The 72,089-nt window shown below is 41.8% G+C and overlaps 1 protein-coding gene, 4 long non-coding RNA genes and 4 gene segments (V, D, J or C); 6 read left to right on the top strand and 3 right to left on the bottom strand.

The window, feature by feature from the left end:
- The first annotated feature begins 8,216 nt into the window (after positions 1 to 8,216).
- Positions 8,217 to 8,692, top strand: LOC128635376 (immunoglobulin kappa variable 6-21-like). The segment is given in 2 exon segments: positions 8,217 to 8,265; positions 8,364 to 8,692. Coding segments are annotated over 2 exon segments (378 nt in total).
- An 8,091-nt stretch (positions 8,693 to 16,783) lies between these two features.
- LOC128635445 (uncharacterized) lies at positions 16,784 to 18,491 on the bottom strand. The gene is made up of 2 exons (XR_008398416.1): positions 17,959 to 18,491; positions 16,784 to 17,251 (listed from the first exon to the last, which is right to left on the bottom strand). It is a non-coding gene; the product is annotated as an uncharacterized LOC128635445 (long non-coding RNA).
- Positions 18,492 to 19,799: 1,308 nt separating this feature from the next.
- LOC128635450 (uncharacterized) lies at positions 19,800 to 20,985 on the bottom strand. Its single transcript, XR_008398422.1, has 2 exons — positions 20,765 to 20,985; positions 19,800 to 20,015 (listed from the first exon to the last, which is right to left on the bottom strand). It is a non-coding gene; the product is annotated as an uncharacterized LOC128635450 (long non-coding RNA).
- Positions 20,986 to 23,868: 2,883 nt separating this feature from the next.
- Positions 23,869 to 27,722, bottom strand: LOC124629226 (uncharacterized). Its single transcript, XR_006984152.2, has 4 exons — positions 27,601 to 27,722; positions 25,372 to 26,906; positions 25,121 to 25,174; positions 23,869 to 24,290 (listed from the first exon to the last, which is right to left on the bottom strand). It is a non-coding gene; the product is annotated as an uncharacterized LOC124629226 (long non-coding RNA).
- A 154-nt stretch (positions 27,723 to 27,876) lies between these two features.
- On the top strand, positions 27,877 to 28,343 carry LOC128635375 (immunoglobulin kappa variable 1-8-like). The segment is given in 2 exon segments: positions 27,877 to 27,925; positions 28,024 to 28,343. Coding segments are annotated over 2 exon segments (369 nt in total).
- Positions 28,344 to 44,851: 16,508 nt separating this feature from the next.
- Positions 44,852 to 45,327, top strand: LOC124629222 (immunoglobulin kappa variable 6-21-like). The segment is given in 2 exon segments: positions 44,852 to 44,900; positions 44,999 to 45,327. Coding segments are annotated over 2 exon segments (378 nt in total).
- A 4,739-nt stretch (positions 45,328 to 50,066) lies between these two features.
- Positions 50,067 to 52,146, top strand: LOC128635444 (uncharacterized). The gene is made up of 2 exons (XR_008398415.1): positions 50,067 to 50,689; positions 51,192 to 52,146. It is a non-coding gene; the product is annotated as an uncharacterized LOC128635444 (long non-coding RNA).
- Positions 52,147 to 53,692: 1,546 nt separating this feature from the next.
- LOC128635374 (immunoglobulin kappa variable 1-8-like) lies at positions 53,693 to 54,168 on the top strand. The segment is given in 2 exon segments: positions 53,693 to 53,741; positions 53,840 to 54,168. Coding segments are annotated over 2 exon segments (378 nt in total).
- A 3,551-nt stretch (positions 54,169 to 57,719) lies between these two features.
- LOC108262033 (immunoglobulin superfamily member 3-like) lies at positions 57,720 to 66,920 on the top strand. The gene is made up of 4 exons (XM_053688127.1): positions 57,720 to 57,868; positions 57,967 to 58,288; positions 58,622 to 58,712; positions 66,052 to 66,920. The coding sequence occupies exons 1-4, from the start codon at positions 57,778 to 57,780 to the stop codon at positions 66,394 to 66,396; spliced, it is 849 nt and encodes a 282-aa protein (XP_053544102.1). The 5' UTR covers positions 57,720 to 57,777; the 3' UTR covers positions 66,397 to 66,920.
- Positions 66,921 to 72,089: the final 5,169 nt, after the last annotated feature.

The raw sequence follows: 72,089 nt of genomic DNA, 5'->3' as shown, positions 1-72,089 counted from the left end.
TTTGGGATTTAATTTCATAACAGGTTTATCCATGAAACTAGTAAATTAAACCCACTTTACATAATCAAATGGATGATGATTATGATGATGATGATGATGATGTTGGCATTAGACTCACAGAAATCGTTACAAATGTTGCTGTGGTGTAAATGTAATTAGATTTTAAAGTAAAGCTAAACAGGAAGATCAGCGGTCCTTAAAGTACTTTAAATTATTTTAAAGCTGTACCACATTCCCGTTTCAGGTTAAATATACTAAAGCTACAAAAGATGTAGGCTACCCTTATGAGGTTCCACTCCAGCAACAAGGAACATTACGCTACAGTTTGGTACCTTTATTTCGGGTCACAATTTTAAAATAAGAGATTGAACCGAGTATTGTCTAATTTAGATAAATACCTGATTAACGTCTCTAACCGACATACACAAGATTTTATACTGAGCTGCTGCATGCACACAGCTCATCTCACCAGTCTACAGCGTTTGATTTTCAAAGTTTGAACTGCTTTTTACTTCATAGAGAATCACACTGAGTCAATATAATGTTCCATTTCTTTCCGGAAAGATATAACACAGGGTTTTGTTTGTTTGTTTTTTAACAGGAAAACTTATATTTGTGAATATGGAATTTTGCTATTAAAAGAATAAAATGTATTAAATATAAACCTGACTGCGCTTGTCTCTACAGTTCTCCATAAAACCAAATAATAAACGTTTCCATGACAACAGAAATTGTTCATCAGAAGGAATAAATCAATCCCACAGCATTTCACATTAACGCTGATGTATTTCTTTAAAAAACAAAAACAACAACAAAAAAAACAACAACAACAACAGTTCTCCTTTCTTTTAATCCTTTTAAATGAATGAAATCTTTTAACTCTGTGATCGTATCGTGAGTACAGTTTTTTGCCAGTAGGCAAAAAATGGCATTTTTGTGTGTTTTGGGGGTACCTGTGTTCAGCATTGATTTGTTTTGTGATCTCACACACCACAGTAGTGGTTAATGGCTCATATGAAAATAGGCACTTAAGATTTTAAGAATAAGCAGTTATTTCAAGTATTTCTTCTTTTACCTAGCCTACCTGGGGCAATATATTCAGAATTTAAATATATATATTAAAAAAATTATTTACTTTCAACACAAATGTTTTATCTTCACAGCAAATGTTGATATCAACCCCATTCCTGGTCTCAAAGATGCTCCAAGTACTTGTCCATGAACACCCAAAATATGAGGAAGTTATCTCTAACCACTAAAATTGTGTGTAAGGTTATCCAAACACAGGTAAAAACCTCTCTAAACGGCACAAAGCCTTTAAAAATGGCACAAAGCCGTTAAAAATTGCAGACTTCTAGAAATAGCAAACATTTAAAAAAAAAAAAAAAAAAAAAAAAAAAGGCAGAAAATAACCTCTCCAAATGGCACCAAACGTCACCATTTGATTTTCTCAGCCTCTGAGTGGTCAATCATGTCGAGTTTGGGCTTGTTTGAAAGCTAGAAGTATCTATGATTGGTCCATGTGGGTGTCAATCAAGTTAGACTGCCCGATTAAAATTTAGGAGGCGGGTTGTTCAGCATAGCCAAAGCAGATTAGCTTTTTTTAAATTTATTTTTTCTTTTTTTTAAGATTGTGTCTCAGTTCAGTTTATGGCTAATTACTGAATTCCAGCGTGGTGGGATATCAAATCACTTAATGCATTTTGAAGAGGACATTTGTGACTAAATATGAAACTTTGCGTTTGTTTTCTTCAATAAAGCTGATGGACTTTATACCGATGGAAATGTGCATGATTTATAAAACCGCGAGCGAACCGTATTTTCGTCTATGTAGGTAATGTAAGGTAGTAAACGTTTATACAAGTCCGATCTTGGGTTTAAATGTCATAATTTTATTGTGGCAGTTGTATACGGTGTTTTACTATCAACACCGTGTTTCACTATCTCTGTCTCACTGTTTTCATGGAGAGGTGTGAATTGTTTCCCAGCAGGGAGCTCAAACTCCGCCCCTTTCCCATCCCCCTGCTCACCAGCAGTTAAGCACACAGTCATGAAACTGCACACACAGAAAGCCACCAGTGTCCTGACTAACCTTTACCAGAACTGCAGCGATAAAATAACTCATTTGTTTATACTAATTGAAAATGTCCGATAAGTCGTTTTCCATTCCGCCGGCAGAACGAACGCAAGTGTCGGGGCTTAAGGGGTTTTAAACACATTAAAACAACACATTTTACAACATACCTGCACAATGGAGACCTAAAAAGTGGAAATAAGGAGATCATAGCAGATTGAATAAAACGAATCGGTTGTGTCTTTATGTTAGACTACAACTTAAGAAAAAAAAACAAAGGAGACACTCGGAGGTAAAGTTAACTCGTGTATTAACCAGAGCAAGCGCAAAACAACATATCCATGCGCACGGCTAATTACCAATCAGAAGTCACTAAGGGGAGTGATTCCACTTAAAGAAATAGGTCCACTCTATACACTACACTCCTCTCCTTTTATATGTATGCAACGCATATGAATAGAAAATAAAACATTATCATTTGCCCTCTGTAAATCTTGTTTTTAAACAGTCTATGACTATAACTATAACAGTCTATGATACAAACTATAACTGCTACAGTTATAACTACAAAACCAAGTCAGTTCTTTACAGATCCAGTCTTTTGGGTGGCGCCCTGTTCCTTTCAGGGTAGCGACTCTGTATCTGTGGAGTAACATGAGGGTTCTTTTCAAGGGAGACTGTTTCTGTTGCAGGTGTCATACATTTGTGAGTGTCACGATCAGAATCAAGTGATAAGTCTGGTGGACACACTGTGTCCGGTTTATTGAATGCAGACTGTTCAGAGGTGTTCTTTGGCTGAGCATCCAGCATTTGATCAACGTGACGTCTCCACGTATGCTCTCCAACGTCCACTTCGTACATCAGTGGTCCAGCTCTCGTGGCTATCCGCCCAGGTGTCCACTTGTTCTCTCGATAATCACGCGCTAGAACTTGCTGTCCAACATCAAAAATCCTTGCTGCTTTACTTGTCAACTTGCTGAACTGCTTATTCTGCCCTTCCCGTGGCAAGTTAGGTTTCAGAAGGTCAAAGCGAGATCTCAGTTGTCTGTTCATGAACAGCAGTGCAGGCATCTGGTTTGATGTTGCATGCACAGAGTTCCGGTATACAAAAGGAAGTTGTCCACCTTATGTTGCAGAGGAATGGCCTCTTTCTCCATGGCTTTAATGGACTTTTTGAATGTTTGGACAAATCGTTCAGCTAACCCATTTGTAGCCGGGTGGTGTGGTGCCGACTTGAAGTGTTTAATGCCATTTCTCTTCATGAAAAGTCTGAATTCCTCTGAAGTTTACCGTGATCCGTTGTCAGTCACAATTTGCTCAGGTAGGCCGTTTCTGGAGAAGATACTCCTCAAAACAGAAATAGTCTTTTCTGAGGTGGAAGATTTCATTGGTATGACCTCGGGCCACTTTGAATGAGCATCCACAGCAATCAGAAACATCGAATTCATGAATGGCCCAGCAAAGTCAATATGCACCCTTTGCCATGGTGCAGACGGCCACTCCCACGGATGTAAGGGTGCCTGACAAGGTACATTTTGAATGTTATGACATCCTGAACAGGATTTTGTGAGATCCTCGATCTGTCTATCTATTCCCGGCCACCACACGTAGCTCCGAGCGAGGCTTTTCATCTTGACTGTACCCAGGTGACCCTCATGTAGGTTCTCTAACACTCCAGTACGGAGCTTAGCGGGAACTATAACACGAGAGCCACACATCAGAGTCCCTTGTCACACAGACAGTTGCTCGCGTCTCCCTGAAAACTCTGGGAACATAACATTTCCATGAGCTGGCCAACCCTGTATGGTGATGTCATACACTTTTGACAGTGTCGGATCATTCCGCGTTTCTTTTCATATCTCTGCGTTTGTTACCGGCAGCTGGTCCACCAGTGCTGTATGGAACTTCCTCTGGATCCTGAGCGGAAGGCTTTTCTTCCTCAGTTGTAGACGGTGGAAGGCGTGACAGAGCATCAGCGTTACTGTGCATCTTGGTACCTTTAAACTCTGTCGTAGGAATGGGCTCCCAAGAAAATTGCCCAACGTTGTAACCGTGTGGCTGAGATCACCAGAATTCCCTTCCCGGGGTTGAAGATGGACACAAGGTACTGGTGATCTGTCACTAAGATGAACTTTTGGCCATAAAGGTAGGGATGGAACTTCTTTATGCCCCATACTAGACTAAGGGCCTCTCGATCGATCTGCGCATAATTGCGTTCTGCACTCGTCAGTGATCTTGAAGCAAATGCTATCAGACGCTCAGATCAATCGTCCATAGTGTGCGATAAAAAACGGCACCAATGCCATATGGAGACGCATCACATGCCAGTCTGATGGGTTGTGATGGGTCATAGTGGGTAAGGAGTTCATCTGAGGTTATCAGTCTTTTTGTCTCTTTGAATGCTTTCTCACCTTTTTCTGACCACTCCCATTTTGTTGCTGTCTGTAACAGTGCATTAAGTGGGTGCAGCACTGTAGCAAGATTTGGGAGAAATATGTGATAATAGTTACAAGGCCCAAATATGATCTAAGTTGTGACACGTTTTCTGGTCTAGGTGCCTGCAGCACAGCTTCAACTTTCTCCTGTGATTTGTGTAAGCCATGTTTGTCAATGACATGTCCACAATGTGAGATTTCACTCTTGAAAAACTCACACTTCTCTTTCTTTGCCCGTAGACCATACTCGTTTAGCCTGGTAAGCACTTTGCTGAGGTTTTGGAGATGTTCTTCATCATTCTTGCCTGTCACAATTATGTCGTCAAGATAACACTGTGTCCCTGGTATATCTTGAAGAACCTGATCCATTGCTCTTGGCTGGAGCCGATGCCACACCTTATGAGTGTTGATGGTTAGGTACTTCCTGCTTGACTCCTCAACTTCCATTTGGAGATATGCCTGTGACAAGTCAACCTTTGAAAACTTCTCCCCTCCTGCCAGAGATGAGAAAATAAATGACAACTCTTTGACTTTGTAATTAAATGTTTTAATATTAAATATTTTGAATTAAATATAATTAAATATTTTAATTTAAACGGAGCAGAAAGAAGTTGCATCAGGAGCAACGGAGAAGGAAGAAGTCCTGATTCAGGAGATGTACAGCTGAGTGGTGCAGCTCTCCTACACTGCACCCAGAGGATGCCCCCTGACCAGCTGACGTCTTTCTCTTTGCCTATTTTACAAATATGACTTCATGTCTGTTCAGTGCTACTTCAAATAAATATGCTTGAATAACATTTATGTTTCTGTGTTGTTATATTTTTATGCTAGTAAGTGGTGTTAAAACTCGGTCTAACCATCAATGATCCGGTGTGTTATGATGGGGCGTGTTGTGGGCCGGGTGTGGTGGTCCGCTCAGGGCCAGAAAGTCCACTTTTTGGTCCATGTCCACCCCTGATTAATGCTATTAATGCTACATAACATATGCTGAAAATTTAAATATCGATGTTAAAACACTGAAATGAGGCCTCCCCCCCATTCTTACATTTTGCATAGGGCCCCCAAATCACTAAATCCGCCCCTGTCGTTAAGTACTAACAATTCACCATCATTGAGAAAATGGAACAAAATCAGCAAATACAAATCAAATAGTGAGACACTGGCAGTCAGTCTGCTTTCTATATTTTTATTAGCAATGTAATGGATACAGATATACTCCAAAACAGACAATTACAAACATAATTATAAGATAGTCCTTTAAGGATCCAGTAAAACATTCATGTGATACTACCACTACTACTACTTATAATAATAATAATAATAATAATAATAATAATAATAATAATAATATACTACTACTATTACTATTACTACTACTACTACTACTACTACTACAACGAATACTATTATTATTATTATTAATAATAATATACTACTACTATTACTACTACTACTACTAATACTACAACAAATACTATTATTATTATTATTATTAATGATAATATACTACTAATAATAACAATAATATACTACTACTACTACTACTTATAATAATAATAATATACTACTACTACTACTACTAATAATAATAATAGGTATTAAATCATTATATCCTCTCGATACATCTTGACGTCATTTATTGCTTGATTTATTGAGCCATTAATCATCGTACATCTATATATACACCACACATCTGTACCATTTGTGTATGTGTACTGTAGATATTGTTTTTTTACTCAGACGTATTGCATGCAGTGTTTCCTACTCATAAATTAGTTTCTCAAATTATCATCACAAGACTGATGTGCCAATATTATGTATTTAAATTAAAAGTAAGATTAATGTAATTATTTTCAGTATAATTTTATAATCATTTTATATAAATGTTAATTTATGTAGCACCTTTTATTAAACCCAAGGTTGCTTTACATAAAGGTGATAAACACGAGGTGAGAGGTGTAAGTGAGATTTGCATGAACAGGACTGAAGAGTTTCATTTCTCCCAGAATAGAGCAGAAACTTCACCAGATGTTCAACTTCCTTCAGTCAAACTCACTGAAGCACAACACACAGCACTGAATCTACAGCTAATCCCACTCTCTCATCACACTGATCATCACTATTAACTCCAATAAAAGAACACACAACGTCCAAAACTCAGCTTTATTTCAGCAAAAACTACAGGAAGAGCAACAGGACAGTGAAGAGAGTAAAGACAGAAATGTCAGCATTGTGTAGAATTGAAACTCTATTGTAGATGCATCATAAGCAGCTCTATGTTAAACTCTATCTTGGATCCACTAGCCTTCACACTGATTCTTTCTGAACGTGACCGGATGATCGACGTTGTTATGGGAGACCCTACAGCTGAACTCCTCCCCCTTTTCCCAGAGGTCTTTGCTGAGGGTCAGGGTGCTGCTGCGGCTGTAACGGCCGTTCTTCTCTTCTTCTGCGCTGGTCAGAACCTCGTTCTTCACCTGTGAGCCGTCCACTGTCCAGCTCACCAGCGCCCCCTGTGGAGAGTAGCCAGACAGCAGGCAGAGCAGCGAGGCCGATCCCTCAGACAACTGCAGAGGGGACGGAGGGAGCAGAGACACGGAGGGAGCTGTGGGACCCGCTGGAGAGGAGAAACACACACACACACACACACACACACACACACACACACACACACACACACACACACACACACACACACACAATTAGAAATGATTATGAAATATTTCTGTAACTTTGTGGAACTGTCTGATCTTACAGAGTAATTAAGTCTAATAAAGTCTGACTTCATGACTGAGTTTCATTGAGTACTTTATTATTTGACATCAGTTTCAGTGCAGAGACAAAACAAACATGTTCCACACTGTAATTTATCTGGGAAAAATCTTTTTTTATAACAAGTGTTATTACTTTATAGTTCAAACCTTCAGCATATTTAACTGCAGCAAATACAAATGTAGCTGATTACAGAAATATTCATTGTTTAACACAAACACACACAGCAGCTTTCATCTGGATTTTACATCAGCACAAAGTAACTCTATTTATTAAATGTTTATTATAGAGGAACTGCAGAGTTATTGCATGTCGAATATATAGCGAGTGTGTAATTATTACATATTTAACATCAATAATTGTAGATTTGTTGAATGTTCAAGAACATTGATATGGGATCTGTTCTGATACTGAAATGTGTTCCTCATCAGAGCTTAATATTACACAATAACATCAATGATGCAATTATAAACATAAATAATCTGTTTAGTTTAAGTTTATTTATTCATGTAATTAGTAATGAACTAAATGGATTTTGTGTTAAAAGAAGAAAACACACTTACTGTTCACCACGAGTTTGGAGCCTCCACCAAAAGTCCACCACAGTGATACATTCTAATGAAACCATCGTACAAAAACCTCCATCACACTGCAGTGCACACACACACACACACACACACACACACACACACACACACACACACACACACACACACTCACACACACAAACACACGCACGCACTCACACACACTCTCTCTCTCTATCTCACACACACACACACACACACACACACACACACACACACACACACACACACACACACACACTTTGCATTACCAGTCCATGCTTCAGTGCTCTGCGAGTGTTTATAGCCCTGTGACTTTAACACTTCATGACTGAGAGCTGCTGCTCAGCAACTTCACCCACAGCAACCATGACTTTGATCAGCGTCTTCATCTGCACACTGGCCCTCTGGACTCAAGGTGAGAGTTTAACATCAACTCACAGCCTCACACACTTCATTTCATACGAATTCTACACCACTTTACAGCATAGAAACACAATCTATGTTTCTCTTCAGGATCCAGAGGTCAGGTGACTGTGACTCAGACTCCTTCAGTGCAAACTGCTGATCCAGGACAAACAGTCACCTTCAACTGTAGAACCAGTAGCAGCGTGTATGGTGGTAGCTATCTACACTGGTACCTGCAGAAACCTGGAGAAGCTCCTAAACTCCTGATCTATGCTGCTACTAGCTCATACACAGGGACTCCAGCTCGTTTCAGTGGCAGTGGATCTAATACTGACTTCACTCTGACCATCAGAGGAGTCCAGACTGAAGATGCAGGAGATTACTACTGTCAGAGTGTACATTGGATCAGTAGTAGCTATGTGTTCACACAGTGTTAGAGCGCTGTACAAAAACCTCGGTCAGTGAGAGTGCACAGAGAAGCACTGCTGCAGCTGGGAGCGAGTGCAGGTGCTGAGGGGGAGGATGTGATACAGCACAATGACACACACTGTGGACGAGAGAAAACACACCACACTAACTCACTAATGCACACACACATCTGTGAGAGGAGTCCACCTTTCTCAGCTGTGGACATACAAACTATTCCTCATCATTCTCTTTCACTGCTTAGTAATTATCTTTATCCTCATTTAAAAATTATTTATTATATTTTGTTGCATATATGATCTACCAAAAGACTTCTTTATGGTTAATATCAAACACTATTATAAAGTTAATATTGTATTGTATAAACTTTAATATTCATTAAATAGAGCCACATTATAGAGCTGAGACTAACATTTAACTGAACATTTCTTTAATTATTAAACCATTAGATAATAACTAATTCAGTCTAGCATTCTCAAATCACTGAAACAGATCATTGTTAAAAAGCATGACAAAATTTATTTAAAATTCATTTAATAAACTAATTTAAAATTCTAAAAAGGTGTCCAGTGTAATACATAAATAAATACACATGTAAATGTTTCTGCGAACCTTTATCCTCTATATTTAAACAGTGTTTTTAAAATAAATACATTAATTTCAGTAACGCAGCAAGGACACTGAGTTATACAGGAGTTTGTGTGAAACGTGTGAATATGATGCTTTATTTGTAATTAATTGGAAGATATTAATTAAATAGGCACTAGTTGTATTTTTACATTAATTATTAACTCCAGTGTTTTACAGTTTCATGACTTTATTGCAGTGTGAAATGTAAAAATCTCCTCCGTTATTTTGTATAGATTCTTCAAAAACACAGCAACAGGGTCAACAACCTGAGACCTACAACAACCACGCAGAAAGTCTGAATAATCCCACCTGCTCCTGATCAAACTCTGACCATTCCCGCCCCACCCAGTCTCACAGAACAAACATTTCCATGCGATTTATCTGCAGAACCTTCTGCATGTTGAATATTAATGCTCTGGCACAGGAATATGTTGCATAGCAATCTATCAAACTTTAACTTGACTGCTCTGTATGTCACCTTCTACACCAACATAATGTAACCACGTCCACCTCTACCAGTAAGCTAGGTGAACAAAACTGATATGTAATTAATCATTTTACTTCATTTTTTAAACATATTGAGCATAGCCCTCTTGAACTGTAGTTTGGAATGAAACATGGAAAGTCTCTGTATTTTCAGTAACCTAGAGAATTTACAGACAAAAAAAATTTTGCATTTTGAAAGTACCCACTTTACCATACCACGTTGCCGAGGGCAACGGGAGCGAGCTGGCATTTGACCCGGCACTTTTCAAACTGAGGTGGTGGACCAGCACTTCAGGCAATTACAAACAGGTCTAAAAACCAACCAAAACGTCCTGTTCAGCTGGGTGGTGGGACATTTCTCCTAAAGGGGATCTTCAATGGCGTTCACTGGTGCTTAAAGAGGAAGATGCTGTTTCTGTAGCACAGCTTGAGTCAGGGCTGAGGTGCAGATGGAGCTGGTCCTGGCTGAAGGTTGAGGCCAAAACAGAGGTGAATGGAGTCCAGCACAAGTTCCCCTGGTCACAGAATTTTAATAAAAATATGCAAAATGTAACCTCTGATCGAAATAAATAAATTACAGAAACAAGGGCTCTCATGCCCTCTTGGCACACTGCCAAACCGAGATGGCTGGTATACCAAAAAGTTCAAATGAAGTGGTGTCAATAAATGAGTTTTTTTTTTTTTTTTTTTTTTTACTTGAAGCAAATGTTGTCTTTTCCCTTTATTTTCTTGTCAGAATGCACCAGAATGCTTCGGGTTCATGTTAAACTCACAAAAATGTTCTTATGGAGGAGGAGTTTATAATCATTTACTGCAAAAGCTCATTGGAAATAACGGAGTTTTAAACATTTTGTTTGCGTTTTTGTGTTGTTGTTTGCCGAAGTGCATTATGGATGTATTCCAACGTTCCACTGAATCATACACGTGTCTCTTAGTTCAGTGCTTTGTTCTTTACATGGTTTTCTCAAGCTGAAGAGCAGAAAATCAGGATGAAATAAAATGTGAATAAAAACCAGAAAGCACAAAAGAAAAAGAAAAATCCCAGTGTAGACTCTGGCCGATGTACCGTTGTTGAAAGAGTCGATTCTCTTAAACGATTCCTTGCGGTGAATCTGCACGTTGGAGCCGTTTGGAGTCTCAGGCATGTAGATAAAGCCGTTACTCGCGCAGTGTAATGAAGGACTTCCGCATTGATCTGAGTGGCCACCGCGACCGGAAGTGATTAGATTCAGCCCGGCTTTGTACACTCACTGCTTGTAAGATCTTCCGCGGATTACTCTTAACGATGTCGGCCGCATTGTGAGGTTGGCATCTGTCACTCCGTCTAGTAAGAAGGAGAACGGCTTTAAATGCTGTGTTTCCACTTATATCCACAACTCTGAGCGGAAGTATTCTCAAGTTAACAAGCTAGCTAGCCTCGTCTGTGACAGTTCATACTCTTATACGTTTCATTTTCTATCTCGTTAACCTGTTTTAGATATTCTGCTCTATAGTTTAACTAATGTTATGATGTTAATACAATATGTATGTTTGTTTAGGAGTATAAATGTCAGTAATGGAGTGGTGCAGGAATGAGTCCTAACACTGTCCAATGAGTCCTAAAATAAAAAAAACAAACAAACCCAAGTCTCTTATCATTGAAGTAAACGTGAAGGTCTGTTTACCCCACATACATTTTTGTAATGGAACATAATTCCAAACAAAGTCTCTCTTGAATAAGGGAATAAGAGTTATAATAAGGGTTATGCCTTGTTTTAACATTTACCCAGAAGCAACATTACATTAATGACAAATTCAGACTTTTTGTCATCCAACAACATTCCAAATATAATACAATATGGTTTGTAGAAAAAGTAGGCCATGATTGGAGCTTTGTTTCCAACCAGCTGACATATCTTCCCAAAAAGTATTTGAGTGCATACAATGAAAAAAATAAGATGATCAGTTGGCTCTAGGTCAAAAAAGTACAAATGTTTTGATCAAAATGAAATCGAAGCTCCACTGGAAGGATATATGCCATTGAATGTTTTAAAATGAGTTTTCTTTGCTTTAGGAGCCACCGGTAAGTTCATGTATCGGATTTGGATTGGATTTCACTTTTGTTCAGTTCAGTAGTACTATATATTGTTGTAGTTCATTCAGAAATAAAGATATACATGGTTTTGAATGACCAAATCTGCATTATGAATGTGATACATTGCCAACAGAATAAAGATAGAAAGAGTTATTTAGTGGTGGTGACGAAGTCAACGTTCAAGTCAACAGTTTTCCAACAGCCTTCTTTCTTGTCCATGTGATCTTTAGCAAACTGCAGAAAGGAAGCGATTAATTTTTTGGAAAGCAGTGGCTTTCTCCTTGCGACCCTGCCATGCACACCATTGTTGTTCAGTGTTCTCCTGATGGTGGACTCATGAACATTAACATTAGCCAATGTGAGAAAGGGCTTTAGTTCCTTGGAAATTACCCTGGGTTCCTTTGTGACCTCGCAGACTATTACACGTCTTTCCCTTGGAGTTATCTTTCTTGGTCGACCGCTCCTGGGGAGTGAAACAATGTTTTTCAATTTTGACACTTTTCCCAGCTCCATATCACCAGATGGTTCTGTTGCACAGTACACCCGGAGAGACTCCATCATGCTGCAGGTGATATCTCAGGTGCTAGAAGGTGATTAACTGTAACACATTTTCAGTCTTTTTAAACTTTATACACTTCATATCAGTTTAAATCGTTGTGTATGTTTAACGTTTTGTATAAAAGTGAGTGTTTGGAGTGTGAGCGTTTCTCACTTCTCACCTAGTGATCAAAACATCTGAACAAACAGCAACTCAAATAACTCAATGTTTGTTATATTTAAATTCATAGTAATTGTTTTATGTTGTTTAATTTACTGGAATAATTAAATGCAAATTTAATGAAGTGATTACTTTTAAAATCTAGTTACTGTAGTAGATAGAAATGATAAGTGATGGAGTGAATTTGGTTTTATTTGGAATTCATACAGTTAAGAAATAATATTTTTTTCTTCTGGTGAAAATCTGATAATTTAATATAGTAGGAACGATAGAATATCAAGTAGTGCATTTGTCTTTTTTACACTCCTACATCTATACACCACACATCCATTTTAGTTGTCTCTGCACCCCATAAATACTGTGAAATATGAAGCATTTACTTACAAACATACAAACATTTCCTGATCACTCTGAATAACTGTTTATTAATTACCTTTATTATATTTTAAATAATTAAGATTTAAATTTAATGTGATAAATGACACCTCTCAGGTCTAATTTATGACATTTAATTAAGGTTAGTCTAGTTAAGTCTTGTTTACCTGCTTCAGTCATGTTTACCTGTTTTAGTAAATATAAAGCAGGCTAAGATGATAATACGAATGAAAACAGACAGATAACCAGCTTGAAATATTGACAGATACAATGCTGAAGTGAGACTTCACAAAGTATTAATAAGAGTCCAGGTTATTTAAAGGGAGTAGTGTGAGTGCAAACAGCTGAGGGTCAATAGTAATCAGGTGACTGTACATGGGGACAGAAGCTTGACTAGGGCTTGCAGGCTGAGGATCATGGGATGCTGATGTGACAGTGAGATTCATTCGGAGAGGATTTGTGTCATTTGTAGATCATTTTTGCCTTCTGTAAATCCATTTATAGATGTTTTTACCTGTGTTTGCTACCTTTTTTCTCTGAATATATTGCCTGTAGTAGCTTAGGTAAAAAGAACAATTACTGTAGTTATGTTCAACTCCTACTTATTAAACTTGCAAGTGTCTACATTTACATGAGTCATTCACCACCAGGGTGCAGTGTGACACCATAAATACATTCAATGCTGAGGTCAGGCAGCTCCTAAACAGCTGGAAATTCCATGTACAATAAAGTTCATGATTCCAGCTGGATCCAGGACTTTATTGTACTATTTTTGTAAAATTTCACAAAGTTAGGAATAGGGATGCCACGACAACTGATACTTCGGTACCAAGTCGGTACCAACATTCTTAAAACATGACGGTACTTGTCTTTCTGCCGTTCCGTTGGTATCGTTTGTAAAGAAAGTTGCGATTCTTCCGAACCTGAAGGGTGCAGGAAATATGCGGGAGTGTTTTAGTCGGTCCACAAGTGATAAAGAAGAAGAACTACGCACACGGGGGAAAACTGCAAAAGATGCTATGGCGACAAGTTCAGCTCCTCCCCGACTCGTCGAGAGGGAAAAAGGCAAGCGTCGAATATGGAAATACTTCGCATTCGAGGCGGATAAAAACAGACATTGATGCTCTGAAGCCGGTGTGCAAACGATGCCATCGTTCACTTCAAACAAAGGGAGGAAACACCTCGAATTTGGCGAAGCGCCTGAAAGACAGGCACCCCGATCTCTTCAAAGAATTCAAGATGAGTGAGTTTCAAGTCATATTAACGTGAAACAACCTATAAAACTTCTAATCCTTATCCTGAAAGACGAGTCCTATATTATGTTTGTCTGAGGCAGGTGCATTGTTGTCGTGAAACCAGCTAACATTATGCTCCATGTAATGTTAGAGATAGACAGTTATTTGTTAATGATGCTGACACATTGCAATGTTATAAACTACCTCCTAATGGGCCACCATGCATCGCCATTCAGCCCGTGTCCTGTCAGCTAAATATAGCCTCATGTCACTAGATTAAATAATCATTTTAATTTTAATGGTTTTAATAAATCTTTTCGGCCTGAGACCATGTCAGTGAATTTAAACTAATGCTTGAATTCAGCGTATAAGGTGTGTTTAGGAGTGCACCTTAGCACCTGTAGACTCACTGTTTTAGTCATTGTCAGACAGTGTTGGATAACTAAAATCTATCTATCTCTCTCTCTCTCTCTCTCTCTCTCTCTCTCTCTCTCTCTCTCTCCAGTATCAGCCAGAGGAGGATGTCCACCAGGAGAGTCAGGAGCAAAGTCAGCAAACATTAACACAGCCAACCTTAAGAGCAGCTTATAAAAGGCACAGAAAACATGACAAAAACTCAACGAAGAAAGGAAACTGGACAGGGCAGTTTCTGAATTTATATTCATGGATCAAGTTCCTGTCTACACTGTAGAAAAGCATGGATTCCAGCAAATGCTTCAGCAGTTCAACCCCAGATACCAGCTACCAAGCAGAAATTACTTCATGTATACAGAGTTCCCCAAACTATACACCGAAACCAGAGACCTCATTTCAGAACCCCTCAAAGAAAAAACATTTTATGCCTATATATTTATTACATATCTATTTTGTAATTCCTTTTTTAGATTATGTGACTGTTGCCAATATTGTATTTTGTAATGCTAAAATGTTTTAAATAAAGGAATTAATGTTTAAGTATTATTTATTTTTTACACACTGTGGTGTCGACTTTGGTCTTGAGTATCGTGTATTTTTGCTGGTATCGGTACCAACTACTGGATTTATGGTATTGTGACAACCCTAGTTATGAATACTCTGTATCTGTGGGATTGTCCTCCTGTACTGATGCTTCTGTCTCAGACTAAATAAAGTGAATTAAGTGTAAATCCATCAGACAGTTTTTCTGTAGTAGTGTTGAAGACCTGGCCAGTGCTCCTGTAACAACACGAGACGGTAACCAGGAAGTAAGCGCAGGAGCGATGTCTTTATTAATAAATCAAGCAAACCATAACAAGGAACGCGGTGTATACTGAACAGGACTGGCTAGATTACACAGGGGACTAAAGTTTGGGCATTACACGAAAACAGGGTATGGAACCAAGACCGCTAGCATGCTACACGCATTCGCTACTACATGCAAACTCATCCAACATAACGTAAACGAATATAATACTGCGGGAAGTGCACAGCAACATGAGGGGTTTAAAGAACAAACATCATTAAACTAAAATCACAGACACCTGGAGTAAATCAGCCAGTGCTTGCACACGGGGAATAAAAACACAAAGGCTCCTGTCCAAATACAAAAAGTCTCGTGCACGCGCTCGCTCTGCAGCAGTCCTTGCACCTCGCCGCCGCAGCGCCATCTGTCGGCGGGAGCGTAACAGCTCCACATTTAAAAGAATGTGATGAATTAAGCTTGAAGTGAAGGATGAAAGGGGAATTATGAAATTAAATGGTTTATTTTTGGATTACATTACTCTTTGTCGGGTGCACGATGGTTTAGTGGTTAGCACGTTCACCTCACACCAACAGGGTTGGGGGTTTGATTCCCCCTGTGTGTGCAGAGTTTGCTGGGATTTCCTCTGGGTACTCTGGTTTCCTCCCTCCAGTCCAAAGACATGCATGGTAGGGTGATTGGCATGTCTAAACTGTCAGTAGTGTATGAATGGGTGTGTGAATGTGTATGTGACTGTGCCCTGTGATGGACTGGCACCCTGTCCAGGGTGTACCCCACCTTGTGCCCCAGGCTCCCTGGGATTGGCTCCAGATTCCCTGTGACACTGAAGGATAAGTGGTACAGAAAATGGATGGATGGATGGATTACTCTTTGTTAGACATGGGTAATAAAAGGGATCAGTAATAAACTATGTTTGTAGCCTGCAATGCAACTGAACCAAAAGGAAAATTGGCTTCAGACGGATATAATTTCAACCAACTAATAACTGTTTCTACAAGAGTTTTGATATACAGTCAGGTAGAATTCCATTACTGTCTGTTATTATTAAGTCAGAACCAGGTATGGTTTATGAAAAGGTAATTTCATGTAAGAGATAGAGAGTGAGAGTGAGAGAGAGAGAGAGAGAGAGAGAGAGAGAGAGAGAGAGAGAGAGAGAGAGAGAGAGAGATGAGGTGTAAGTGAGATTTGCATGAACAGGACTGAAGAGTTTCATTTCTCCCAGAATAGAGCAGAAACTTCACCAGATGTTCAACTTCCTTCAGTCAAACTCACTGAAGCACAACACACAGCACTGAATCTACAGCTAATCCCACTCTCTCATCACACTGATCATCACTATTAACTCCAATAAAAGAACACACAACGTCCAAAACTCAGCTTTATTTCAGCAAAAACTACAGGAAGAGCAACAGGACAGTGAAGAGAGTAAAGACAGAAATGTCAGCATTGTGTAGAATTGAAACTCTATTGTAGATGGATCATAAGCAGCTCTATGTTAAACTCTATCTTGGATCCACTAGCCTTCACACTGACTCTTTCTGAACGTGACCGGATGATCGACGTTGTTATGGGAGACCCTACAGCTGAACTCCTCCCCCTTTTCCCAGAGGTCTTTGCTGAGTGTCAGGGTGCTGCTGCGGCTGTAACGGCCGTTCTTCTCTTCTTCTGCGCTGGTCAGAACCTCGTTCTTCACCTGTGAGCCGTCCACTGTCCAGCTCACCAGCGCCCCCTGTGGAGAGTAGCCAGACAGCAGGCAGAGCAGCGAGGCCGATCCCTCAGACAGCTGCAGAGGGGACGGAGGGAGCAGAGACACGGAGGGAGCTGTGGTACCCGCTGGAGAGGAGAAACACACACACACACACACACACACACACACACACACACACACACACACACACACACACACACAATTAGAAGTGATTATGAAATATTTCTGTAACTTTGTGGAACTGTCTGATCTTACAGAGTAATTAAGTCTAATAAAGTCTGACTTCATGACTGAGTTTCATTGAGTAATTTATTATTTGACATCAGTTTCAGTGCAGAGACAAAAACATGTTCCACACTGTAATTTATCTGGGAAAAATCATTTTTTATAACAAGTGTTATTACTTTATAGTTCAAACCTTCAGCATATTTAACTGCAGCAAATACAAATGTAGCTGATTACAGAAATATTCATTGTTTAACACAAACACACACAGCAGCTTTCATCTGGATTTTACATCCGCACAAAGTAACTCTATTTATTAAATGTTTATTATTGAGGAACTGCAGAGTTATTGCATGTCGAATATATAGCGAGTGTGTAATTATTACATATTTAACATCAATAATTGTAGATTTGTTGAATGTTCAAGAACATTGATATGGGATCTGTTCTGATACTGAAATGTGATCCTCATCAGAGCTTAATAATACACAATAACATCAATGATGCAATTATAAACATAAATAATCTGTTTAGTTTAAGTTTATTTATTCATGTAATTAGTAATGAACTAAATGGATTTTGTGTTAAAAGAAGAAAACACACTTACTGTTCACCACGAGTTTGGAGCCTCCACCAAAAGTCGACCACAGTGATACATTCTAATGAAACCATCGTACAAAAACCTCCATCACACGGCAGTGCACACACACACACACACACACACACACACACACACACACACACACACACACACACAAACACACACACACAGGCACATACACACACACACGTAGGCGCACACACACACACACACACATGCAGGCACATACGCACACACATGCAGGCACATACACACACACACACACACACACACACACACACACACACACACTCTCTCTCTCTCTCTCACACACACACACACACACACACACACACACACTTTGCATTGCCAGTCCATGCTTCAGTGCTCTGCGAGTGTTTATAGCCCTGTGACTTTAACACTTCATGACTGAGAGCTGCTGCTCAGCAACTTCACCCACAGCAACCATGACTTTGATCAGCGTCTTCATCTGCACACTGGCCCTCTGGACTCAAGGTGAGAGTTTAACATCAACTCACAGCCTCACACACTTCATTTCATACGAATTCTACACCACTTTACAGCATAGAAACACAATCTATGTTTCTCTTCAGGATCCAGAGGTCAGGTGACTGTGACTCAGACTCCTTCAGTGCAAACTGCTGATCCAGGAAAAACAGTCACCTTCAACTGTAGAACCAGTAGCACTGTAGATAGTGGTAACCGTCTCGCCTGGTACCTGCAGAAACCTGGAGAAGCTCCTAAACTCCTGATCTACTATGCTACTAGATTACAGTCAGGGACTCCAGCTCGTTTCAGTGGCAGTGGATCTAACACTGACTTCACTCTGACCATCAGAGGAGTCCAGACTGAAGATGCAGGAGATTACTACTGTCAGAGTGTACATTGGATCAGTAGTAGCTATGTGTTCACACAGTGTTAGAGCGCCGTACAAAAACCTCGGTCAGTGAGAGTGCACAGAGAAGCACTGCTGCAGCTGGGAGCAACTGCAGGTGCTGAGGGGGAGGATGTGATACAGCACAATGACACACACTGTGGACGAGAGACAACACACCACACTAACTCACTAATGCACACACACATCTGTGAGAGGAGTCCACCTTTCTCTCAAGAAAACCATAAATATAAAGAGTTCACAACATAAAAGTCCATCAAGTTCTGTGTAATAAAGTGGAATGACACGGGAAAAAAGTATTGAACACGCTAAGAAAAAGCATTTCTCCAAGGCAAGGTAAGGCAAGGAACCATCTGAAATCTGTAAGTAATTACACCCCCTATCTGTGCACATTAATATCAGCTGGGTTAGTACATTGATGGTCTATAAAAAGGCTTTTCGTTACAAAGGTGTCACACATGAAACATCTCATGATGGGTAAAATCAAAGAGCGCTCCCAAGACTTTTGGAACATTATTGTTGAAAAACATATTGATGGAATTGGATACAGACGTATTTCAACTTCTGAATCCTCCAGTAAGCACCATTGGGGCCGTTATCCACAGGTGGAAGCAACATCACTCCGTCATCGCACAGGAGCTCCTTGGAAGATTTCTGACCCCGGAGTCAGAAGAGTAGTCAGAAGAGTAGCCCAAGAGCCATGGACCACTCGGAAAGAGCTCCAGAAACACTTGGAGGCAGCAGGTGCCATCGTCACAGAGAAAACAATAGGCAATGCACTCCTCTGCTCACGCTCACCCGCAAGACTCCATTACTAAACAAAAGGCATGTCAAAGTTCGTTTAAAGTTTGCTGCAACTCATTTGGACAAGCCTATGAAATACTGGGAGAGTGAACTTTCTGGGTGTCATACTACACACCATGTTTGGAGAAGAAATGTCACTGCACATCACCCTAAAAACACTACACCACCAGTGAAGTTTGGAGGTGAAGCATCATGGTGTGGGGCTGTTTTTCATCACATGGTATTGGCAGGAACGATGAATGGAGCCATTTACCGAGAGATTCTTGAAAAGAATGTGCTGCCATCCACCAGGATGATGAAGATGAGATGTGGGTGGAGCTTCCAGCAGGATCCAAAGCAATCAGCAAAGGAAACTCTCAACTGGCTTCAGAGAAAAAAAAAATCAAGGTGTTAGAATGGCCTGTCAATCACCTGACTCGAAACCAATTGAACAAGCTTTAAAGAAGAACGGGCCAAAATCACACCTGAATACTGCGGCCCATTAATTTTTTCATTCAGGAAGTGTCTTGAAGCTGTCATTACAAACATAGACTTCTTCACTAAGTATTAAACACATTTCAGCTAGCGTGTTCAATACTTTTTTCCCATGTCATTCCTCTTTATTACACACAACTTCATTTATGGACTTTAATGTTGTGAATTATTTATATGTGTGGATTTCTTGAGTTAATACTGACGTCTGCTGAAAATTGCATGTGAATAGCCTCATTGGAAATATATTCACTGAAAAAAACTGTTGACGCGTTCAATAATTATTTCCCCCACTGTATATCAGCATCAGTGTGGGATTCCACCTGGTTTCAGTGGGAGTGGATTATGGGACAGAATTTGTAAAAGTCACTTGAGTATAGAGGAGATCAGTACTGTCAGACACAACTCATGCTGGTGTGGTCAACAGCTGCTCATAGCAGGGTCGCTAATCTTCATTTGATCATTTATTCCATTATCACTCCTTTTTGTTCATTTTGATCCCAAACTTTCTATAAGAAAGATATCAATTTTGTATCTAATACAGTTAGGGTTAGGATTACACTGACGTCCAATAACGGCTTGTACTTCTTTTAAACTCCTTACCATTACATTGAACACAATAATGGACTGAGCCTAGCTTACCTTTGTGCACTTCTCCAGTCCTACTGACCATTCCATTCTCTTAGAGCGTTTTCAGACCTGTAGATCTGTGATTTGTTCTGAAACGGGGACATAAATTGTTCAAACGTTTCATTTTGTCCTTGGCACGGTTTGCTTTCACAAGGCAATTCAAAATCGTCCCAAAATGTGTTTATGCAAGTCAGGTGTGAGGAACCAGTTTGTAAACGAATACAGATTGTTTTGGTGCGGATCCGAGCAAGATTGCAGTGTTCATATATGTCTAAATGAACCGAACCAAGGGAGAAAACACACCAGGTTCCGAAACAAACGCTCCAAATGAGCCAGGTGTGAAAATGCCCTTAGATCTGCTGACTCGGGTCTACCTTCCACTGCACACACACACACACACACACACACACACACACACACACACACACACACACACACACACACACACAGAGCTCTAGTTCATGAGCACTAACTCTAAAAATGCTCATAATATTTGGAACAAGACACACTTCTTTACACAACGCTTCAATACACACACTCAAAATTTAAATTAGTAGTTACTGTATGTGGTGATGTCATAACTGATTTAGTCTGTAGCCACGCCCACATCCCCAGTTTCCACCCATGACACCCATTCCAGCTCCCCAAGTTCTGATCTTCTCACCTGTTACCAGTTCATCTCATTTGCTATAATGTGTGTACCGCTCTGTTAGTTACTCTCATTGCTAAGTCTTATAATGTGTATTATCCTTGCTCTGGTGTTGAGAGTCTTGCTCTCTTTGTTTCTTTTAAGCATCCTAGAGGCAGCCTTTATTTTGTTACATATACATTCAATTAAAAAATATTTTATTCACATATCCCAGCATGTTAGGAAGATGGGGTCAGAGCACAGGGTCAGCCATGATACAGCACCCCTGGATGAGAGAGCGTTAAGGGCCTTGCTCAAGGGCCCAACAATGACAGCTTGATGGTTTGGGCTTGAACCCCCCACCATCTGATTTGTAACAGTAAACCAAATATAAAATCATAAAAACTATTTCTAGACACTATTACTGAGAGAGAGAGAGAGAGAGAGAGAGAGAGAGAGAGAGAGAGAGAGAGAGAGACTGACTACGACTTCCTGTCACAATCAATAAGAGAAGTGGTCTTGTTTCCTTTCCTGTGCTGTAATTGTACAGAAGCCTAGAATTCATTCTTCCCAGTACTGAATATCACCATCTATTCATGTCTCTTTATTAAAACACATCAAACTAACCCTTGTTTCCTCCTGGATTTCCACCACACGTACCTGTACAAGCCTGCTCCTCAGCCTCAAAGTCCTTCTCACTATTCCACTAGTACCATTCCATAATAATAATAATGAGGCCACGCTACACCACTGGCAGCCAGCAGAGGGCAGCAGCGGTGCGCGGTGAGAGAAACTCACTCCAGAGAACTCAGTTACCCAGAATCCTCCAGGATGATTAACCTGCATTACCTGCAGCTGCTAGGCAGGATATTTAAGGCCAAGCTATGCTGCTGTTCTTCGTCACACCTTTGTAAAGGAGAGATTGGTGTAGTATGGAAGGGCTTTGCGGCAGGTTAAAATAAGATAAAAAAAGAAATGTAACAGTGAAAAAGTGAAGTAGGAGAAACTGAATGAAAAGAGGAGTAAAGAAGAAAGGAGGGATATGAGAGAATTAAAGATAAGATTGCTCTTATGTACTGTATATAAAAGAGAAAACTCTTCTCCCTGATAGTTTTGGGAAGTTAGGATTATTTTTCTGGTTCAGATCTTTGAATCTCGTCCTGCAAAATGAAGGAATCTTTATTTCCAAGTCGTTTTGTTCATTTCAGCAGAATACAATAAAATCTGTGTGTGTACAGAAAGGATAAGTTCACCTTGAACTCTTCTGGTTCAACAACTAATCATTTCGGTTTCCCGTACAGAGCCTGTGGAGATGTTTCTGCGCATGCGCAGTCATAAAGAAACGAACGAATCAATCTGTGTCAACTCTTTGTTCCCGAGTCATATTAAAGATTCGTTCAAAATGAACGAATCCTTCATGAACAACACATCACTACTCCCTGAAGAGTTCCAAGTTTCAGAAGATTATTCCCCTGTTGATGTTTTATTTCTCACAGATTATTCGTCACAACGACGTACCAAATAACGTTCCAGCCCGTTTTTTTAAACGAGTGACACGATTATAGTCACCAAAATCAACGTCTTATTTCTTTATGGAATGTTGCAGTGTTTATTATAAATGATTTATCCCTAGACATAAATATTAAAAAGGTATGTTTTCATAATGTTTAAATAAAAACAGTAACGTGTCCACCCCCTCGCCGTGACTCTACTCTGATGACGTGAACTCGGGCGCGAGCGCTGGTTGTTTCAATCACTCTGTCATAACGGGGCTGCGGCGGAAATGACGTAATGCTTACTACACAGTAGTCCGAAAATCAGTGCGCCAGAGGGGCAGTATGATTCTTTTTAAGTATGAAACCTGGTTAAACAGGACTTGTTTAATAATACCCGAATAAATTGTTGACTTGTTGAAGGTTTAAACAAGAAAACAGTTTGAAACCTTTTTCATGATCTGCATCATGAATTAGCCGGCCAAGCTAACGGTAACGGATTTACCTCAGCCCGTTAACCACGCCCACATTACATCACTAATTCAGTTCACTTCCCTCATGGGCATTTTGCCTTTAGTGCGGTTGATAAAAAACCCTAAACTTCAACTTTCCAAATTCAGTTATTTATTCCTAGTGTCATGTTCATTCTTCGTACTCCGAGGACAATTTCCATTTGCATGATTTCACTGCTTGAGGGAACAAAGGATGAAATATGTGACACGTTGAATTAGTTACTTGCCAACTGTATGATTGTTCTTGAGCTTTTCCAACAGCCAGTTCTTCATTCTCATTAATAAAGTCTTCAGAGAGACATTCAGTTCGTCTCTTTTCATTGATATCTATGTATTTCTGTGAATTTGGTTCATTTTGTAGATTTGAATGATGAATGAACACAATATTGCATGCTATCATGATACTTCAGCTGGTATAGTATTGTAAGATATGTTTATGGTATAGTGACATCCCTAATATAAACAGAACATTTCAAAATGTTTCATAGATCATTCTTTATTTCTTTCTTGTTTCATCGATTATTTTTTATTTTCTTTGTTATAAGATGTGCAGCATCTTTGTTGGTGATCATATATTTTCAGCTTCTTTGACTTCATTGATTCCACGTTAAAAAGAGAACAAACAGAAATATGTTGGCATTATTTACTGAGGATCAGGAGTTCAGCCTGTAGTGTAATTCAACAGGCAGCAAAAGCAGAGTCATATTATTATTCAAAAGTACGGCTTAATGGAAAGCTTTTCTCACTTACCTTAAGCGTCATCTGACAATAGAGTTCTGTAGACAGTCCTCAGCTGAACCCTGTATACCTTCAGTTGTTTCATCAGGGTGAGCATCTCATTCTCCAGCTGAGTACTGCAGTCCTGAGTGTTCTCAGCATTCTGCTGAGCTTCAGCCAGAGAGCCCCTTAAGTTCAACGACCAACAGATGGAACATAAATAAATTATTAAGAATGAACAGACACAAAGTTAGATACAAATACAGATATGAATCAAAGGAGAACAATTTTTTTTGGTCAGTGGTTTGTTCCAGTAGCCGGACCAAAATACTGCCGTACTAAGCCATATGTCTACCGTGTTTCTATAACAACTGGCCCGAATATCACAAAAGAAATAATTTTTCTAGAGCTGCCACTCCACAGATCAGGCAGTCCACACGCTGTGTGCAGGACATCACATAACTGGGTCTCTGAAGAGAATCATTTTATTACTTAAAATAAAATTCTGCATTCATTATGCATGTTGTTCCCTGTTACCTAAATGTGTTTTCTCCAACATTATTAAACAAAAATCATGCAGGAAAAGCATATATAAGTGTTATAATGAAACGCTGCTTAAAGGACCTAAGACTGATTCAATACTGCACTGTGTACTAGCTTTGTAGTAGATTATGAGAGTGTCCAGAGTTCTTTTCAGATCTTTCTGGAACATGAGAAACCCAAACTCTAAAGTAAATCTGATCAAATATTATTAGGTGGCCATTCTTTTCCAGACGATAAACAAGAGTCTCCTGATTTGGAATAGATGTTGTTGTTTAGAAAGACAGTTAACTACCTTACTCAGTCATATTAGATAGAAAGCTTGTTGAGATCAATTATGAGCTCGAGTGATAAATAATGCACGATTGCTCAATGACTGGATTTTAAAATTTCCCAACATTACGTATTTACTCCTCTGGCTACACAACATTTCTTACACACACAACAGCAGTCGTGGCTTCATGAGAAAGAAGCTTACCTTAATGTCTTCATAGTGGGACAAAAGGGTTCTGTGATCCTTCCAGTCTCACTCCTAGAAGACAACCATGAGGTAAAAGAGGTTCAAATGTAATGAGTGCTTAATGTTCACATCGGCAATTGTTTTTAGTTTGCAGGTATTTGTTTTACTTTTGGCCATACGATTGTAAAAATCTCTTTTTATGTGCACCTCTAAACTGTTAAACTGAGTTCTCCCTCCAACTTCTCCACTGACCCTTGCAGTGTTTGTACCTGGTCCTTCAGGAAGGCGTTCTCATGCTCCAGTTGAGCGTCATTCTCTCGAGCAATCTTAGCTCTCTCCTCAGCTTCATCTGAACAGGACTGGTTCAACAAAAAAATTTATTATGTTAGAGTTAATGTTCAGGACATTAGAGTTAATGTTCAAGCACGGTGGCTTAGTGGTTAGCACGTTCGCCTCATGCGGCCGGGGTTCGATTCCAGCCGGGGCCGTGTGTGTGGAGTTTGCATGTTCTCCCCGTGCTGCGGGGATTTCCTCCGGGTACTCCGGTTTCCTCCCCCAGTCCAAAGACATGCATGGTAGGCGTGTCTAAAGTGTCCGTAGTGTATGAATGGGTGTATGAGTGTGTATGTGATTGTGTGATTGTGCCCTGCGATTGACTGGCACCTTGTCCAGGGTGTACCCCGCCTTGTGCCCGATGCTTCCTGGCATAGGCTCCAGGTTCCCCGTTACCCTGAAGGATAAGTGGTACAGAAAATGGATGGATGGATTACTCTTTGCTGGATTACTTTGATGGATTACTCATTGCTAATAAAAGGGATCAATAAGAAACCATGTTTGTAGCCTGTAATCTAGGGGTGTCCAATCTTATCCTTAAGTGGCTGGAGTGGGTGCAGGTTTTCTTTCAACCAAGCAGGAGCCACACCTTGGTTGCAATGAAAACCTGCACCCACACCGGCCCTTTCCGGATAAGATTGGACACCCCTGCTGTAATCCAACTGGACCCAAAGAAAAATTTGTTTCATTACTGCCTGTGTGTGTGTTGTTATAATTAAGTCCAAATAAGATACAAGATATGGTTTATGAAAAGGTTATTTCATGTAAGAGAGAGAGAAAGTGAGAGAGTGTGTGTGAGAGAGAAAGCAGTGATGTGTGAGATTCGCATGAACAGGACTGAAGAGTTTCATTTCTCCCAGAATAGAGCAGAAACTTCACCAGATGTTCAACTTCCTTCAGTCAAACTCACTGAAGCACAACACACAGCACTGAATCTACAGCTAATCCCACTCTCTCATCACACTGATCATCACTATTAACTCCAATAAAAGAACACACAACGTCCAAAACTCAGCTTTATTTCAGCAAAAACTACAGGAAGAGCAACAGGACAGTGAAGAGAGTAAAGACAGAAATGTCAGCATTGTGTAGAATTGAAACTCTATTGTAGATGGATCATAAGCAGCTCTACGTTAAACTCTATCTTGGATCCACTAGCCTTCACACTGACTCTTTCTGAACGTGACCGGATGAACGACGTTGTTATGGGAGACCCTACAGCTGAACTCCTCCCCCTTTTCCCAGAGGTCTTTGCTGAGGGTCAGGGTGCTGCTGCGGCTGTAACGGCCGTTCTTCTCTTCTTCTGCGCTGGTCAGAACCTCGTTCTTCACCTGTGAGCCGTCCACTGTCCAGCTCACCAGCGCCCCCTGTGGAGAGTAGCCAGACAGCAGGCAGAGCAGCGAGGCCGATCCCTCACACAGCTGCAGAGGGGACGGAGGGAGCAGAGACACGGAGGGAGCTGTGGGACCCGCTGGAGAGGAGAAACACACACACACACACACACACACACACACACACACACACACACACAATTAGAAATGATTATGAAAAATTTCTGTAACTTTGTGGAACTGTCTGATCTTACAGAGTAATTAAGTCTAATAAAGTCTGACTTCATGACTGAGTTTCATTGAGTACTTTATTATTTGACATCAGTTTCAGTGCAGAGACAAAACAAACATGTTCCACACTGTAATTTATCTGGGAAAAATCATTTTTTATAACAAGTGTTATTACTTTATAGTTCAAACCTTCAGCATATTTAACTGCAGCAAATACAAATGTAGCTGATTACAGAAATATTCATTGTTTAACACAAACACACACAGCAGCTTTCATCTGGATTTTACATCCGCACAAAGTAACTCCATTTATTAAATGTTTATGATAGAGGAACTGCAGAGTTATTGCATGTCGAATATATAGCGAGTGTGTAATTATTACATATTTAACATCAATAATTGTAGATTTGTTGAATGTTCAAGAACATTGATATGGGATCTGTTCTGATACTGAAATGTGTTCCTCATCAGAGCTTAATAATACACAATAACATCAATGATGCAATTATAAACATAAATAATCTGTTTAGTTTAAGTTTATTTATTCATGTAATTAGTAATGAACTAAATGGATTTTGTGTTAAAAGAAGAAAACACACTTACTGTTCACCACGAGTTTGGAGCCTCCACCAAAAGTGTACCACAGTGATACATTCTAATGAAACCATCGTACAAAAACCTCCATCACACTGCAGTGCACACACACACACACACACACACACACACACACACACAAACACACACACACACACACACACACACACACACACACTTTGCATTGCCAGTCCATGCTTCAGTGCTCTGCGAGTGTTTATAGCCCTGTGACTTTAACACTTCATGACTGAGAGCTGCTGCTCAGCAACTTCACCCACAGCAACCATGACTTTGATCAGCGTCTTCATCTGCACACTGGCCCTCTGGACTCAAGGTGAGAGTTTAACATCAACTCACAGCCTCACACACTTCATTTCATACGAATTCTACACCACTTTACAGCATAGAAACACAATCTATCTTTCTCTTCAGGATCCAGAGGTCAGGTGACTGTGACTCAGACTCCTTCAGTGCAAACTGCTGATCCAGGAAAAACAGTCACCTTCAACTGTAGAACCAGTAGCAGAGTGCTTGGTGGTAGCTATCTACACTGGTACCTGCAGAAACCTGGAGAAGCTCCTAAACTCCTGATCTATGAAGCTACTACTTTACAGTCAGGAACTCCAGCTCGTTTCAGTGGCAGTGGATCTGATACTGACTTCACTCTGACCATCAGTGGAGTCCAGACTGAAGATGCAGGAGATTACTACTGTCAGAGTTACCATAGTGGTTATGTGTTCACACAGTGTTAGAGCGCCGTACAAAAACCTCGGTCAGTGAGAGTGCACAGAGAAGCACTGCTGCAGCTGGGAGCGACTGCAGGTGCTGAGGGGGAGGATGTGATACAGCACAATGACACACACTGTGGACGAGAGAAAACACACCACACTAACTCACTAATGCACACACACATCTGTGAGAGGAGTCCACCTTTCTCAGCTGTGGACATACAAACAATTCCTCATCATTCTCTTTCACTGCTTAGTAATTATCTTTATCCTCATTTAGAAACTTTAGATAGTATTTATTATCTTTATGTTTTGTTACCAAAAGAGTTCTTTATGGTTAATATCAAATACTATTATAGATTTAATATTTTATTATATAATCTTTAATATTCATTAAATAGTGTGAGGAATTAGCCCGGCGAAGGGCGGCGTACAGACCCACAGGAGACCAAAGGGTGGTTGCAGACGGTGCTTTATTGTGGCTAGGGTGAGGTGAACGTGTGATAAATGGAAGAGTGCGGGGGTTTGTGAAGGCGTGACGGCCGGCGGAGTCGACTCGTGGCGGAGGCGGGGCGGGGGTTTTCCCGGGCCGGCGTCCTCCGTGTGTGTGACTCTCACTATCCGGCGGTCTCGTCCGCGCTTACGACTCCTGGAGAGAGGGAGAGAGAGAGAGAAGAATTTAGCGTGAGGCGTGAGGTTACCGTCGTGATCGGAGGTTGCGAATCGCTGCAAACACGCACGGAGTCCGTTTTGACGCCACGATATTCTCTTCCGCTTCCCGGCCGGAAGCGCGCCCTTTTATCCTCCTCCGTCGTCGCCTGAGTGGTGGGACTTCCCCGTTGGATCCGCCAATCGCGGGCCGGAGTCGCGTCAGCCCCGCCCTGCCGCGGCGGTCCTTCCAGCTGGCGGAATGTTCGGCAGGAAGCTGCCCACGTCGTGCCGGTGCGGCAGTCGGAGAAGGAGCGTTTTCCCTCTGGTGTGCGCCGGATCTCTGCCCGTCGCGACAGTAACCCCCCCCAGCTCCGAGCCTACTGCCGCTCGGTGGTGGGCCCAGAGGGCGTCTCGTCGTGAGAGCCCATCCGCGTTACCATGCTGGGCCCCTGCCCGGTGCTTAACCTGAAAAGAGAAGTCTTGTAAGGCGAGGAACCAGCGGGTTACCCGGGCGTTGGTGTCCTTCACCTTGGCCATCCACTGCAGGGGGGCGTGGTCGGTTATGAGGATGAAGTGCCTGCCCGCCAGATAGTATCGCAGCTCCTCGATGGCCCATTTTATTGCTAGTGCCTCCCGCTCGACCGCCGCATACTTCCTCTCGGCCGGGGACAGCTTCCGGCTGATGTAGAGGACTGGGTGTTCTTCCCCGTCGAAGGTCTGGGAGAGGACGCCACCCAGCCCGGTCTCGGACGCATCAGTATGTACTGTGAACGGGAGGTCAAAGTCCGGGTTGCGGAGTATCGGCGCGCTGGTGAGGGCTTCTTTTAGGGCCTGGAAGGCCCTTTCTGCATCGGCTGTCCACCTCACCTGGTCTGGCTGGCCCTTCTTTGTAAGGTCTGAGAGGGGAGAGGCTACAGCAGAAAAGTTAGGCACGAACCTGCGATAGTAGCCCGCCAATCCCAAGAAGGCACGTACCTGTTTCTTCGATGTTGGACGTGGGTAGTCCTTCACAGCCTCGATCTTTTTTTGTTGGGGCTTCAGCAACCCCCGTCCGATGCGGTATCCCAGGTACTGGGCTTCCGTCAGCCCTAGGTGGCATTTCTTTGGGTTCGCCGTCAGGCCGGCCTCCCGGAGGGCTTTCAGGATCTCCCTGAGGTGGAACAGGTGGTCGGCCCAGGTGGAGGAGTGTATGACCACGTCGTCCAGTTAGGCCGCGGCAAACTGTCGGTGGGGTCGCAGGAGGATGTCCATTAGCCGCTGGAACGTGGCGGGCGCCCCGTGCAGCCCAAAGGGGAGAACCCGGTACTGCCAGTGGCCGGTGGCCGTGCTAAAGGCTGTCTTGGGCCTTGCCTCCGGTGCGAGCGCCACTTGCCAATAGCCTTTGGTGAGGTCCAGGGTCGATATGAATCGGGCTCTCCCCAGCCTCTCAATCAGGTCGTCCACTCTGGGGAGGGGGTAGCTGTCAAACTCCGACACCTGGTTCAGCCTCCGGAAGTCATTGCATAGCCTCATGCTCCCATCCGGCTTCGGCACGACGACGATGGGGCTGGACCAGGGGCTGCTGGACTCCTCGATGATGTGGTCCCGCAGCATGCGACTGATTTCCTCCTCGATGGCCTGGCGCTGGGACTCGGGGACACGGTATGGCCTTTGTCTCACCACTACACCGGGAGGAGTCTTGATTTCATGCTGGACCAGCTGAGTCATTCCCGGGGCAGCCGAAAACACATCTGCAAACTGGTCGGTCAGCTCGGTAAGCTCCTGTCTTTGGGTGGGGGTGAGGTCCTCCCCGAAGCCGACCAAGGTACCCTTGCCCCGGTCCGAGTCCTGAACTGCGAACGCCGACACCACCGGGGTTGGTTCCACCCACTTTTTCAGCAGGTTTATGTGGTATAGCTTCCCGTCCTTCGGCTTACCGGGTTGCTGTAGGCGGTAGTTGACTGGGCCCCGGCGCTCGAGGACAGTGTATGGACCTTGCCACCGGGCGAGGAACTTGCAGGCGCTGCTGGGCACTAACAGGAGGACCCGGTCCCCCGGCTGGAATTCCCGGGGCTGTGCGGGGCGGTTGTATACCTTCTTCTGCTCCTCCTGCGCCGCCAGCATGTGCTCCCGGACGATGGGGCCCACCCTGTCAATCCTGGCTTGCATGTCCTGCACGTACTCGACGACGGAGCGGAACGGGGATGGCTGCTCCTCCCAGGCTTCGCGGGCTATATCCAACAATCCCCGCGGCCGCCGCCCGAACAGGAGCTCGAAGGGCGTGAAGCCCGTGGACGCCTGGGGGCACTCCTGAACGGCGAAGAGTACATAGGGGAGGAGGAGGTCCCAGTTCCTCCCCTCCTCGTCCACCACCCGGCGCAGCATCCGCTTGAGGGTCTGATTGAACCTTTCAACAAGTCCGTCGGTTTGGGGGTGGTAGACGGACGTCCGGAGGTGCTTCACCTGTAACATACGACACAAATCCGCCATTAGCTTCGAGACAAACGGCGTACCTTGGTCGGTCAACACGTCCTTGGGGATCCCCACTCGACTGAAGAGGAGTACCAGCTCCCTGGCGATGTTTTGCGAGGTGGCCTTGCGGAGCGGCACCGCCTCAGGGTACCGAGTGGCGTAGTCGACCAGGACCAGGATGTATTCATGGCCCCGGGCCGACTTGGGTAGGGGCCCCACGAGATCCCTGCCCACTCGCTCAAACGGGACACCGATGATGGGCAGGGGTATCAGGGGCGCCGGCGGGGGCCTCCGCGGGGCCGTGCGTTGGCACTGCGGGCACTGTTGACAAAAGGTCCGGACCTCCGCGTCCATCCCGGGCCACACGAAGCGGTCCCGCAGTTTCTCCAGGGTATTTCGGGCCCCCAGGTGGCCGCCGAGGGGATGGGTGTGGGCTAGGTGTAATAAGATGGCTGTCTTGGCTCGGGGCACCACCAGTAGGTCCACCTGCTCCCCGCGGCGGCAGGCCCGTTGGTACAGGAGCCCCCCTCGGACGAGGAAGTACGATGTGGGGAGCCTCAGGTCTGGGCTCTGGTCGACCCCCTCTATCACCCGTACCTGGGCCCAGCAGTGCTTCAGTCGGTCGTCCTCCTTCTGTTCCCGACCGAACTTTCCCTCCCGGTTTACCTGGGGAAAGACAGATGACAGAGGGTTAGTAGTTTGGGGGGTCTTACCTTCTGAGGTGGCCTCTCCGTCGTCCTGGGCCAGGTAGGCCGGCCGGGTTGGGATCCCCTTCCCCCGCCGCCGCGGTCTCCAGGACTCGGCTCTCGGTACCACCCGGAATCCTGGCCAGTCTCGTCCCAGGAGGAGGGGCACGGGGAGTTCGGGGATGATTCCGACCTGGAGGGGCCAGGTGCTGGCTTCGCTCCGGATCTGGACCTCAGCTGAGGGGACCTCCCGGGTGTCCCCATGGACGCATGTCACGGTAAGCGTCCCGCTTGGTCGGCGCCCCTCAGGCAGGATGGAGGGTTGGGCAAGGGTCACCGTGCTCCCGGTGTCCAGTAGGGCGGTTACCGGTCTCCCTTCGACCCACACCGTCACGGAGGGCGCCTCCGGCGGTTGCTGCTGATGGAGGGCGCAGCCTGCCAGCCATGGTTTTGTAAGCAGCCGGGCGGCTTCCCTCTCCGGCTCTGTAGGCATGGGCTCGTCTCGGGGGTGTTCACAAGTGGGCGCCCTCTGTGGGTTCCTCCAGATGCGGGGCCGGGTCTGGCGGTCAGACCGGGGGCCCTGGGCACCGAGGGGCCGATCGAGGTGCTGCTGCTCCCCGGAGTCGAGCTACAGGGTGGCCAAGGTTCGCTCCAGGGCAGTCAGGAGTTCCTGGGGCGTAGTTGGGGCGTGGGCCCCCACGGCCTGTCTCTCTGCCCGGGGTAGCGCTCTCAGGAAACGGTCGACCGCCACCTTCTCCGCCACCTCCGAGGCGGTATGCCGATCCGGTCGGAGCCATCGTTTGGTGATCCGGAGGAGGGCGTTCATCTGGCAACGTGGTCGAGCACCTGTTCGATAAACCCAACGATGGAATTCAGTAGCGGCCCGGCCAGGGGTTCGGCCACACCACGCCAGGACTCCCTCCTTCATCGCCAGGTAGTCCGTAGCCTCCTCCGGGTCGAGGGCATAGTAGGCTGTTCGGGCCTCTCCCGTGAGCAGGGGACCAAGGGCACGGGGCCAGTCGTCACGGTCCCACCCCTCCCGGCAGGCGATACTCTCGAAGGTCTGGAAGTACGCCTCAAGGTCCTCTTCGGGGCCAAGGGGGGGTAGTAGGCGGCGGATCTTGCTGGTTGCGTCGGGGAGAGGCGTGGAGGCGGCGGGGGTCTCAGTCCTCATGGCGATCAGTGTCTGTGTGGCGACCTGAAGGCTTTCGGCGAGCTGCTGCGTCACGGCGTGCTGCTGGAGGCTGGTCTCCAGCAAGTGTTGCAGGGTGGGGTCCATTTTTTTTTTTTTTTTTTTCCTCTCTCTCGCGGGTTTATTTATAAACTTTTTTTTTTTTTTTTTTGTGTTTTCCTTTTGATGGGTTTTTTTTTTTTTTTTTTTTTTTTTTTGTGTTTTTCTTTTGATGGGTTTTTTTTTTTTTTTTTCTCTTTGCAGTAGGCGGGTCTGTACTATGCCCGCATCCTCCACCAGTTGTGAGGAATTAGCCCGGGGAAGGGCGGCGTACAGACCCACAGGAGACCAAAGGGTGGTTGCAGACGGTGCTTTATTGTGGCTAGGGTGAGGTGAACGTGTGATAAATGGAAGAGTGCGGGGGTTTGTGAAGGCGTGACGGCCGGCGGAGTCGACTCGTGGCGGAGGCGGGATTCCCGAGGCGGGGCGGGGGTTTTCCCGGGCCGGCGTCCTCCGTGTGTGCGACTCTCACTATCCGGCGGTCTCGTCCGCGCTTACGACTCCTGGAGAGAGGGAGAGAGAGAGAGAAGAATTTAGCGTGAGGCGTGAGGTTACCGTCGTGATCGGAGGTTGCGAATCGCTGCAAACACGCACGGAGTCCGTTTCGACGCCACGATATTCTCTTCCGCTTCCCGGCCGGAAGCGTGCCCTTTTATCCTCCTCCGTCGTCGCCTGAGTGGTGGGACTTCCCCATTGGATCCGCCAATCGCGGGCCGGAGTCGCGTCAGCCCCGCCCTGCCGCGGCGGTCCTTCCAGCTGGCGGAATGTTCGGCAGGAAGCTGCCCACGTCGTGCCGGTGCGGCAGTCGGAGAAGGAGCGTTTTCCCTCTGGTGTGCGCCGGATCTCTGCCCGTCGCGACAATAGATTCACATTATAGAGCTGAGACTGACATTTAACTGAACCTTTCTTTAATTATTAATAAACCCTTAGATAATGATTTTCTGTATAAAGTCATCAAAAACAAAATAAATCAGCAGCACGGTCAACAACCTGAGCCCTACAACAACCATGCAGAAAGTCTGACCAATCCCACAAGGTGTTGCAGAAAGTCTGAATAATCCCACCTGCTCCTGATCAAACTCTGACCAATCCCGCCCCACCCAGTCTCACAGTACAAACGTTTCCATGCAACTTATCTGTAGCTCCTTCTACATGTTGAATATCAATGTTCTGGCACAGGAATATGTGTATTTCAGAATCAAACCATACAAAACAAAGAAAGAGAGGAAGGGACTGGAAGAAAAGTTCAGTGAGCAGGAGAAGTTTAAATCAGTGGCGTGAGGAGAGGAGGAGTGGAGCTGTAGAAGACAGGAGGAGGAGAGAGGAATAACATCTTATATGATAGTGAGGGCGTGGAATGTCCAAAACGTCCTACAGAGGAGGGTCGAGGGCCGTGATTAATATTCACCTCTATGACATATTAATATTCATGCACATTACAAGCAAAATAATGCTGAAAACATGTGTACATGAAATTCCAGGCATCTCTCCTGAATTTTAGAGTAAAGAAGTGAAGTGTCCCGCTTTGACAGCGTCACGTGTGAAAGTAGAGTCCAACAAGCAGAGAATCTAAGAAGTACCGTTCTACCTGTGTTTGGTATTTCTAAATTTGTATAAGGAAGATTATAAGCTTTTTATGATGGTTTTATTTTTGTATTTTATATGAAACGGTGATGATGGTTAAAGAAAAGTGATAGAAAATGTAATATTTTCAAAAGCAACAGATAGATTTCACTCGCGTTGTTTACTCCCGGGTCGCTAGAGACGTCACTCGGGGCATTTTATAGATCAATCAATTGTAAACACGGCATCACAGACACAATGAAAAGAGAAAGTGAGATATACTGACACTTTAGGTAATGGTTCAAATGCAGTACACTTCACAAAACTCGAGTTAAAAGGTGGAAAAGACCCTTATGAAGACATTGTTATGAAGGACTGGTCAACTGTTCTGGATTCTTTCCCACTGTTGACATACACAGACATCATGTGTCACCTGGTAAATGGGAAAAGTGCTTATAGCTTGGAACAAATGAAAGCATTCAAGTTACTTTAATAATAAAATGACTTTATTTGTGGATTGTTTAGAGATGTTCAACACAATGTACTTAACAACTGACATCTCCTCATCTCCATACTGCTAAGGTGTATTTATTTACTCATCTTATAAAATGTAATATTGCACCTTAATGACTGAATGTACTGTATATGATATGAATAAAAGCTCAGTGTTACTGTCTGAACATTCTGGTGTAAGCTTCTTTAAGAACTGTTTTAAACTGCTCAGGTTGGGAAAAATCATAAAGTGGTCCCGTAGCAGGTGAATTACACTCGTCTTGTCAGTTTAAGAAGTCATATGTAGGTCCAAGTGAACCAGCCCTGAATGATCCTGCAAATATGATTTTCATGACGAAATTGAGTCACTCAAGTGCAAAATGTAGGTGATGCTGACCCTTAACATACAGTACAGTGATGGTGATTTTAAATTCTGCTCTCTCCCTGGTGGGAAAAAAAAACAATTCTGTGTGAACATGTGCTTTACAGTATTGATGTGTTTATGATTGGACCAGGTCTGAGCATGTGCAAGTACATTTTATTTTCTTTCAATAAACATTTCAAAACAATCAATGATGAGTGCAACCTTCAGTCCAAAGTTTCTGTGAGAATCCACTGGCATTGTCTTACTCACTTCTTCTCTCACTGGACGGTAGATTAAATCTTTCTTTATTATATACATTACATCTACTGTGGTGCTTGAAAGTTTGTGAACCTTTTAGAATTTTCTATATGTTTGCACAAATTAGACCTAAATCAACATCACATTTTCACACAAGTCCTAAAAGCAAATAAAGAGAACTCAATTAAACAAATGAGACAAAAATATTATACATGGTCATTTATTTATTGAGGAAAATGATCCAGTATTTCATAAGTGGCAAAAGTATGTGAACCTCTAGGATTAGCAGTTCTTTGAAGGTGAAGAAGAAGATGATTTATTTATATAGGGCCTTTCCAAAGCTCAAGGTCACTTTACATTGTATATATATCAAATACATAAGATACATACAAATACATACAACACAAATGTAATAAACTGAGGGAAAAAAATCATTGAAAATGCATTTCAAACAGATATGTTTTTTTAAATCTGGGTCTTGAAACTAGGCAGAGAAGTGATGTTACGGAGAGTAAGAGGTAGTGAGTTCCACAGTTTCAGAGAAGCAACACAAAATGACCTTCCACCTGCAGTGGACAGCCGAAATCTAGGAATGGACAAAAGGCCTAGTTCTGATGATATAAGGGACAAGTCAGGAAGTATGGATGAAGTAAGTCAGACAAGTATGGAGAGGCAAGACCATTTAATACCTTGAATGTTAAATTAGAGTGAAGTGTTTTCAATCAATGGGATGACAATCCCTTGTGACTGAGCACCATATGTAATTAAAAAAACAGGGATCTATCAAAGTCTGACCTTCACAACACATGCTTGTGGAAGTTTTCATTGCATGAACAAAGGAGGTTTCTGAGGAGCTCAGGAAAAGAGTTGTTGATGCTCATCAGGCTGGAAAAGTTCACTAAACCATCTCTAAAGAGTTTTGATGAGTTTACTGTGAACACTCTTCTCTCTCTGTTCCCTTGTTAACACGTTTCCTCTTTGTCCCTTTGTTAACTCTTCCACCACTGCACAAAACCAGTTTCAATCAGCTACGGACAGATAAAGCTCCTAACCATTTGTGCACATTGCTTTGTCTCCCAGAGTACCATTTACTTGCATTCCTATGACTTCTTGAATACCATATATGGAGTTGTTCCTCTCTTACACTGAAATGCTTCCTGTTTTATGTAAATATGCCCTTCCGTCTAGCCAATCAATAGTTAACCCATTGTCTCTGTTGTGTGTCAAGCATGATACATATTCTCTGATTTTCTTTGAATAATGAGAGAGCTTCCCAATTTGAATTGTGTGTGTCTCTGTGTCATTTGGCAACTCTTCCAAGCGCTTGGTGCAGGAAGTGTGTAGCAGGGCGAGGGCGCCTTCTTTTCTTTTTTCTTAAAAATCGCAACCTGAAGACCACATTCCTAACAAGTTTGGACTCCACCAATCCACAGTCAGACAGATTGTGTACAAATGGAGGAAATGTAAGACCACTGTTACGCTCCCCAGGAGTGGTTGATTAACAAAGATCACTCCAAGAGCAAGACATGTAATAGTCCATGAGGTCACAAAGGAATTTTGGGGAACTTCTAAGCAACTAAAGGCCTCTCTCAGATTGGGTAATATTAAAGTTCATCCACCATCAGGAGAACACTGAATAACAATGATGTGCATGGCAGGGTCGCAAAGTGAAAGCCACTGCTTTCCAAAAAGAACATTGCTGCCCCTCTGCAGTTTGGTAAAGATCACGTGGACAAGCCAGAAGGCTATTGGAAAAATGTTTTGTGGATAGATGAGACCAAAATAGAATTTTTGGCTTAAATGAGAAACGTTATAGTTGGAGAAAGGAAAACACTACATTCCAGCATAAGAACCTTATCCCATTTGTGAAACATTGTGGTGGTAGTATCACGGTTTTGGCTTGTGTTGCTGCATCTGGGCAAGGACGACATTCCATCATTGATGGAACAATGAATTCTGAATTATACCAGTGACTTCTAAAGGATAGTGTCAGGATATCTGTCCATGAACTGAATCTGAAGAGAAAGTGGGCCATGCTGCAAGACAACGACCCTAATCTCACAAGTCGCTCTACCAAAGAACGGTTAAAGAAGAATAAAGTTAATGTTTTGGAATGGCCAGGTCAAAGTCCTGACCTTAATCCAATAGAAATGTTGTGGAAGGACCTTATGATAGTGGGCTCTGTCATGACTGCGGCAGCACTACATTTACAAACACACATAATCCACTATCCACCCGTTTCCCCTACACTTGGGTGCACACTAGGGCAGGTTAACGTGCCAGTTGCATACATAACACACACACACATCCACTCCATTACCGCATCCTTCCCCATATCCCACAATAAAAACACGTAGACACCAGATACCAGTAAATGTTTACTGTACTTAACTGCACATCGTGTTGTGTTTGTAGTTGTCTGTGTATGATGCGTCTTAGTCCAGATTACCGGAAGCGAACCAGAAAGCCAGATATCTCTGAATTCTTGCGTTGGGCCTGCGCGATCGCTCCGGTAACTGGACTGTCTTTACTGTTGTTTGTTTTGGGGGGAGTTGGGAATGCGAAACCTAAGTTAACTCCTACAGTGAGGGAAAAAAGTATTTGATCCCCTGCTGATTTTGTCCATTTGCCCACTGACAAAGAAATGATCAGTCTATAACTTTAATGGTAGATTTATTTGAACAGTGAGAGACAGAATAACAACAAGAAAATCCAGAAAAACGCATGTCAAAAATGTTATAAATTGATTTGCATTTTAATGAGGGAAATAAGTATTTGACCCCTCTGCAAAACATGACTTAGTACTTGGTTTAAAAACGCTTGTTGGCAATCACAGAGGTCAGACGTTTCTTGTAGTTGGCCACCAGGTTTGCACACATCTCAGGAGGGATTTTGTCCCACTCCTCTTTACAGATCTTCTCCAAGTCATTAAGGTTTCGAGGCTGACGTTTGGCAACTTGAACCTTCAGCTCCCTCCACAGATTTTCTATGGGATTAAGGTCTGGAGACTGGCTAGGCCACTCCAGGACCTTAATGAGCTTCTTCTTGAGCCACTCCTTTGTTGCCTTGGCCGTGTGTTTTGGGTCATTGTCATGCTGGAATACCCATCCACGACCCATTTTCAATGCCCTGGCTGAGGGAAGGAGGTTTTCACCCAAGATTTGACGGTACATGGCCCCGTCCATCGTCCCTTTGATGCGGTGAAGTTGTCCTGTCCCCTTAGCAGAGAAACACCCCCAAAGCATAATGTTTCCACCTCCATGTTTGACGGTGGGGATGGTGTTCCAGGGGTCATAGGCAGCATTCCTCCTCCTCCAAACACGGCGAGTTGAGTTGATGCCAAAGAGCTCCATTTTGGTCTCATCTGACCACAACACTTTCACCCAGTTGTCCTCTGAATCATTCAGATGTTCACTGGCAAACTTCAGACGGGCATGTATATGTGCTTTCTTGAGCAGCGGACCTTGCGCGCGCTGCAGGATTTCAGTCCTTCACGGCGTAGTGTGTTACCAATTGTTTTCTTGGTGACTATGGTCCCAGCTGCCTTGAGATCATTGACAAGATCCTCCCGTGTAGTTCTGGGCTGATTCCTCACTGTTCTCATGATCAATGCAACTCCACGAGGTGAGATCTTGCATGGAGCCCCAGGCCGAGGGAGATCGACAGTTCTTTTGTGCTTCTTCCATTTGCGAATAATCGCACCAACTGTTGTCATCTTCTCACCAAGCTGCTTGGCAATGGTCTTGTAGCCCATTCCAGACTTGTGTAGGTCTACAGTCTTGTCCCTGACATCCTTGGAGAGCTCTTTGGTCTTGGCCATGGTGGAGAGTTTGGAATCTGATTGATTGATTGCTTCTGTGGACAGGTGTCTTTTATACAGGTAACAAACTGATATTAGGAGCACTCCCTTTAAGAGTGTGCTCCTAATCTCAGCTCGTTACCTGTATAAAAGACACCTGGGAGCCAGAAATCTTTCTGATTGAGAGGGGGTCAAATACTTTTTTCCCTCATTAAAATGCAAATTAATTTATAAAATTTTTGACATGCGTTTTTTTGGATTTTTTTGTTGTTATTCTGTCTCTCGCTGTTCAAATACAACTACCATTAAAATTATAGACTGATCATTTCTTTGTCAGTGGGCAAACGTACAAAATCAGCAGGGGATCAAATACTTTTTTCCCTCACTGTATATAAAAGTGAATATTATATATACTATGTTATATAATAAATATTAATGTATGTGTATGCGTGTTATGATATATGAATATTATGTTATTATAGATATTGTAATTTATGAAAAGTCATTGTTTTAATACTTACCCCTGGAAGAACATGGAGGAGTCCATGTGGGTGGAGCTTCCAGATTAAAAGCCAGGCCTGTTTATTTGTGAAAAGGTGGGTTGTAGTGCTCAGTAGTGCGAAGAGCTTTCTGTGGAAGAAGTTACCAAGTGCAGTAGTGTATATGTTTTTGTATAGGTTTCCTCCATTTACCCCATTTACCCTATTTTGTCTATTTTTTTTGAGCCTTCACATGGATGTACATATTTTTGTGCACATTTGGTGGACTGTAAACAGGAGCACTGTCAATAAAACATCTTTGCACAAAAGTGCTATTGTAGCCTTGTCATCAATTTTCTTGTGCAAGACCAGTTTTCCATCACGCCTTGTCACAAGTGGTGTCAGAAGTGGGATGGCCAGCCGCAAGAGAGTGAGCATGGGGAGGCGGACTAGGAAGGGTCTGCGATCTCAGCGCAAGTTTGCCCAGGAGGATGTAGACTGGGATACTGTGCCTGAGAAGGAGGAAGAGATTGAGATGGCGGCGGCGAAAGGGAATTCTTCAAGACAGCAGCCAGTCTCAAAATCATCAGAGAGTGAGATGGTGAGCCTGATCCCAGAGTTCCAGACAACACAGCAAAAGAGAGAAGAGGGTCTACTCTTTGAGCTACGTGAACTGAGGGAGTCACTGCAGCATCATGGAACGACACCAGCTTCACCTGAGTTGACACCGAGTCCCTGAATGGAGCTTCTGAAGAAAGCAGACAGGACTGAACTCTTTATGTACTGTTGCATGTTTCTGTGAATAGACAGACCTTGAAAGCTTTGATACAGGAAGTTCAATGTCACTGATTAAACGTGGTTATGAACCTGAAAACGTGATTAATTATGTGACGACCATATCTGTACAATGTGTTCACGGTGACAAAGTTATGTACTCTACAACTAAGCTTACACTGAATGTCAATGAACAAATGTATTTGGAGTGTGTTGGGGTAGTTGACAGACTGCTGATATGGTTCTTGGATGGGATATACCAGTGTTGAATGACTTGTTAACCCTGTGTGATAAACCCACAAATACGCGAACTGTTGTATCATGTCCAGTGCTCAAATGACCTCAGGCCAAGACTGGTTTTCAGCCTCTGCCAGACTTAGACGATAGTCTGATCTAGAGCTGTAACAAACCTAGACAAACACTGTGCCAAAGCCACATGGCAAAGCATTTGGGCATGCCGACACCCAAGGTATCCACAGACGGTCTGGAGGGCAGAGAGTGGAAGATCCCAGCCCATATTGCCCAGTTACAGAAGGCCGATGTTACCTTAAAGCCATTATTTGTCAAAGTGGGGGAAAACAAAGTACAAACTCTTGGTGCTAAAATGTATGTTTTGCAAAATGGTATTTTGTATATGATGTCTGATGGTGTTGCACGTCTTGTCGTCCCTAAGTGTCACGTGTGTTACACCTTGCACACACTATACCATGGTCAGAACATCTTGCAATCAGAAAACATACCAAAGACTCAGTTACTGTTTTTTCTGGCCTTCCATGTACACTGACATACGCATACACTGTGCCACATGCTCTGTTTGTCAGAAAACCAGGGCTGTTTGCAAGTCTGCCAGAATGCCTCTATACCCATTGCCGGTGATCTCCATTCCATTCAGAAGAATCGCAATGGACATAGTCGGACCTCCGGAGAGGAGCAGTTGCATAATCATACATCTTGTTCGGTCGTGACTATGCTACTCGGTACCCTGAATCCTTCTCCCTAAGATCCATTACAACTTCCAAGGTAATCAGAGCGCTTGTGCAAATGTTTTCCAGAGTCGGTATCCCAGATGAGATCATCACAGACCAAGGTACCAACTGTACATCGAGCTTAATGAAGCACCTCCACAGACTGCTGTGTATCCAGTCGATTAAGACGAGTCCCTATCACCCGCAGACGGACGGAGTAGTTGAGAGATTCAACCAAACACTCAAGAACATGCTGAAGAAGTTTGTCAGTGACACAGGAAAAGACTGGGACAAGTGGTTGCCATTCATGCTGTTTGCATTTTGAGAGGTACCCCAAGCATCTCAAGGTTTTCACCCTTTGAATTGGTCTGTCCAGGGTCCACTAGATCTGCTGAGAAAGAACTGGTAAGCCACTACAACATTGGCAGTGGGTGAGCAAGGCATTCTTCAGTACGTGCTGCAGATGAGAGACAGCCTAGAGAAGTACCGAGAACAAGCTATCGAGAACTTGGAAGCGGCCCAGCAAGCACAGAAGAGATGGTATGACCAGTATGCACGACACAGAGAATACCAGCTGGGGCAGAAAGTACTGTTGTTACTGCCTTCATCAACACACAAGCTATTAGCAAAGTGGCAAGAACCCTACGAGATCCAGAGATGAGTGTATTGCATGCAGTGTTTCCTACACGAGTTTCTCAAATTATCATCCCAAGACTGATGTGCCAATATTACATGTTCAAATTAAAAGTAAGATTACTGTAATTATTTTCAGTGTAACTTTTATAATCATTTTATATGAATTTTCATTTATATAGCACCTTTTATTAAACCCAAGGTTGCTTTATATAAAGATGATAAACAGGAGGTGTGAGATGGAAGTGAGATTTGCATTAACAAGTAACTCACTGGTCTGTAACCCCAGAATCAAGCCCAGTGTGGGGTGACCCTTTGTTTTCCTCTATTTGGAGGTGGTTTTCCCTAGGTTTGCTTCCCAAGACCTAACTCCACTTCTCTAGAATCCCTTGGAGGACACCTTGTGAACATCCAATACATTTGGCTCTGCACCCCATAAATACTGTGAAATATGAAGCATTTACTTACTAACATACAAACATTTTCTGATCACTCTGAATAACTGCTTAGTAATTACCGTTATTCTATTTAAAATAATTAAGAATTAACATATTATATTTGTTATGATACGAGACTGGGACAGGAAGTAAGTGCACGATCAAAGTCTTTATTTCCAACTATAGTCAATCATACAGGAAACGAGGTCAAAACATGAACTCGAACTGAGGCATGAAACCTAGAACAAGACTTGGAACCGCTACCGCTTATCACAATTACCCACTTAAACAAATACTCATCTGTCGAAACCAGACATGGCAGTCATTTAACTAGGACTATGGCATGGAACAAGAAACCAGCGCGATCTGCCAGCGAGATCGTGACAATATGGAAACATTTTTATACTATTATTTAAATATTAATATCCTTGACTCACCCAGAGAGCACTGTTCTACATCTCATTGTATAATTAAATTTAATGTCATAAATGACACCTCTCAGTTCTAATTTATGACATTTAATTAAGGTTAGTCTAGTTAAGTCTTGTTTACCTACTTCAGTCTTATTTACCTGCTTTAATAAACATAAAGCAGGCTAAGATGATAATACGAATGAAAACAGACAGATAACCAGCTTGAAATATTTACAGATACAATGCTGAAGTGAGACTTCACAAAGTATTAATAAGAGTCCAGGTTATTTAAAGGGAGTAGTGTGAGTGCAAACAGCTGAGGGTCAATAGTAATCAGGTGACTGTACATGGGGACAGAAGCTTGACTAGGGGATGCAGGCTGAGGATCATGGGATGCTGATGTGACAGTGATTTTCATTTGGAGAGGTTTTGTGTCATTTGTAGATCATTTTTTCTATCTGTAAATCCATTTATAGATGTGTTTACCTGTGTTTGCTAAATGTTTTCTCTGAATATGTTGCCTGTAGTAGCTTAGGTAAAAAGAACAAATACTGTAGTTTTGGTCAACTCCTACTTATTAAACTTGCAAGTGTCTACATTTACATGAGTCATTCACCACCAGGGTGCAGTGTGACACCATAAATACATTCAATGCTGAAGTCAGGCAGCTCCTAAACAGCTGGAAATTCCATGTACAATAAAGTTCATGATTCCAGCTGGATCCAGGACGTTATTGGACTATTTTGGTGCAATTTCACAAAGTTAGGAATACTCTGTACCGGTGGGATTGTCCTCCTAGTACTGATGCTCCTGTCTCAGACTAAATAAAGTGAATAAAGTGTAAATCCTTCTGCTTATAAAGTTTCAGACAGTTTTTCTGTAGTAGTGTTGAAGACCTGGTCAGTGTTCCACATTTAAAAGAATGTGATGAATTATGCTTAATTTCATGACTGTCATCACTGTCAGTGTCACACAGAGTTGAAGTGTCGAGTCATGAAGGAGCTCAAACTGGAATTTTGGTCAAATGAAGAAATCAAAGACCAACAGACACTTAGCTTCACACAAACAGACTGATTTAGTGTTTAACCAGTAAGAGAGAGTGAGAGAGAGAGAGAGAGAGAGAGAGAGAGAGAGAGAGAGAGAGAGAGAGAGAGAGAGAGAGAGAGAGAGCAGTGAGGTGTAACTGAGATTTGCATTAACTGGACTGAAGAGTTTCATTTATCCCAGAATAGCAATTGCCAGTCCATGCTTCAGTGCTCTGCGAGTGTTTATAGCCCTGTGACTTTAACACTTCATGACTGAGAGCTGCTGCTCAGCAACTTCACCCACAGCAACCATGACTTTGATCAGCGTCTTCATCTGCACACTGGCCCTCTGGACTCAAGGTGAGAGTTTAACATCAACTCACAGCCTCACACACTTCATTTCATACGAATTCTACACCACTTTACAGCATAGAAACACAATCTATGTTTCTCTTCAGGATCCAGAGGTCAGGTGACTGTGACTCAGACTCCTTCAGTGCAAACTGCTGATCCAGGAAAAACAGTCACCTTCAACTGTAGAACCAGTAGCAGTGTGCATGGTGGTAGCTATCTACACTGGTACCTGCAGAAACCTGGAGAAGCTCCTAAACTCCTGATCTACTATGCTACTAGCTCATACACAGGGACTCCAGCTCGTTTCAGTGGCAGTGGATCTAATACTGACTTCACTCTGACCATCAGTGGAGTCCAGACTGAAGATGCAGGAGATTACTACTGTCAGAGTTTACATCACATCAGTGGTAGCTATGTGTTCACACAGTGTTAGAGCGCCGTACAAAAACCTCGGTCAGTGAGAGTGCACAGAGAAGCACTGCTGCAGCTGGGAGCGACTGCAGGTGCTGAGGGGGAGGATGTGATACAGCACAATGACACACACTGTGGACGAGAGAAAACACACCACACTAACTCACTAATGCACACACACATCTGTGAGAGGAGTCCACCTTTCTCAGCTGTGGACATACAAACTATTCCTCATCATTCTCTTTCACTGCTTAGTAATTATCTTTATCCTCATTTAGAAATTATTTATTATATTTTGTTGCATATATGATCTACCAAAAGACTTCTTTATGGTTAATATCAAACACTATTATAAAGTTAATATTGTATTGTATAAACTTTAATATTCATTAAATAGAGCCATATTATAGAGCTGAGACTGACATTTAACTGAACATTTCTTTAATTATTAAACCATTAGATAATAACTAATTCAGTCTAGCTTCTCAAATCACTGAACCAGATCATTGTTAAAAAGCATGACAAAATTTATTCAAAATTAATTTAATAAACAAATTTAAAATTCTAAAAAGGTGTCCAGTGTAATATATAAATATATACACATGTAAATGTTTCTGTGAACCTTTATCCTCTATATTTAAACAGTGTTTTTAAAATAAATACATTAATTTCAGTAACGCAGCAAGGACACTTAGTTATACAGGAGTTTGTGTGAAACGTGTCAATATGATGCTTTATTTGTAATTAATTGGAAGATATTAATTAGAAACTCTGCAAGGCACTGGTTGTATTTTTACATTAATTATTAACTCCAGTGTTTTACAGTTTCATAACTTTATTGCAGTGTGAAATGTAAAAATCTCCTCTGTTATTTTGTATAGATTCTTCAAAAACACAGCAACAGGGTCAACAACCTGAGACCTACAACAACCACGCAGAAAGTCTGAATAATCCCACCTGCTCCTGATCAAACTCTGACCAATCCCGCCCCACCCAGTCTCACAGAACAAACATTTCCATGCGATTTATCTGCAGAACCTTCTACATGTTGAATATTAATGCTCTGGCACAGGAATATGTTGCATAGCAATCTATCAAACTTTAACTTGACTGCTCTGTACGTCACCTTCTACACCAACATAATGTAACCACGTCCACCTCTACCAATAAGCTAGGTGAACAAAACTGATATGTAATTAATCATTTTACTTCATTTTTTAGACATATTGAGCATAGCCCTCTTGAACTGTAGTTTGGAATGAAACATGGAAAGTCTCTGTATTTTCAGTAACCTAGAGAATTTACAGACAAAAAAAATTTTGCATTTTGAAAGTACCCACTTTACCATACCACGTTGCCGAGGGCAACGGGAGCGAGCTGGCATTTGACCCGGCACTTTTCAAACTGAGGTGGTGGACCAGCACTTCAGGCAATTACAAACAGGTCTAAAAACCAACCAAAACGTCCTGTTCAGCTGGGTGGTGGGACATTTCTCCTAAAGGGGATCTTCAATGGCGTTCACTGGTGCTTAAAGAGGAAGATGCTGTTTCTGTAGCACAGCTTGAGTCAGGGCTGAGGTGCAGATGGAGCTGGTCCTGGCTGAAGGTTGAGGCCAAAACAGAGGTGAATGGAGTCCAGCACAAGTTCCCCTGGTCACAGTATTTTAATAAAAATATGCAAAATGTAGCCTCTGATCGAAATAAATAAATTACAGAAACAAGGGCTCTCATGCCCTCTTGGCACACTGCCAAACCGAGATGGCTGGTATACCAAAAAGTTCAAATGAAGTGGTGTCAATAAATGTGTGTTTTTTTTTTGTTTTTTTTTACTTGAAGCAAATGTTTTCTTTTCCCTTTATTTTCTTGTCAGAGTGCACCAGAATGCTTCGGGTTCATGTTAAACTCACACAAATGTTCTTATGGAGGAGGAGTTTATAATCATTTACTGCAAAAGCTCATTGGAAATAACGGAGTTTTAAACATTTTGTTTGTGTTTTTGTGTCGTTGTTTGCCGAGGTGCATTATGGATGTATTCCAACGTTCCACTGAATCATACACGTGTCTCTTAGTTCAGTGCTTTGTTCTTTACATGGTTTTCTCAAGCTGAAGAGCAGAAAATCAGGATGAAATAAAATGTGAATAAAAACCAGAAAGCACAAAAGAACCAGAGACAACATGCTAAAGCTATAATTACACCCAATCCCAGTGCAGACTCTGGCCGATGTACCGTTGTTGAAAGAGTCGATTCTCTTAAACGATTCCTTGAGGTGAATCTGCACGTTGGAGCCGTTTGGAGTCTCAGGCATGTAGATAAAGCCGTTACTCGCGCAGTGTAATGAAGGACTTCCGCATTGATCTGAGTGGCCACCGCGACCGGAAGTGATTAGATTCAGTGAGCGCTGTCAGCCCGGCTTTGTACACTCGCTGCTTGTAAGATCTTCCGCGGATTACTGTTAACGATGTCGGCCGCATTGTGAGGTTGGCATCTGTCACTCCGTCTAGTAAGAAGGAGAACGGCTTTAAATGCTGTGTTTCCACTTATATCCACAACTCTGAGCGGAAGAATTCTCAAGTTAACAAGCTAGCTAGCCTCGTCTGTGACAGTTCATACTCTTATACGTTTCATTTTCTATCTCGTTAACCTGTTTTAGATATTCTGCTCTATAGTTTAACTAATGTTATGATGTTAATACAATATGTATGATTGTTTAGGAGTATAAATGTCAGTAATAGAGTGGTGTAGGAATGAGTCCTAACACTGTCCAATGAGTCCTAAAATAAAAAAAATAAAAAAACAAACAAACCCAAGTCTCTTATCATCGAAGTAAACGTGAAGGTCTGTTTACCCCTCATACATTTTTTATAATGGAACATAATTCCAAACAAAGTCTCTCTTGAATAAGGGAATAAGAGTTATAATAAGGGTTATGCCTTGTTTTAACATTTACCCAGAAGCAACATTACATTAATGACAAATTCAGACTTTTTGTCGTCCAACAACATTCCAAATATAATACAATATGGTTTGTAGAAAAAGTAGGCCATGATTGGAGCTTTGTTTCCAACCAGCTGACATATCTTCCCAAAAAGTATTTGAGTGCATACAATGAAAAAAATAAGATGATCAGTTGGCTCTAGGTCAAAAAAGTACAAATGTTTTGATCAAAATGAAATCGAAGCTCCACTGGAAGGATATATGCCATTGAATGTTTTAAAATGAGTTTTCTTTGCTTTAGGAGCCACCGGTAAGTTCATGTATCGGATTTGGATTGGATTTCACTTTTGTTCAGTTCAGTAGTACTATATATTGTTGTAGTTCATTCAGAAATAAAGATATACATGGTTTTGAATGACCAAATCTGCATTATGAATGTGATACATTAACATTAGCCAATGTGAGAAAGGGCTTTAGTTCCTTGGAAATTACCCTGGGTTCCTTTGTGACCTCGCAGACTATTACACGTCTTTCCCTTGGAGTTATCTTTCTTGGTCGGCCGCTCCTGGGGAGTGAAACAATGTTTTTCAATTTTGACACTTTTCCCAGCTCCATATCACCAGATGGTTCTGTTGCACAGTACACCCGGAGAAACTCCATCATGCTGCAGGTGATATCTCAGGTGCTAGAAGGTGATTAACTGTAACACATTTTCAGTCTTTTTAAACTTTATACACTTCATATCAGTTTAAATCGTTGTGTATGTTTAACGTTTTGTATAAAAGTGAGTGTTTGGAGTGTGAGCGTTTCTCACTTCTCACCTAGTGATCAAAACATCTGAACAAACAGCAACTCAAGTAACTCAATGTTTGTTATATTTAAATTCATAGTAATTGTTTTATGTTGTTTAATTTACTGGAATAATTAAATGCAAATTTAATGAAGTGATTACTTTTAAAATCTAGTTACTGTAGTAGATAGAAATGATAAGTGATGGAGTGAATTTGGTTTTATTTGGAATTCATACAGTTAAGAAATAATATTTTTTTCTTCTGGTGAAAATCTGATAATTTAATATAGTAGGAACGATAGAATATCAAGTAGTGCATTTGTCTTTTTTAAACTCCTACATCTATACACCACACATCCATTTTAGTTGTCTCTGCACCCCATAAATACTGTGAAATATTAAACATTTACTTACAAACATACAAACATTTCCTGATCACTCTGAATAACTGTTTATTAATTACCTTTATTATATTTTAAATAATTAAGATTTAAATTTAATGTGATAAATGACACCTCTCAGGTCTAATTTATGACGTTTAATTAAGGTTAGTCTAGTTAAGTCTTGTTTACCTGCTTCAGTCATGTTTACCTGCTTTAGTAAACATAAAGCAGGCTAAGATGATAATACGAATGAAAACAGACAGATAACCAGCTTGAAATATTGACAGATACAATGCTGAAGTGAGACTTCACAAAGTATTAATAAGAGTCCAGGTTATTTAAAGGGAGTAGTGTGAGTGCAAACAGCTGAGGGTCAATAGTAATCAGGTGACTGTACATGGGGACAGAAGCTTGACTAGGGCTTGCAGGCTGAGGATCATGGGATGCTGATGTGACAGTGAGTTTCATTTGGAGAGGATTTGTGCAATTTGTAGATCATTTTTGCCATCTGTAAATCCATTTATAGATGTTTTTACCTGTGTTTGCTACCTGATTTCTCTGAATATATTGCCTGTAGTAGCTCAGGTAAAAAGAACATTTACTGTAGTTATGTTCAACTCCTACTTATTAAACTTGCATGTGTCTACATTTACATGAGTCATTCACCACCAGGGTGCAGTGTGACACCATAAATACATTCAATGCTGAGGTCAGGCAGCTCTTAAACAGCTGGAAATTCCATGTACAATAAAGTTCATGATTCCAGCTGGATCCAGGACTTTATTGGACTATTTTTGTAAAATTTCACAAAGTTAGGAATAGGGATGTCACGAGAACCGATACTTCGGTACCAAGTCGGTACCAACATTCTTAAAACATGACGGTACTTGTCTTTCTGCCGTCCGTTGGTATCGTTTGTAAAGAAAGTACCGGGGTTGCGATTCTTCCGAACCTGAAGGGTGCAGGAAATATGCGGGAGTGTTTTAGTCGGTCCACAAGTGATAAAGAAGAAGAACTACGCACACGGGGGAAAACTGCAAAAGATGCTATGGCGACAAGTTCAGCTCCTCCCCGACTCGTCGAGAGAGAAAAAGGCAAGCGTCGAATATGGAAATACTTCGCATTCGAGGCGGATAAAAACAGACATATAATTGATTCTCTGAAGCCGGTGTGCAAACGATACCATCGTTCACTTCAAACAAAGGGAGGAAACACCTCGAATTTGGCGAAGCACCTGAAAGACAGGCACCCCGATCTCTTCAAAGAATTCAAGATGAGTGAGTTTCAAGTCATATTAACGTGAAACAACCTGTAAAACTTCTAATCCTTATCCTGAAAGACGAGTCCTATATTATGTTAGTTTGAGGCAGGTGCATTGTTGTCGTGAAACCAGCTAACGTTATGCTCCATGTAATGTTAGAGATAGACAGTTATTTGTTAATGATGCTGACACATTGCAATGTTATAAACTACCTCTGAATGGGCCACCATGCATCTCCATTCAGCCCGTGTCCTGTCAGATAAATATAGCCTCATGTCACTAGATTAAATAATCATTTTAATTTTAATGCTTTTAATAAATCTTTTCGGCCTGAGACCATGTCAGTGAATTTAAACTAATGCTTGCATTCAGCGTATAAGGTGTGTGTTCAGGAGCGCACCTTAGCACCTGTAGACTCCACTGTTTCAGTCATTGTCAGACCGTGTTGGATAACTAAAATCTCTCTCTCTCTCTCTCTCTCTCTCTCTCTCTCTCTCTCTCTCTCTCTCTCTCTCCAGTATCAGCCAGAGGAGGATGTCCACCAGGAGAGTCAGGAGCAAAGTCAGCAAACATTAACACAGCCAACCTTAAGAGTAGCTTATAAAAGGCACAGAAAACATGACAAAAACGCAACGAAGAAAGGAAACTGGACAGGGCAGTTTCTGAATTTATATTCATGGATCAAGTTCCTGTCTACACTGTAGAAAAGCATGGATTCCAGCAAATGCTTCAGCAGTTCAACCCCAGATACCAGCTACCAAGCAGAAATTACTTCATGTATACAGAGTTCCCCAAACTATACACCGAAACCAGAGACCTCATTTCAGAACCTCTCAAAGAAAAAACATTTTATGCCTACATATTGTAAGGGAATTAGCCCGGGGAAGGGCGGAGCACAGACCCACAAGAGACAGGTTTTAGTCAATACGGGGGTTTTATTTGTGAGTGTGAGGGGTTTTGTGGGGGTGTGGCTGGCATGGTGACGTTCTCGAGGGCGTGTCGGGGCTCGCAAGAGGTGTGTGTGGGTTTCCCGTGCCGTCATCCACCGTTGAACGCGATCTCACCATCCGGCGGTCTTGTCCGCAATCGAACGTAGTCTGTCTCTTAGCCGTTCTCCTCGCAGGGGCAGAAGAGCGTCCTTTTATACTCTTCCGCCGTTGCCTGCGTGGTGGAATTTTCCCGACGGATTCCCCAATCGCCGGCCGGTGTAGCGTCGACGGTCCCGCCCCACCGTGACGGTCCTTCCGGGCTGATGGTGTGTTTGGCACGAGGCTGTCTGCTTCGTGTCTGCGCGGCAGTCGGGGAAGGAGCGATTTTCTTATCATGCGCGCCGGCTGTCGGTCCGTCGCGACAATATTTATTATATATCTATTTTGTAATTCCTTTTTTAGATTATGTGACTGTTGCCAATATTGTATTTTGTGTTTTATAATGCTCAAATGTTTAAATAAAGGAATTAATGTTTAAGTGTTATTTATTTATTTTTACACACTGTGGTATCGACTTTGGTCTTGAGTATCGTGTATTTTTGCTGGTATCGGTACCAACTACTGGATTTATGGTATCGTGACATCCCTAGTTAGGAATACTCTGTATCTGTGGGATTGTCCTCCTGTACTGATGTTCCTGTCTCAGACTAAATAAAGTGAATAAAGTGTAAATCCATCACAGTTTTTCTGTAGTAGTGTTGAAGACCTGGCCAGTGCTCCTGTAACAACACGAGACGGTAACCAGGAAGTAAGCGCAGGAGCGATGTCTTTATTAATAAATCAAGCAAATAATAAACAAGGAACGCGGTGTATACTGAACAGGACTGGCTAGATTACACATGGGACTAAAGTCTAGGCCTTACACAAAAACAAGGAACCAAGACCGCTAGCATGCTACACGCATTCGCTACTACATACCAACTCATCCTACATAACGTAAACGAATATAATACTGCGGGAAGTGCACAGCAACATGAGGGGTTTAAAGAACAAACATCATTAAACTAAAATCACAGACACCTGGAGTAAATCAGCCAGTGCTTGCACACGGGGAATAAAAACACGAAGACTTGTGTCCAAATACAAAAAGTCTCGTGCATGATGGTTTAGTGGTTAGCACGTTCACCTCACACCAACAGGGTTGGGGATTTGATTCCCACCGTGTGTGCAGAGTTTGCTGGGATTTCCTCTGGGTACTCTGGTTTCCTCCCTCCAGTCCAAAGACATGCATGGTAGGGTGATTGGCATGTCTAAACTGTCAGTAGTGTATGAATGGGTGTGTGAATGTGTAAGCGATTGTGCCCTGTGATGGATTGGCACCCTGTCCAGGGTGCACCCCACCTTGTGCCCCAGGCTCCCTGGGATTGGCTCCAGATTCCCTGTGACACTGAAGGATAAGTGGTACAGAAAATGGATGGATGGATGGATTACTCTTTGTTAGATATGGGCAATAAAAGGGATCAGTAATAAACTATGTTTGTAGCCTGTAATGCAACTGAACCAAAAGGAAAATTGGCTTCAGACGGATATAATTTCAACCAACTAATAACTGTTTCTACAAGAGTTTTGATATACAGTCAGGTAGAATTCCATTACTGTCTGTTATTTTTAAGTCAGAACCAGGTATGGTTTATGAAAAGGTAATTTCATGTAAGAGAGTGAGAGAGAGAGAGAGAGCGAGAGCGAGAGAGAAGTGAGGTGGAAGTGAGATTTGCATGAACAGGACTGAAGAGTTTCATTTCTCCCAGAATAGAGCAGAAACTTCAACAGATGTTCAACTTCCTTCAGTCAAACTCACTGAAGCACAACACACAGCACTGAATCTACAGCTAATCTACAGTGCGCGCGCACACACACACACACACACACACACGCACACGCACACACACACACACACACACACACACACACACACACACACACTTTGCATTGCCAGTCCATGCTTCAGTGCTCTGCGGGTGTTTATAGCCCTGTGACTTTAACACTTCATGACTGAGAGCTGCTGCTCAGCAACTTCACCCACAGCAACCATGACTTTGATCAGCGTCTTCATCTGCACACTGGCCCTCTGGACTCAAGGTGAGAGTTTAACATCAACTCACAGCCTCACACACTTCATTTCATACGAATTCTACACCACTTTACAGCATAGAAACACAATCTATGTTTCTCTTCAGGATCCAGAGGTCAGGTGACTGTGACTCAGACTCCTTCAGTGCAAACTGTTGATCCAGGAAAAACAGTCACCTTCAACTGTAGAACCAGTAGCAGTGTGCTTGCTGGTAGCTATCTACACTGGTACCTGCAGAAACCTGGAGAAGCTCCTAAACTCCTGATCTACAGGGCTACTACTTTACAGTCAGGAACTCCAGCTCGTTTCAGTGGCAGTGGATCTGATACTGACTTCACTCTGACCATCAGAGGAGTCCAGACTGAAGATGCAGGAGATTACTACTGTCAGAGTTACCATTATATCAGTAGTAGCGGGGTGTTCACACAGTGTTAGAGCGCCGTACAAAAACCTCGGTCAGTGAGAGTGCACAGAGAAGCACTGCTGCAGCTGGGAGCGACTGCAGGTGCTGAGGGGGAGGATGTGATACAGCACAATGACACACACTGTGGACGAGAGACAACACACCACACTAACTCACTAATGCACACACACATCTGTGAGAGGAGTCCACCTTTCTCAGCTGTGGACATACAAACTATTCCTCATCATTCTCTTTCACTGCTTAGTAATCATCTTTATCCTGTTTTAAATCATTAAGAAAGTATTTATTATATTTATATTTTGTTGCACATAAAATTGAGTTCTTCATGTTTAATATCAAACACTATTAGATTTAATCATTTATTATAATAAATTTAATGTTCAGTGTATAGAGCCACATTATACAGCTGACATTTAACTGAATGTGTTTTTAATTATTAACAAACCATTAGATAATAATAATAATTATTATTAAACCATTAGATATGATTAATTCAGTCTAGCATTCTCAAATCAGCATAAACACGAGAATTATTTAAAAGCATAGCAATTAATTTAAAAATAAATATAATAAACAAATGTAAAATCTAATGCAGAAATACACATGTAAATGTTTTTTATATCTTAATCCTTCATATTTAAAGAGTGTTTTAAAATAAATACATTAATTTCAGTAACGCAGCAAGGACACTGCGTGATACAGGAGTTTGTGTGAAACGTGTGAATATGATGCTTTATTTGTAATTAATTGGATGACATTAATTAGAAACTCTGTAAGGCACTGGTTGTATTTTTACATTAATGATTAACTCCAGTGTTTTACAGTTTCATGAATTTATTGCAGTGTGAAATGTAAAACTTTTGTCTGGTTTTCTGTACAGATTCTTCAAAAACACTGCAACATCAGCAGCATCAACAACCCGAGACCAACAACAACCACACAGAAGCTCTGACCAGTCCTGCTCCTGACCAATCCCAGTCTGCTCCTGACCAATCCCAGTCTGCTCCTGACCAATCCCAATCTGCTCCTGACCAATCCCAATCTGCTCCAGATCAATCCCAATCTGCTCCTGACCAATCCCAATCTGATCCTGCTCAGACTATCTTCAATCTCACCCATTTCTGCAGAATGCTTGATCAATCCCACCCACTCCCACATAAAGTTTAACCATTCCCACCCACTCCTGCAGAAGGTTTAACCATTCCTACCCACTCCCACATAAAGTTTAAACATTCCCACCCACTCCCACATAAAGTTTAACCATTCCCACCCACTCCCACATAAAGTTTAAACATTCCCACCCACTCCTGCAGAAAGTATGACCAATCTCACTTGAGGACTGTACCACAAAGCAAGCTCAACAGTCTTGGGGCTTCAGTACAATAGCCGACTTCACTTAACAAAACATTCATAAACTGGGTTTTCTGGTATCACGACGTGGGTTAATAACTGGTTAAGTCGAGCCAGGCTTTCCTCATCAAGTCCTGTGCACGTTCACTTTAAAAAGAGCAGATCTCACTCTGATCCAAATGCTTGTTGGAAAAGCTGGAGACGGATCGGCTAAAATAGCTGACCGTGTAAATAAATCAGTTGTAAGAGGTCATTTTATTTAAATTCACATGACACTTGATGTAAAAGTAATTGTAAATGAAATAATTAGCAGTAAATTATGAGTAATTGTTAATCCTTTAAGCTGCAATCCCAACAGCGTTAGGAGATCTCGGCAGCAGAAAAGACCAAGTATAAAATATTTTACAAAGTGGGCCACTTGTCTTAATGTTCTTACTCACGTCATTGTCTGATTTCTTTCTCTGACAAACTGCCCTGATAGTGTTCTTGTTACAGATAATAGGAGAAAGAATGAATAAATAAAACCTGCCTGTGGTCCTCCACCTCCAGATTATACACTGGCTGAAGAATTGGCCCTTTAATGGAGGACCATAGCTCTGAAATCCCTCTTCTGACCCAGGTGTCTCCAGCATATCAAAGTCTGGCCTGGCAGCACTACACATGAGGTGATTATTGTGTTCTGAACACAAGTGACTTTAGTGTATTCAGTACATTAATTCTAGCCAAATTTGAACATAATCCTGATATACAGATGATCTCTGTGTGCTCTGAGAGCTCTCTGGGAGGAAACTCACTCACTCACTGCTTTCATATGAAATTACCACAGTGATCTACACAAAGTCTTGTACATTCAAATTTATCTACTAGCAATATTTTCCTGCTTAATCCACAGGGGAAAAGCCTTCCTCCAACCTAGGACCCCCATCTATAGCTGTACCAGCGTGACCTCAGAGGTACATCAGTATTAAAAATGTGAATTATCTCACAGGGAGTTTCTCCTTCCTAATCATGCTTATACTGTGCAGCACTGTTATCTTTACAGTCTTAAACAAGTGAAGTGTGACTTGAGAATCCCAAAGGTCATTTCTCTCCTGATCCGAGTTTTTGCAGGATCTACTTAAACTGACCCTGAGGTCCAGGCAGTGGCAATGGAAATGGAGTCAGGTACTTGCAGACGTACCCTCTCAGGTGTCTCCAGGTAGCCCATTAAATTAATCCATGATGCAGAATGGACAGGAAAATTTTAAGAAAAACATTTTAAAGCAAATCCATATACAGTAAGGTCGTCATCATTCATACCACGCTGTACATGGTGATATAGTGTACACTCCCTGAGAATACGAGTCCTGAACTGACCCAGGCTGGTAATACTGGTGGTTAGGGACTGAACACAGGTCATATAAACAGGGGAAAATGGTTTAATGAGGTCCATATTCATGTTCTGTTAAAGCCCAGTTACTACTAGATATTTCAGCAAGTCTGAAAATGAATACTCTACCTGAACACTGATGCTATGCACTGACTGTAGAACGGCAGCTGTTTTTTTCTCTGAATATATTGTCCATAGTAGCTTCAGTAAAAGAACAACTATTTATGGTCAACTCCTACTTATTAAACGTCTACGTGTTTACATTCACACGAGTCATTCAGCAGCAGGGTGCAGTGTGATAAACACAGTCAGTGCTGAAATCAGACAGCTCCTAAACAGCTGGAAATTCCATGTACAATAAAGTTCATGATTCCAGCTGGATCCAGGACTTTACTGGACTATTTTGGTGTAATTTCACAAAGTTAGGAATACTCTGTACCGGTGGGATTGTCCTCCTGTGCTGATGCTCCTGTCTCAGACTAAATAAAGTGAATAAAGTGTAAATCCTTCTGCTTATAAAGTTTCAGACAGTTTTTCTGTAGTAGTGTTGAAGACCTGGTCAGTGTTCCACATTTAAAAGAAGGTGATGAATTATGCTTAATTTCATGACTGTCATCACTGTCTGTGTCATACAGAGTTGAAGTGTCGAGTCATGAAGGAGCTCAAACTGGAATTTTGGTAAAATGAAGAAATCAAAGTACAACAGACACTTAGCTTCACACAAACAGACTGATTTAGTGTTTAACCTGAGAGAGAGAGAGAGAGAAAGAGAGAGAGCAGTGAGGTGTAACTGAGATTTGCATAAAGAGGACTGAAGAGTTTCATTTCTCCCAGAATAGCAATTGCCAGTCCATGCTTCAGTGCTCTGCGAGTGTTTATAGCCCTGTGACTTTAACACTTCATGACTGAGAGCTGCTGCTCAGCAACTTCACCCACAGCAACCATGACTTTGATCAGCGTCTTCATCTGCACACTGGCCCTCTGGACTCAAGGTGAGAGTTTAACATCAACTCACAGCCTCACACACTTCATTTCATACGAATTCTACACCACTTTACAGCATAGAAACACAATCTATGTTTCTCTTCAGGATCCAGAGGTCAGGTGACTGTGACTCAGACTCCTTCAGTGCAAACTGCTGATCCAGGAAAAACAGTCACCATCAACTGTAGAACCAGTAGCAGTGTGTATGGTGGTAGCTATCTACACTGGTACCTGCAGAAACCTGGAGAAGCTCCTAAACTCCTGATCTACTATGCTACTAGCTTACAGTCAGGAACTCCAGCTCGTTTCAGTGGCAGTGGATCTGATACTGACTTCACTCTGACCATCAGAGGAGTCCAGACTGAAGATGCAGGAGATTACTACTGTCTGAGTGACCATTATATCGGTAGTAGCTATGTGTTCACACAGTGTTAGAGCGCCGTACAAAAACCTCGGTCAGTGAGAGTGCACAGAGAAGCACTGCTGCAGCTGGGAGCGACTGCAGGTGTTGAGGGGGAGGATGTGATACAGCACAATGACACACACTGTGGACGAGAGAAAACACACCACACTAACTCACTAATGCACACACACATCTGTGAGAGGAGTCCACCTTTCTCTTTATTCTACTCTGCATGATTATGTCACAGTCACACTGATGGACACATAATGCAGTCAGATAAAACCATAAAGTACTGACTCTACTGCTGAGACACTGAGACTCCTCTCTCATTCTCCAGAGTCTCTGTGTGTTTCTCCAGAAGAGACTGTTATTATCAGCTGCAGGACCGGTGTGGATATTGTCTGAACCTTCAGAAACCTGGAGAAGCTCCTAAACTCCTGAAACACCAGGTATATCAGCATCAGTGTGGGATTCCACCTGGTTTCAGTGGGAGTGGATTATGGGACAGAATTTGTAAAAGTCACTTGAATATGCAGGAGATCAGTACTGTCAGACACAACTCATGCTGGTGTGGTCAACAGCTGCTCATAGCAGGGTCGCTGATCTTCATTTGATCATTTATTCCATAATCACTCCTTTTTGTTCATTTTGATCCCAAACTTTCTATAAGAAAGATATCAATTCTGTATCTAATACAGTTAGGGTTAGGATTACACTGATGTCCAATAACGGCTTGTACTTCTTTTAAACTCCTCACCATTACATCGAACACAATAATGGACTGAGCCTAGCTTACCTTTGTGCACTTCTCCAGTCCTACTGACCATTCCACTCTCTTAGAGCGTTTTCAGACCTGTAGATCTGTGATTTGTTCTGAAACGGGGACATAAATTGTTCAGACGTTTCATTTTGTCCTTGGCACGGTTTGCTTTCACAAGGCAATTCAAAATCGTCCCAAAATGTGTTTATGCAAGTCAGGTGTGAGGAACCGAATTGTAAACGAATACAGATTGTTTTGGTGCGGATCCGAGCAAGATTGCAGTGTTCATATATGTCTAAATGAACCGAACCAAGGGAGAAAACACACCAGGTTCCGAAACAAACGCTCCAAATGAGCCAGGTGTGAAAATGCCCTTAGATCTGCTGACTCGGGTCTACCTTCCACTGCGCGCGCGCACACACACACACACACACACACACACACACACACACACACACACACACACACACAGCTCTTGTTCATGAGCACTAACTCTAAAAATGCTCATAATATTTGGAACAAGACACACTTCTTTACACAACGCTGCAATACACACACTCAAAATTTATATTAGTAGTTACTATATGTGGTGATGTCATAACTGATTTAGTCTGTAGCCACGCCCACATCCCCAGTTTCCACCCATGACACCCATTCCAGCTCCCCAAGTTCTGATCTTCTCACCTGTTACCAGTTCATCTCATTTGCTATAATGTGTGTACCGCTCTGTTAGTTACTCTCATTGCTAAGTCTTATAATGTGTATTATCCTTGCTCTGGTTTTAAGAGTCTTGCTCTCTTTGTTTCTTTTAAGCATCCTAGAGGCAGCCTTTATTTTGTCACATATACATTCAATTAGAAAATATTTTATTCACATTTCCCAGCATGTTAGGAAGCTGGGGTCAGAGCACAGGGTCAGCCATGATACAGCGCCTCGGGATGAGAGAGCGTTAAGGGCCTTGCTCAAGGGCCCAACAATGACAGTTTGGTGGTTGGGGCATGAACCCCTGACCTTCTGATTCATAACAGCAGTAAACCAAATATAAAGTCATTAAAAATATTTCTAGAGACCATTTTTAAAAACTGGAAATGGCGACCTGCAATGAAAAAGTATAGTTGAAAATATCAAGTGGGGGACTTCCGGCTGAGCATGTAAGTGAGAAGGCACGAGTGGAGTGAGCTCCCGAGCATTTTATCTTTTAATTGTACTTTTCAGGCAACCTGAATCTTTTCTAAGACATTTGGTGCGCTCCTTTTCAATTATTTGGTCCACGACTATAACCAGAAAGTAATTCTGAAAGACTACGGAAACCTAAATCTTCACCGAGCACGACGAGTCCTGGTGACAAGCTACCGCTGGATTTTGAAAATCTCCGCACCACTTTAATAGCGGCGCTAACATCTACCATCACAGTTCAGGTGAAAGCAGCTATCGACTCCGCTCTGGCCCCAGTTGTTGCGTCGTTTGAGAGTTTGAAATTGGGCACTGAATCACAAAATTCCTGCTTTGAACACGCGTCTCTTGATATTTGGGGGAGATTTAAACTGTGTTATTGACCCGGTTTTGGACAAATCTAGCGCTGTTGCAAAGGCTCCCTCTGCAATGGCAAAGGTGTCCTCTGAGTTTATGGTTCAGAATGGTTACATTGATCCGTGGAAGTATTTTAACCCCACAGTGAGAAAATATTCTTTTTTTTCTCACGTACATAAATCGTTTTCTCGCATTGATTACTATTTTTATTAATAAATCTCTAATTTCTCAGGTTGTAAACTCTGAATATCTACCAATTGTTATGTCAGACCATGCTCCTCCAAGTCTTGACATTCTTCTACCTTCACATCGCGCCTTTCGTCCACCATGGAGGCTTAACTCTCTACTTCTATCCGATTCAGCGTTTTGCAAGTATATCTCTACTTCAATAGATGATTTTCTTCTTACTAATCAAACTGATTCAATCTCTTAGTCTTTACTTTGGGAAACTTTAAAGGCCTTCTTAAGGGGACAGGTAATCTCTTATTCTGCTCATGCCAATAAGCAACGCAAGGATAAGAAAAAAGAAATATCGGATAATATTCGAGCCATTGATGACCAATATGCTCTCAACCCGACCCCTGAGCTGCATAAACAAAGGCTTAATTTGCAGGCGGAGTTCGAGTTGTTATCGACAGGTGAGGCGGAGAGGCTGTTGTTACATACACGTGGCAATTATTATGAATATGGAGATAAGATCGGTCGGTTGTTGGCTCACCAACTGCGTAGCTGAGTGGCCTCGCGCTCTATCACTCAGATTATGCAGTCCAGTGGTGCATTAACCTCGGATCCTGTAGAAATTAATTCAACTTTTAAAAGTTTTTACTCCTCTTTATACTCAGCTGGATCTCCTGACAATTCAGGTAACATGGACCATTTTCTTGGAAATATTAATTTTCCCGGAGTTGACCCTCTATTGGCATCTGAGCTTGACAGCCCCATCACCTTAGATGAGATTACTAACTCAATCAACTCATTGCAATCTAGGAAATCACCTGGCCTGGACGGGTTTCCTGCCGAATTTCATAAGAAATTTCATGTTGTATTGGCCCCATTACTTCTGGCTGTATTCGAGGAATCCTTAGAACTAGGGACGCTGCCACAAACATTGAGACAAGCGTCTATAACTCTATTGCTCAAAGATGGGAAGGACGCGACATTATGTCATTCGTACAGACCTATTAGCCTCCTCAATGTTGATGTCAAGATTTTAGCCAAACATTTGGCCTCTCGTTTGGAGGGGGTTCTCCCTAGCATTATTTCAGAGGAGCAAACCGGGTTTATAAAAGGACGGCATTCCTTTTCTAATATTCGTACTCTACTTAGCATTTTGTATTCAAAACAAAACAGCGCCTCATCTGAAGTGGTCATCTCTTTGGATGCAGAAAAGGCATTTGATAGGATCGAATGGGAATATCTTTTTACGGTGCTAAGGAGGTTCGGCTTTGGGGATGGACTGATATCATGGATCCGTTTATTATATGTGGAACCGCAGACTTCCATATATACCAGCGATGCTAAATCTGACTATTTTACTCTGTCACGGGGTACGCGCCAGGGATGTCCTCTGTCTCCCTTACTTTTTGCTATAGCAATTGAGCCTCTCTCGATGGCGCTTAGAACTCTTCCTGTATTTCAGGGTATAATCCACAAAGGAATTGAACGTAAACTAGCCCTATATGCTGACGACTTACTACTTTATGTTACAGATCCGATTGCATCAAGTCCTGAGATAATACGCATATTAAATGACTTTGGGAAATTTTCCGGGTATAAACTGAACCTACAGAAGAGTGAATGCTTACCATAAACCAATCTGGCCAAAAAATAAAACAGACTGAAATATCTTTTCATTTGGAGGACTCAAAATTCAAATATCTCAGAGTTAATGTCAGCCGTTCTTATTCCGCGTTAATGGCGGCGAATTTTACACCCTTAATTTCCTACATGAAGTCGGCTTTCCAAAGATGGGCAGCTCTACCATTATCCCCTCTTGGTAGAATAAACACAGTAAAAATGAACATTCCTCCAAAATTCCTCTACCTTTTCCAGTCCATACGTTTTTTTTTTTTTTTTACCCAAATCTTTCTTCAAGAATATAGACCAATTAATCTCCTCTTTTGTATGGGCAGGGAAAACTTGGGGGGTTTCCAAATTTTCACTTCAGAGGAGTCGACTAAGTGGTGGCCGCTCCTTGCCCAATTTCATGTATTATTATTGGGCGGCTAATATTCAGAAACTGGTGCTCTGGGTGCAGGCCCTCTCTCTTCCATGGTGCCACTTAGAAGTGAAGTCTTGTACTTCAACCTCCCTCCCTGCTATGGTGTTCTCCTCCCTTCCTATAGCCCTTTCACAATACACAGATAATCCCGCTCTAAAAATTTTCTATCAGTTTCGCCGTCATTTTAAATCCATCTCGGCCTCAACCATGACACCTATATGTGATAGCCACCTCTTTCTCCCCTCCTTTATGGATTCCACGTTCTCTTTGTGGGAAAAGAAGGGTCTGAAACGCTTTGAGGATCTTTTCATTAATAATGTGTTTGCAAACTTTTCTGAATTATCCTCGTCATTCGGTCTGCCTCCGTCTCACCTATTCCGTTTCTTTCAAATGAGGCATTGTGTCTCCTCCCTATTCGCTGGTTTTCCCTCCTTACCTACAAAGTCTGCATGGGAAGAGGTGTTCAAGCTGAATCCTAATAAGGGTGGCATTATTTCACGGATATATGCAACGATCTGTTCACAGGACGATTCTTACAATATCAAAACCATTAGTGCTTGGGAGGAGGAATTGGGCCTGGAGCTTGAGGATGATTACTGGGGCAGAGAGTTAGATAATATACGTACCGCCACGTCATGTGCTAGAGTTAGTTTCATACAATTTAAAGTGGTCCATAGAGCTCACCTCTCTAGGAGTAAACTGTCTAATATATATCCCAATGTTCCTGACATGTGAAAAACGCAAACTTTCGCTGTGTAACCTCAGTCATATGTTTGCACTCTGTCCCAAACTGCAGAACTTTTAGAACTCTTTCTTCAAAACTCTGTCCGACATTTTTAAAATCAAATTGGATGTCTGTCCTTTAATTGCCATCTTTGGTGTTCCATCTCAGCGTCAGCCTCTGAACCATAAAAAAGCTAGTGTTGTGGCTTTTGCATCGTTACTTGCTCGGCGCAGAATACTGTTGTCTTGGACCTCTCCACAACCCCCCTCTATATCAGTCTGGCTTAAAGATTTAATCTTCATTTTAAAACTTGAAAAAATCAAGTACAACATCAGAGGCTCATTTTTGGGAAAATGGGCACAATTTATTACCTACTTCAGTGATGTATGCACCCTGGTGGTGGACTGAGGAGAGGTGGACTGTAATTCCTGAACATTTTACCCTTTTTTTCTTCTTTTTTGTTGTTGTTGTTATTTTGGGTTTTTATGTTTGTTAGTTTTTTTTTGTTTGTTTGTTTGTTTTTTTGTGTTTGTTTTTTTCTCCGGTTGTTTGTTCATTGTTTTTTTTTGTTTCCCCCTTTCTTTTGGTTTTGGCTGTGGTTGTTTGTTGGGGTTGTCGAGTGGGGTGTTATGTACAATGTAAATTTTCAATAAAAATTCTATGATAAAAAAAAAAAAAACTTCTAGACATTATTACTGAGTGAGAGAGAGAGAGAGAGAGAGAGAGAGAGAGAGAGAGAGAGAGAGAGAGAGGGAGAGAGAGGGAGAGAGAGAGAGAGAGAGAGAGAGAAGTGAGGTGTAAGTGAGATTTGCATGAACAGGACTGAAGAGTTTCATTTCTCCCAGAATAGAGCAGAAACTTCACCAGATGTTCAACTTCCTTCAGTCAAACTCACTGAAGCACAACACACAGCACTGAATCTACAGCTAATCCCACTCTCTCATCACACTGATCATCACTATTAACTCCAATAAAAGAACACACAACGTCCAAAACTCAGCTTTATTTCAGCAAAAACTACAGGAAGAGCAACAGGACAGTGAAGAGAGTAAAGACAGAAATGTCAGCATTGTGTAGAATTGAAACTCTATTGTAGATGGATCATAAGCAGCTCTATGTTAAACTCTATCTTGGATCCACTAGGTTTAACACTGACTCTTTCTGAACGTGACCGGATGATCGACGTTGTTATGGGAGACCCTACAGCTGAACTCCTCCCCCTTTTCCCAGAGGTCTTTGCTGAGGGTCAGGGTGCTGCTGCGGCTGTAACGGCCGTTCTTCTCTTCTTCTGCGCTGGTCAGAACCTCGTTCTTCACCTGTGAGCCGTCCACTGTCCAGCTCACCAGCGCCCCCTGTGGAGAGTAGCCAGACAGCAGGCAGAGCAGCGAGGCCGATCCCTCAGACAGCTGCAGAGGGGACGGAGGGAGCAGAGACACGGAGGGAGCTGTGGGACCCGCTGGAGAGGAGAAACACACACACACACACACACACACACACACACACACACACACACACACACACACACACACACACACACACACACAATTAGAAATGATTATGAAATATTTCTGTAACTTTGTGGAACTGTCTGATCTTACAGAGTAATTAAGTCTAATAAAGTCTGACTTCATGACTGAGTTTCATTGAGTACTTTATTATTAGACATCAGTTTCAGTGCAGAGACAAAACAAACATGTTCCACACTGTAATTTATCTGGGAAAAATCATTTTTATAACAAGTGTTATTACTTTATAGTTCAAACCTTCAGCATATTTAACTGCAGCAAATACAAATGTAGCTGATTACAGAAATATTCATTGTTTAACACAAACACACACAGCAGCTTTCATCTGGATTTTACATCAGCACAAAGTAACTGTATTTATGAAATGTTTATTATAGAGGAACTGCAGAGTTATTGCATGTCGAATATATAGCGAGTGTGTAATTATTACATATTTAACATCAATAATTGTAGATTTGTTGAATGTTCAAGAACATTGATATGGGATCTGTTCTGATACTGAAATGTGATCCTCATCAGAGCTTAATATTACACAATAACATCAATCATGCGATTATAAACATAAATAATCTGTTTAGTTTAAGTTTATTTATTCATGTAATTAGTAATGAACTAAATGGATTTTGTGTTAAAAGAAGAAAACACACTTACTGTTCACCACGAGTTTGGAGCCTCCACCAAAAGTGTTCCACAGTGATACATTCTAATGAAACCATCGTACAAAAACCTCCATCACACTGCAGTGCACACACACACACACACACACACACACACACACACACACACACACACACACACTTTGCATTGCCAGTCCATGCTTCAGTGCTCTGCGAGTGTTTATAGCCCTGTGACTTTAACACTTCATGACTGAGAGCTGCTGCTCAGCAACTTCACCCACAGCAACCATGACTTTGATCAGCGTCTTCATCTGCACACTGGCCCTCTGGACTCAAGGTGAGAGTTTAACATCAACTCACAGCCTCACACACTTCATTTCATACGAATTCTACACCACTTTACAGCATAGAAACACAATCTATGTTTCTCTTCAGGATCCAGAGGTCAGGTGACTGTGACTCAGACTCCTTCAGTGCAAACTGTTGATCCAGGAAACACAGTCACCTTCAACTGTAGAACCAGTAGCAGAGTGTATGGTGGTGACAGTCTCGCCTGGTACCTGCAGAAACCTGGAGAAGCTCCTAAACTCCTGATCTATGATGCTACTAGCTCATACACAGGGACTCCAGCTCGTTTCAGTGGCAGTGGATCTGATACTGACTTCACTCTGACCATCAGTGGAGTTCAGACTGAAGATGCAGGAGATTACTACTGTCAGAGTCACCATAGTGGTGGAGTGTTCACACAGTGTTAGAGCGCCGTACAAAAACCTCGGTCAGTGAGAGTGCACAGAGAAGCACTGCTGCAGCTGGGAGCGACTGCAGGTGCTGAGGGGGAGGATGTGATACAGCACAATGACACACACTGTGGACGAGAGAAAACACACCACACTATCTCACTAATGCACACACACATCTGTGAGAGGAGTCCACCTTTCTCAGCTGTGGACATACAAACAATTCCTCATGATTCTCATTCACTGCTTAGTAATTATCTTTATCCTCATTTAGAAATTATTTATTATATTTTGTTGCATATATGATCTACCAAAAGACTTCTTTATGGTTAATATCAAACACTATTATAAAGTTAATATTGTATTGTATAAACTTTAATATTCATTAAATAGAGCCACATTATAGAGCTGAGACTGACATTTAACTGAACATTTCTTTAATTATTAAACCATTAGATAATAACTAATTCAGTCTAGCTTCTCAAATCACTGAACCAGATCATTGTTAAAAAGCATGACAAAATTTATTTAAAATTAATTTAATAAACAAATTTAAAATTCTAAAAAGGTGTCCAGTGTAATACATAAATATATACACATGTAAATGTTTCTGCGAACCTTTATTCTCCATATTTAAACAGTGTTTTTAAAATAAATACATTAATTTCAGTAACGCAGCAAGGACACTTAGTTATACAGGAGTTTGTGTGAAACGTATGAATATGATGCTTTATTTGTAATTAATTGGAAGATATTAATTAGAAACTCTGCAAGGCACTGGTTGTATTTTTACATTAATTATTAACTCCAGTGTTTTACAGTTTCATGACTTTATTGCAGTGTGAAATGTAAAAATCTCCTCCGTTATTTTGTATAGATTCTTCAAAAACACAGCAACAGGGTCAACAACCTGAGACCTACAACAACCACGCAGAAAGTCTGAATAATCCCACCTGCTCCTGATCAAACTCTGACCAATCCCGCCCCACCCAGTCTCACAGAACAAACATTTCCATGCGATTTATCTGCAGAACCTTCTACATGTTGAATATTAATGCTCTGGCACAGGAATATGTTGCATAGCAATCTATCAAACTTTAACTTGACTGCTCTGTACGTCACCTTCTACACCAACATAATGTAACCACGTCCACCTCTACCAATAAGCTAGGTGAACAAAACTGATATGTAATTAATCATTTTACTTCATTTTTTAAACATATTGAGCATAGCCCTCTTGAACTGTAGTTTGGAATGAAACATGGAAAGTCTCTGTATTTTCAGTAACCTAGAGAATTTACAGACAAAAAAAATTTTGCATTTTGAAAGTACCCACTTTACCATACCACGTTGCCGAGGGCAACGGGAGCGAGCTGGCATTTGACCCGGCACTTTTCAAACTGAGGTGGTGGACCAGCACTTCAGGCAATTACAAACAGGTCTAAAAACCAACCAAAACGTCCTGTTCAGCTGGGTGGTGGGACATTTCTCCTAAAGGGGATCTTCAATGGCGTTCACTGGTGCTTAAAGAGGAAGATGCTGTTTCTGTAGCACAGCTTGAGTCAGGGCTGAGGTGCAGATGGAGCTGGTCCTGGCTGAAGGTTGAGGCCAAAACAGAGGTGAATGGAGTCCAGCACAAGTTCCCCTGGTCACAGAATTTTAATAAAAATATGCAAAATGTAACCTCTGATCGAAATAAATAAATTACAGAAACAAGGGCTCTCATGCCCTCTTGGCACACTGCCAAACCGAGATGGCTGGTATACCAAAAAGTTCAAATGAAGTGGTGTCAATAAATGAGTTTTTTTTTTATTTTTTTTTTACTTGAAGCAAATGTTGTCTTTTCCCTTTATTTTCTTGTCAGAGTGCACCAGAATGCTTCGGGTTCATGTTAAACTCACAAAAATGTTCTTATGGAGGAGGAGTTTATAATCATTTACTGCAAAAGCTCATTGGAAATAACGGAGTTTTAAACATTTTGTTTGCGTTTTTGTGTTGTTGTTTGCCGAAGTGCATTATGGATGTATTCCAACGTTCCACTGAATCATACACGTGTCTCTTAGTTCAGTGCTTTGTTCTTTACATGGTTTTCTCAAGCTGAAGAGCAGAAAATAAGGATGAAATAAAATGTGAATAAAAACCAGAAAGCACAAAAGAAAAAGAAAAATCCCAGTGTAGACTCTGGCCGATGTACCGTTGTTGAAAGAGTCGATTCTCTTAAACGATTCCTTGCGGTGAATCTGCACGTTGGAGCCGTTTGGAGTCTCAGGCATGTAGATAAAGCCGTTACTCGCGCAGTGTAATGAAGGACTTCCGCATTGATCTGAGTGGCCACCGCGACCGGAAGTGATTAGATTCAGCCCGGCTTTGTACACTCACTGCTTGTAAGATCTTCCGCGGATTACTCTTAACGATGTCGGCCGCATTGTGAGGTTGGCATCTGTCACTCCGTCTAGTAAGAAGGAGAACGGCTTTAAATGCTGTGTTTCCACTTATATCCACAACTCTGAGCGGAAGTATTCTCAAGTTAACAAGCTAGCTAGCCTCGTCTGTGACAGTTCATACTCTTATACGTTTCATTTTCTATCTCGTTAACCTGTTTTAGATATTCTGCTCTATAGTTTAACTAATGTTATGATGTTAATACAATATGTATGTTTGTTTAGGAGTATAAATGTCAGTAATGGAGTGGTGCAGGAATGAGTCCTAACACTGTCCAATGAGTCCTAAAATAAAAAAAACAAACAAACCCAAGTCTCTTATCATTGAAGTAAACGTGAAGGTCTGTTTACCCCACATACATTTTTGTAATGGAACATAATTCCGAACAAAGTCTCTCTTGAATAAGGGAATAAGAGTTATAATAAGGGTTATGCCTTGTTTTAACATTTACCCAGAAGCAACATTACATTAATGACAAATTCAGACTTTTTGTCATCCAACAACATTCCAAATATAATACAATATGGTTTGTAGAAAAAGTAGGCCATGATTGGAGCTTTGTTTCCAACCAGCTGACATATCTTCCCAAAAAGTATTTGAGTGCATACAATGAAAAAAATAAGATGATCAGCTGGCTCTAGGTCAAAAAAGTACAAATGTTTTGATCAAAATGAAATCGAAGCTCCACTGGAAGGATATATGCCATTGAATGTTTTAAAATGAGTTTTCTTTGCTTTAGGAGCCACCGGTAAGTTCATGTATCGGATTTGGATTGGATTTCACTTTTGTTCAGTTCAGTAGTACTATATATTGTTGTAGTTCATTCAGAAATAAAGATATACATGGTTTTGAATGACCAAATCTGCATTATGAATGTGATACATTGCCAACAGAATAAAGATAGAAAGAGTTATTTAGTGGTGGTGACGAAGTCAACGTTCAAGTCAACAGTTTTCCAACAGCCTTCTTTCTTGTCCATGTGATCTTTAGCAAACTGCAGAAAGGAAGCGATTAATTTTTTGGAAAGCAGTGGCTTTCTCCTTGCGACCCTGCCATGCACACCATTGTTGTTCAGTGTTCTCCTGATGGTGGACTCATGAACATTAACATTAGCCGATGTGAGAAAGGGCTTTAGTTCCTTGGAAATTACCCTGGGTTCCTTTGTGACCTCGCAGACTATTACACGTCTTTCCCTTGGAGTTATCTTTCTTGGTCGACCGCTCCTGGGGAGTGAAACAATGTTTTTCAATTTTGACATTTTTCCCAGCTCCATATCACCAGATGGTTCTGTTGCACGGTACACCCGAAGAGACTCCATCATGCTGCAGGTGATATCTCAGGTGCTAGAAGGTGATTAGCTGTAACACATTTTCAGTCTTTTTAAACTTTATACACTTCATATCAGTTTAAATCGTTGTGTATGTTTAACGTTTTGTATAAAAGTGAGTGTTTGGAGTGTGAGCGTTTCTCACTTCTCACCTAGTGATCAAAACATCTGAACAAACAGCAACTCAAGTAACTCAATGTTTGTTATATTTAAATTTATAGTAATTGTTTTATGTTGTTTAATTTACTGGAATAATTAAATGCAAATTTAATGAAGTGATTACTTTTAAAATCTAGTTACTGTAGTAGATAGAAATGATAAGTGATGGAGTGAATTTGGTTTTATTTGGAATTCATACAGTTAAGAAATAATATTTTTTTCTTCTGGTGAAAATCTGATAATTTAATATAGTAGGAACGATAGAATATCAAGTAATGCATTTGTCTTTTTTAAACTCCTACATCTATACACCACACATCCATTTTAGTTGTCTCTGCACCCCATAAATACTGTGAAATATGAAGCATTTACTTACAAACATACAAACATTTCCTGATCACTCTGAATAACTGTCTATTAATTACCTTTATTATATTTTAAATAATTAAGATTTAAATTTAGTGTCATAAATGACACCTCTCAGGTCTAATTTATGACGTTTAATTAAGGTTAGTCTAGTTAAGTCTTGTTTACCTGCTTCAGTCATGTTTACCTGTTTTAGTAAACATAAAGCAGGCTAAGATGATAATACGAATGAAAACAGACAGATAACCAGCTTGAAATATTGACAGATACAATGCTGAAGTGAGACTTCACAAAGTATTAATAAGAGTCCAGGTTATTTAAAGGGAGTAGTGTGAGTGCAAACAGCTGAGGGTCAATAGTAATCAGGTGACTGTACATGGGGACAGAAGCTTGACTAGGGATGCAGGCTGAGGATCATGGGATGCTGATGTGACAGTGAGTTTCATTTGGAGAGGATTTGTGCAATTTGTAGATCATTTTTGCCATCTGTAAATCCATTTATAGATGTTTTTACCTGTGTTTGCTGCCTTTTTTCTCTGAAAATATTGCCTGTAGTAACTTAGGTAAAAAGAACAATTACTGTAGTTATGTTCAACTCCTACTTATTAAACTTGCAAGTGTCTACATTTACATGAGTCATTCACCACCAGGGTGCAGTGTGACACCATAAATACATTCAATGCTGAGGTCAGGCAGCTCCTAAACAGCTGGAAATTCCATGTACAATAAAGTTCATGATTCCAGCTGGATCCAGGACTTTATTGGACTATTTTTGTAAAATTTCACAAAGTTAGGAATAGGGATGTCACGATAACCGATACTTCGGTTCCAAGTCGGTACCAACATTCTTAAAACATGACGGTACTTGTCTTTCTGCCGTTCCGTTGGTATCGTTTGTAAAGAAAGTACCGGGGTTGCGATTCTTCCGAACCTGAAGGGTGCAGGAAATATGCAGGAGTGTTTTAGTCGGTCCACAAGTGATAAAGAAGAAGAACTACGCACACGGGGGAAACTGCAAAAGATGCTATGGCGACAAGTTCAGCTCCTCCCCGACTCGTCGAGAGGAAAAAGGCAAGCGTCGAATATGGAAATACTTCGCATTCGAGGCGGATAAAAACAGACATATAATTGATGCTCTGAAGCCGGTGTGCAAACGATGCCATCGTTCACTTCAAACAAAGGGAGGAAACACCTCGAATTTGGCGAAGCACCTGAAAGACAGGCACCCCGATCTCTTCAAAGAATTCAAGATGAGTGAGTTTCAAGTCATATTAACGTGAAACAACCTGTAAAAATCCTAATCCTTATCCTGAAAGACGAGTCCTATATTATGTTAGTTTGGGGCAGGTGCATTGTTGTCGTGAAACCAGCTAATGTTATGCTCCATGTAATGTTAGAGATAGACAGTTATTTGTTA

This window comes from Ictalurus punctatus, chromosome 19 (assembly GCF_001660625.3).
Source record: "Ictalurus punctatus breed USDA103 chromosome 19, Coco_2.0, whole genome shotgun sequence".
Classification (NCBI taxonomy): Eukaryota; Metazoa; Chordata; class Actinopteri; order Siluriformes; family Ictaluridae; genus Ictalurus; species Ictalurus punctatus.
The sequence above is the reverse complement of the archived record's forward strand: the minus strand, read 5'-3'. Positions and strand labels throughout refer to the sequence as shown.

What these genes read in the sequence shown, in the direction of transcription:
- LOC108262033 (XM_053688127.1), top strand. Translation starts at nt 57,778, where the DNA reads ATGACTGAGAGCTGCTGCTCAGCAACTTCACCCACAGCAACCATGACT. An exon ending in ACTGGCCCTCTGGACTCAAG is followed by an intron (nt 57,869 to 57,966) that starts GTGAGAGTTTAA and finishes GTTTCTCTTCAG; the next exon opens with GATCCAGAGGTCAGGTGACT. An exon ending in CTAAACTCCTGAAACACCAG is followed by an intron (nt 58,713 to 66,051) that starts GTATATCAGCAT and finishes TTTACAGCATAG; the next exon opens with AAACACAATCTATGTTTCTC.